This window comes from Geotrypetes seraphini, chromosome 8 (assembly GCF_902459505.1).
Source record: "Geotrypetes seraphini chromosome 8, aGeoSer1.1, whole genome shotgun sequence".
In the NCBI taxonomy this organism is placed as follows: domain Eukaryota; kingdom Metazoa; phylum Chordata; class Amphibia; order Gymnophiona; family Dermophiidae; genus Geotrypetes; species Geotrypetes seraphini.
Window position 1 is genome coordinate 89,632,783 of NC_047091.1, and position 65,020 is coordinate 89,697,802.

The 65,020-nt window shown below is 42.5% G+C and overlaps 2 protein-coding genes across 2 annotated transcripts; both read left to right on the forward strand.

The window, feature by feature from the left end:
• The first annotated feature begins 7,658 nt into the window (after nucleotides 1-7,658).
• LOC117364689 (C-C motif chemokine 25-like) lies at nucleotides 7,659-28,903 on the forward strand. The gene is made up of 5 exons (XM_033954168.1): nucleotides 7,659-7,702; nucleotides 16,767-16,854; nucleotides 18,822-18,942; nucleotides 20,849-21,001; nucleotides 28,617-28,903. The coding sequence occupies exons 2-4, from the start codon at nucleotides 16,788-16,790 to the stop codon at nucleotides 20,967-20,969; spliced, it is 309 nt and encodes a 102-aa protein (XP_033810059.1). The 5' UTR covers nucleotides 7,659-7,702; nucleotides 16,767-16,787; the 3' UTR covers nucleotides 20,970-21,001; nucleotides 28,617-28,903.
• Nucleotides 28,904-35,325: 6,422 nt separating this feature from the next.
• Nucleotides 35,326-57,896, forward strand: POLE4 (DNA polymerase epsilon 4, accessory subunit). Its single transcript, XM_033953757.1, has 4 exons — nucleotides 35,326-35,776; nucleotides 48,689-48,773; nucleotides 53,400-53,441; nucleotides 56,703-57,896. Exons 1-4 carry the CDS (start codon nucleotides 35,510-35,512, stop codon nucleotides 56,714-56,716), a joined length of 408 nt encoding a protein of 135 aa, XP_033809648.1. The 5' UTR covers nucleotides 35,326-35,509; the 3' UTR covers nucleotides 56,717-57,896.
• The last annotated feature ends 7,124 nt before the right edge of the window (nucleotides 57,897-65,020 follow it).

Sequence of the window (65,020 nt, forward strand, 5' to 3'; positions counted from 1 at the left end):
GTACAATATCTTGCTTTAAAGATTTAATTTCTTCTTTCTGTTTTTTTATTTCTTTATCCAAGTTTTTTATTTGAAGATTAAGAGAATTTCTCAAATTGGACACTAATTCCCAAAGAGAGTCTAAAGCAGGGGTGCCCAACGCGTCGATCGCGATCGACCAGTAGCTCAGGAAGGCAACGCGAGTCGATCACGGAGCCTATCCCGGGCTCTGTGATAGACTCGTGTTGCCGTCCTGATCTACGGGCCGATCAGCCTTCCTCTCCAGTGTTCTTTCTCCCTAGGGCCTTTTAGCTGGGCGATCCGCCCAGCTGTCATCTGCCGCTGCTGAACAAAAAACCGGCTTGGAGATTTCAGCCCGTAGCGAACTTATGCTCCGGGCTCTAACGTGTGCGTGCCGGCTTCTCTTCTCTTCCCTCCGAAACCGGAAGTTATGTCCGGGGGGGGAGGGGAGAAGGGAAGCCGGCGCGCACATGTTGAGAGCCCTGAAGCAAGCGTTCGCTACGGGCTAATGCGGGAGACAGGTTAGTGAAGCATTTGTTCTTGTTCCTGCCGGGTTCTGCCTACTTTCTGTTTCCGCGAAGGCAGGACCCGGCAGCATTTCCCCCAATAGGTTGATCACGATCTTGGGCTGATCAGCCTTCCTCTTCCCGACGGCAGAATTGATGTCGGGGAGAGGAATGCTGGTTGGCCAAAGCAGGGAGAGCTTGGGGCCTGTTATTGGTGGCATTTGGGTCCTGGTCCCCGATGGTAATGGCAGTGGCAGTGGCTTGGGGGAGGGCAGGGAGAAAGAAAGAAAAAGGGCAGGCAGGGAGACAGAAGGAAAGAAGAGAAACAGAAAAAAATGAAAGGGAGGCAGAGAGAAAGAAAGGGCAGGGAAGAGGAAGGAAAAGTTGGGGGAAGGAATGAGGTCTGGAGGAGAGGAAGCATACAGGCTAAAAGAAGGGAAGAAAGATTGTATGCACAGTCAGAAGAAGAAAGTGCAACCAGAGACTCATGAAATCACCAGACAAGGTAGGGAAAATGATTTTATTTTAAATTTAGTGATCAAAATGTGTCTGAATTTATATCTGCTGTCTATATTTTACACTAAGGTCCCCTTTTACTAAACCGCAATAGAGGTTTTTAGCGCAGGGAGCCTAGGAGTGTCGAGAGCAGCGCTGGGCATTCAGCGCAGCTCCCTGCACTAAAAACTGCTAACGTGGTTTAGTAAAAAGGGAGGGGGGTATATTTGTCTATTTTTGTATGGTTGTTACTGAAGTGATAGTGCATAGAGTCATCTGCTTTGACCTCTTTGAAAACCCTGGAATAGGAATGATGATTAACATTTTTTATGCGTACAGTGTGCGTTGTGTTTTTTTAAAATTTTATTGTTGGTAGATCATTGTGACTTGGTCATTTAAAAAGTAGCTCGCAAGCCCAAAAAGTGTGGGCACCCCTGGTCTAAAGTAAAGGGGTTTAACAGGAAAGAAAAAAGTTGCTTGTGCTATTAGAGATTGTTCAATTGGCTGGTTTACCTCCCTGAAGTCTTGAACCTCTTTAGCTAAAGTTGTCCCAGTCGCTGGTTCTTTCAAGAGGAGAAAATCACTCTGAGCTGTTTCAAGAAGCGAGCTCTCCGACGCACTGGCCTTTCGAGAAGAGAATACTTCCTCCTCATGTGTGCTCTCCTCTCATGGTGAGCTGGTTCCCAGTGGCAATGGCTGAAGGGGAGGCATCCTTACATCGGGGCTCAGTGTAACATCTAGCCCAAGGGTATTTGCCACAGCACTACTCTCTGCTGGTGCTCCCAGCGGGTGATTCCCTGACGAAACCTGCTCACTTTGGAGGCGTCTGAAAATGTCATCCACTGCAAGCAATGGGGCTCCCGAGCGCCAGGAGGCTCTACCAACATTTCTGCTCCTTTTCTTCGGCATTCCACAAACAGGTAAGAGAGACAATCAAAGGTGTCCTCTCAGCAGTCAGATAGCGGCAGCCATCTTGGATCCATGGTTCTGGTCAAAATTTTTATTTATTGTAAATTCAAAATTAAACAAAACTTACAGTAAGAAGGAAAATAATATTTATTTCTGTATGCTTCCATTTTATTTATGGCTTAATTTTCTCCTACTTTTTTTTCTTACAAAGTCTTTGATCAGATCTTCATAATCAATCTTACATAACACATCTGCTTCTATACATAATAGAGATAAGGCATCCAGCCTGCCTTGTTGCATATTTGTTCTGAGGGGATTTTTAATATATTTCAACCGAGAAAATGAACGCTCAGCTGAGAAGTTTGTGACCATTAATGTTAAAAATATATGAAATGCAATGTCTACATTTGGAAAGGCACACTCAAAATTATTTTATAAAGTTCAGTGTGACTGAATCTTGTTTTACATTTTCTGTTGCACTGAACTTATGGCGCACATATAAATGAAACTGCTGAAGTTCAGCTAAGAAATTACTGTCGAAGTACTCTGGGTAAGCATCAATCAGCTTTTTACAGCACTGAGAATACCTTTCAATGTTAGTAGATGATGATGTGACATTATATGGCACATCACTTAGAAAAGAAAATGTCTCTGCTATTTCTTTGTATATCTCTCCTCTTCTTTGATCTCAGTTGCAAGTTTGTCAAGAATTGTGCAAAAGGTGCTCATACGAAATTTATCTCTGGCATTCAGATATACTTCTAGTGTATCTCCATCATTGGGTAGCTTATTTCTGATACGTTTGCGAGTTGGCAATTAAACTAAGAACTTATTGTGAGCTAGTACCCGTCACATGCACTGTTTCAAATGCATCTAGACTTGTTCACAATTTCTATTGCTTCCAATTGTATAGCTGAACAAATTGCAGCTCTACACTCTCGAGGAACGTAGGGAGAGGGGAGACATGATCGAAACATTTAAGTACCTCACGGGACGTGTCGAAGTGGAAGATGATATTTTCTTTCTCAAGGGACCCTCGGCCACAAGAGGGCACCCGCTCAAACTCAGGGGCGGAAAATTTCATGGCGACATCAGAAAGTATTTCTTCACAGAGAGAGTGGTTGATCATTGGAACAAGCTTCCAGTGCAGATGATCGAGGCAGACAGCGTGCCAGACTTTAAGAATAAATGGGATACCCATGTGGGATCCCTACGAGGGTCAAGATAAGGAAATTGGGTCATTAGGGCATAGACAGGGGGTGGGTAAGCAGAGTGGGCAGACTTGATGGGCTGTAGCCCTTTTCTGCCGTCATCTTCTATGTTTCTATGTTAATCTGCGAGCACAGTGTACTTTATTTTGCAGGATAAACATGATGACACAAGAGAAAACGCTTTATAAACAGAACGTATTCATTTTTCATTAAATTTTGAAAATGGCTATAAATTTAATAATTTAAATGATAAATTTGTCTATGAAAAATTTCTGTGGTGCCCCCCTTCCCTTGATGCCCTAAGCACGTGCTTACTTTGCTTATAGGGTTAATCCAGCACTGATTTATACTCCGGTTTTGTAAGCCACCTTGATGTTTGGCGAATGACAGTATGACAACTAAGTGATCAATAAATATAATAAAAGATGTGTGAAATAAGTGATCCAGTGAGTCCAATATCCTGCTTCTGACAGTGGTCAATCAGGATCACTTGGATGTATCACACAAATCCTGATGGAGAGATCCATTCCCTCTTTCTCACGCCCAAAAGCAAAAGATGGTAGAACCCTAAGTCTAATCATCGTCATTGCATGGGCTTACCAGACATTTGTTCAAACCCAGCTCTACTTGGCTACATCCTCCTACAACAAATTCCACAGCCTAATTGTGCATTAACTGAAAAAAAATAATATGTGCCTAAATGTATTTGAAATGTACAAACGGTTTGACCCTATACGGTTAATAATTATATCTTATCCATTGTATTTAGTGTGCATGGTATCAGTTTCCACAAAGGAAACCACCTGGACTTAGAACTCATAAGACAGTTAGGAGTTTGTGTGCGGCAACTTCCATTAGAGGTAATCTATTTATATATTATGGTGGAATGAAGGCAGGATTTTCTGTCATTCTATGTCTGTTGTGAAAAAAACAACAAACAACTTTCTGCTCAGTGAGTTGGGTCCCAAGATTTTTACACTTGCCATTAATGTTTTATACTGTATTTTAATACATGTGCTCACTTATTTTTGGCTTAACAGGTTCTTCCTCTCCATAGGGAACGATGGGGAGAAATCTGTATTAGAAAAATAGAAGTACATTCATTGAAAACCCTTTAATACCATTATTTTTAAAAACCCAGCAACAGCACTGTAGCATCTGCAGTCAATTGTACTTTCTATGTTGATATTCTGATGTAATATTTACTATTTTACAGTTTTCTCTTATTGTACACCGCACTGAACCGTGAGGTATTGCGGTATAAAAATAAAGCTATTAGTAGTAGTAGACTATATTCCAGTCTACTACTACTGATAATAATAATAATAGTAGTAGCTTTATTTTTATACTGCAATACCTCACGGTTCAGTGCGGTATACAACAAAGCTGGTGAAAGGTATGGAGAACCTGGATTACGAGGAAAGACTTAAGAGACTGGGGCTGTTCTCCCTTGAGAAAAGGAGACTACGAGGGGATATGATCGAGACATTCAAAATACTGAAAGGAATCGACAAGATAGAGCAGAAAAAAACATTATTTACAATGTCCAATGTGGCACGGACAAGAGGACATGGGCTGAAGCTAAGGGGGGACAAGTTCAAGACAAATATCAGGAAGTTCTGCTTCACACGAGTGGTGGACACCTGGAATGCTCTCCCAGAAGAGGTAATTGCGGAATCCACCATTCTAGGATTTAAGGGTAAGTTAGATATACATCTCCTTATGAGTGGCATGAAGTGACATGGGTAGGGGTAGGCTAGATGCACTTCTCTTTACGAGAAGCTTGGAGCGATATGGGGACCAAAACTATGCCAGGGTACACCTGGCGGGGCCTCCGCGTGTGCGGATCGCCGGACTTGATGGACCTAGGGTCTGTTCCGGAGATGGCGCTTCTTATGTTCTTAAGAGAAAAGCATATCTTAGTTTATAATATATTCTGGTCACTAGAATATATTATAAACCAAACTAAGATATGCTTTTTGTCATGTTTGTACTATATCTTCTTCAATGATCAAGGTGTAATATTGACTATTTATATATCAAAGTCCATCGCCTTAGTTTGAAGAAACTGCATAGCACGTTTCCAGTACAAGGCTAACTTAAGAGCTCTGTAGGGGGTGACATCTTTCCTACTGAATATTTCAAAACTATAATGAAAGTGCCCCCAACTGGTTGAAAAGCCGATGTGAGGGCGAAACGGGTCCCATCAGCACACAGGACAATAGGGAGTTTTGCTATCTGCATGCCCTTGAAAGTTGGTGTTCAAGGTTTTTTTTAGAAGAAATCTCATTTGTGTTCCACACAAAGATAAGTGCTTTATTTAGCACTATGCATTTTATACACTAGAAATGATTAGTTAAATGTTTTAGCTCTCCCGCAGTTTTTTCAGTTCTTTCTGTGTGGTGATTGCAAGAAATTTTTTTTTCAAAAAAACAGTTGGTCACTATTTAATTGATTTTAAGGAACAAAAAAATATAAATGAAAAATAGCATGAAACATTATTGCATAAAATAAGATTGTAAGTTTGTGTATGCAATCTACGAGAAATTTGAAGGTTTTTTTAAGGATTGATGAATGAAACCTCTATCCACATGTCAGCCAATTGAGATTGTAATGATCTTTGGTGTGGATTGCCGAGATCCTTTTTCCTTCAGTTTAAGCACTTTGGCATTGCTAATAACCTTTTTTATAGTAACATAGTAACATAGTAGATGACGGCAGATAAAGACCCGAATAGTCCATCCAGTCTGCCCAACCTGATTCAATTTAAATTTTTTTTTTTTTTCTTCTTAGCTATTTTTGGGCAAGAATCCAAAGCTCTACCCGGTACTGTGCTTGGGTTCCTACTGCTGAAATCTTCATTGAAACCTACTCCAGCCCATCTACACCCTCCCAGAAATTGAAGCCCTCCCAGCCCATCTTCCACCAAATGGCCATATATAGACACAGACCGTGCAAGTCTGCCCAGTAACTGGCCTTAGTTCAATATTTAATATTATTTTCTGATTCTAAATCTTCTGTGTTCATCCCACGCTTCTTTGAACTCAGTCACAGTTTTACTCTCCACCACCTCTCTCGGGAGCGCATTCCAGGCATCCACTACCCTCTCCATAAAGTAGAATTTCCTAACATTGCCCCTGAATCTACCACCCCTCAACCTCAAATTATGTCCTCTGGTTTTACCATTTTCCTTTCTCTGGAAAAGATTTTGTTCTACGTTAATACCCTTTAAGTATTTGAACGTCTGAATCATATCTCCCCTGTCTCTCCTTTCCTCTAGGGTATACATATTCAGGGCTTCCAGTCTCTCCTCATACGTCTTCTGGTGCAAGCCTCCTATCATTTTCGTCGCCCTCCTCTGGACCGCCTCAAGTCTTCTTACGTCTTTCGCCAGATACGGTCTCCAAAACTGAACACAATACTCCAAGTGGGGCCTCACCAATGACCTGTACAGGGGCATCAACACCTTCTTCCTTCTACTGACTACGCCTCTCTTTATACAGCCCAGAATCCTTCTGGCAGCAGCCACTGCCTTGTCACACTGTTTTTTCGCCTTTAGATCTTCGGACACTATCACCCCAAGGTCCCTCTCCCCGTCCGTGCATATCAGCTTCTCTCCTCCCAGCATATACGGTTCCTTCCTATTATTAATCCCCAAATGCATTACTCTGCATTTCTTTGCATTGAATTTTAGTTGCCAGGTATTAGACCATTCCTCTAACTTTTGCAGATCCTTTTTCATATTCTCCACTCCCTCTTCGGTGTCTACTCTGTTACAAATCTTGGTATCATCTGCAAAAAGGCACACTTTTCCTTCTAACCCTTCAGCAATGTCACTTACATACATATTGAACAGGATTGGCCCCAGCACCGAACCCTGAGGGACTCCACTAGTCACCTTTCCTTCCTTCGAGCGACTATTTTTGCTATTCTTATCCCACCATGGAGTTTCTTACTTTCATTGGTTTCAACAGTTCCAAAAACAAAAAGTTGGGGAAAAAAAAAACCCCTCATAAAAAGTTCTATATATCTTCCTTTCAAGCTTTGAGGTTTCTTTTGATTAAACATTTTGAAGTAATTTGGCATTTTATGTGGCATTACTCTCCCTTGGTTGTATTTTTTTTAGCAAAATTTATTTTTTTTGTGTGTGAGTTTGACATTTTGCTATCATTTTTTGTTTCTGAGTTTCCTAGATAATACCACAACCCTTTAAAAAAATTTATGTCAGACACCCTCCAGTTTTCTGGAATTGTAAATACTACTACCACTATTTATTATTTCTATAGCACTACCAGGGGCACGCAGCACTTCTGCTGATAACCGCTTCTTGTGTTGTTATTGCAGCATTCCCTTTATATGGATCTATAAAGTTCCCTTATCATTTTCAAGTCCTCCATTGTGTAAACAAACAAGATCCTATCAGCACTTACTGAATCAAGGTGAGACTTCCCATTAAACAATACAGGTGGGAGGGAGGGAGTTACATCCAGTATAAAAGGTGAGACACCTGCCTATTTACACAGTCTGGAAACTAGGAAAGAGCAGACTGTGAAATTCTCCTGCACAACAGCTAAAGGACAGGTAAGTTTTGCATTTCATCCACCACTGATAAAGCAGAGTTGAGAAACATATGAGCAGCAGGCAAGTTTCAATTTCATTTTATTTTGATTTACCACACTATAAGTGGTGCTTTCTAGGTGGTTACATGTTTTCTTTTCTCCTGTCTGACTCGCTGCCTGCGTCCCAATGATTTCTTGCTGCAGTTGTCAGGACACAGTAAGATGGTTGGGATAGAAATTATCTCTCTGCGCAGGTTACCTCCTTGTCTTTTTAGAAGCACAAGAAAGTAATTTTGTTGCTGTTATGATCCTAGTTTCCAACCTCCATCACCTGCTCTAAAGGTCACGGATTTGATGTACCACCTTTCTGTGGATACAGCCAAAGTAGTTTACATAATATTCTATGTAGGTACTTTTTATCCCTACTTGCAATCGAAGGGTCCCTTTTACAAAGCCACAGTAATGATGCCACAGTAAATGCACCAAAGCCCATAGGAGTTGAATGGCTACCACGACTTTATAAAAGGGGGTCCTATGTCATGTACCTGGGGCAATAGAGGATTAGGTGACTTACCCAGAGTCACAAGGAGCTGCAGTGAAAACTAGAGGATGACACGGGGACAAACCCCGTAGGACCTCAATTTTCCCATCTCATCCCTACAAGTTTTGTCACTGTCCCTGTCCCATTCCTAAAAGCTCTACCTTAAGCGCACAAGCCTTGAACATTTATGATTTTAAAGTGTTTGAGATTTGTGCAGATGAGGACAGAGTTTGCAGGAATGGGGCAGGGACAGAAAAACAACTCGCTGGGATGGGAAAATGAGTTCCCATGGGAACAGGGAAAAATTTGTCCCCGTTTCATTCTCTACTGGGAACCCAGTTTCCTAGGTTCTCAGTCTCACTACACTAACCACTAGGCAACATCTCCACTCTCTCAGAAGGCACCATTTCCATGAAAAAAAAAATATTTCCTGACATTGCTCCTGATTTAATCTCCATGCTTCTTAATATCACATCCCTTAATACCTGGGCTTCCTTCCCTTTGGAAAGGGTTGGTGGGAAGGGGTAAAACGCGGACCTCACGGACCTTACAGACCTCGCGGATCTAATACCGCATGACATTAAAAATCCGAGGTCGACGTCACTTTTGAGGTCTGTGCCACTTTTAATCTCTGGCTCTGACAGAGCTCTATGACAATTTAACTCTGACGGATCCTAGCATAGAGAGGGAAAGCATTAGGATCCGTCAGAGTTAAATTGTCATAGAGCTCTGTCAGAGCCAGAGACTAAAAGTGGCACGGACCTCAAAAGTGGCGCCAACCTCGGATTTTTAAGGATGTGACGTGCAGTTCAGATCCGTGAGGGAGCCGGGGGCCTGAGCTGAGCTGCAGGGAAAGCGAAGGCGGACTTGTCAATGCATGGACCTCGGATTTTTAAGGACGTGCAGTTTTAGATCCATGAGGTCCGTAAGGTCCGTGAGGTCCGCGTTATACCCCTTCCCAAGGTTTATTTCTTGTGCATTGTCAACTATTAAAACTGAGAAGGCTACAATGGCAAACAGCAGCTGGTAGAAACAGAGAGAAAGTTACAGGATGAAAAATATGGGGCAGTGAAGCCAAAAACCCTTTAGAAACGTCCTGATTTGAAGATCTGGTAAGTATACATGCAAACACTAAATGGCACAATGAAATGCTTCTTTCTTACTCTCCCCAGCAATTACAGGTCATTTCTCTTTGGGGCCAGATGTACTGAACATTTTTTTCATAGACATAAACTCCAAGATTCTATAAATGGTGCCCAAAGTTCCATGCTGAAATTTGGGCACACACCCAAGTTGCATATACAACACAATTGATCAATGCGCTCTTAACTCTCAATAGTTGAGCATTAACAACCAATTATTGCAGTTAATTGGCATTAATTAGAATTTGCACATGTGTGCTATTCTATAAGGAAGGCTCAGTGCCTAACTCTCAGAATTGATGTCGGGGGAAGGCTTCTGGGCCAGTCATTGTGTAGTCGTTGCATTCGCCTCGCCCTGTTGCTGCGGCGGTGGCATGGGGAGAAGCAGGGAGAAAGAAAAAAGGGGAGTATGGCGGCAGTGGCTTGGGGGGGTAGGGAGAAAGAAAGAAAGACAGAAAGAAGGGGGCAGGGAGAAAGAAAGAAAGAAGGGAGGGGCAGGAAGAGAGAAAGAAAGACAGAAAGAATGCACAGTTAGAAGGAAGTGCAACCAGAGACTCACCAGACAACAAAGGTAGGAAAAATGATTTTTTCAATTTAGTGATCAAAATGTGTCAGTTTTGAGAATTTATATCTGCTGTCTATATTTTGTACTATATTTGTCTATTTTTCTATAGTTGTTACTGAAGTGATATTGCATATTTTAACGTCATCTGTCTTGACCTCTTTGAAAAAAAATCCAAATATAAATGATAATTAACATTTTCTCTGCATACAGTGTGCTTTGTGTTTATTTTAAATTTTATGGTTACCATTATGAATTAACAAGATATTGTGTGTACATGAAAAATGAATGGAAGAAACTGGGGGCAGCGCTAGGGCAGGATTGTGGGCGGGACTGAAAATCAGTAGATGTCCCGTTTTGATGAAAAAAATAAATAGTCACGTTAGTTATAGCCCACAGCTGTAATATTTAAGAGCCCCTCCCCCCTCCAATAAAGTAGGAAGTACATTTTAGGTTTAATAGTTTTCCGTGCTTTTGAAAGAGTATGCATAAAGTGGTTCATCACACGCAAACATTTGTAATCATTATTAAATGAATGCATGATAATAATGAAGCCCTTTGTAATATGAAGTGCCAAGTTGTAGTTTGTCTTATTTATACTTAAATCTAGCTGTGATTATGCTCTTTAAGTGTTAGGAATTAGCAAATATTTTTCTCTCTCTCCTTTACAAGCGCTATGCACGCTTACACACACATTAGGATCTACTATTTACCATATAATTGTCCTGCTTTGAGGCAAAGTATCTTCTGCTTGAAAATGAAATACATTTTGAATGATTAGCAATGGCAAGAGGACGTATGTGAAAAGGATATGTCAAAAGATTTTTCAAAAGCAAAAGGCTGTTTTACAGCTGCTAAAAATTACCACCTTCAAAGCAACTAAAGCACCTACAATGTTTACATTTGAGAGTAAGTGCAGAGGGGAGAAAGCATGCAGGGATGTAATTTTTAAAAGCCCAGTGCATATTGTTATACACACACTGGGTGGAGAAACAAGCCTTTTTTTGCCAGTTGGATGCATAAAAAAAAAAGCCTTGCAAATGACCCTTGTAATACTACAATAGTACAGTGAACTGACAAACATAGGTGTGTTATCTATCTAGTGATATATTATAAAACTGAGATACAGAAAAGATATTAACAATTACAGTTGTATGTTACTTTTAAGACACACAGCACTGAAATACAGAAGGATTATATGGAGACAATCATATATTACAGAAATAAGGTAAAGAGGGGTTATTTGGTATACATCACAGCATGCAGCAGATTGCAATTCTGCAGACAACTTAAAACCAGGCTACACTGTCTTGCAAGTCTTCAACCCTTGTGGTTTATGGATTTTTAGTTTTAATATACCATCTTTCATTACATAATGGCATAATGCAGGGGTAGGGAACTCCGGTCCTTGAGAGCCGTATTCCAGTCGGGTTTTCAGGATTTCCCCAATGAATATGCATTGAAAGCAGTGCATGCAAATAGATCTCATGCATATTCATTGGGGAAATCCTGAAAACCCAACTGGAATACGGCTCTCGAGGACCGGAGTTCCCTACCCCTGGCATAGTGGTACATAACAATCAATAAAACAAGAACTGGAGGTGAAAGAAATTTCAAAACTTGATAGTAAAGCACACAGGTGTAGTTACTAAGAAAGGAGAGGAAGGCTGAAACAGAGTAAATAAAGAGACTATGAAATCACAACAACAATGTATTATTTCTATAGTGCTACCAGATGCATGCAGTGCTGAAATATGCAAGAGACAGTTCCTGCCCGATAGAGCTTACAGTCTAATTATGGAATAGGATATTCTTGGCCCTTGCTAATGTATGACTATGGGGGGTCTTTTACTAAGGCGTGCTAGCTGATTTAGTGCACGCTAAATGCTAATGCGTCCATAGAATATAATGGGTGCATTAGCATTTAGCATGTGCTAAATCGGCAGCGTGCCTTAGTAAAAGACCTCCTATGTCTGAGGATAAATGGTCCTTATAATGTTAATTTGTAACCCATCCTGAGCTCTCTGGAGAGGACGGGATATAAAACCAAATAAATATAAATCATAACAAAGCTAAAATATTATGATGATTCTTTAATATACCTTATAATATGTGAAAGGACTTCAAACTGCTCAGGTTCATAAATATCTTCTTTTTTTTAATATAAATTTTTATTACTTTTCCAGATGCAAAATACAAAAAAGAATTACAACAATAACCAGCAATACGACAGGCAGTATAAAGCCATCTGCGTTGATTCTTCACAAAGGCTTTAAAGATATGAACAGAAATAAATAAAAATAATCCTCCCCCCCTCCCCCATGAGCTCATAAATATCTTAACAAAACATTTTACACTAGTTTTCACCATTAATTCATTTCAAACATCAGGAGCAGAGGCCACTGAAACTTAAGAACATAAGCAGTCCATCATGCCCAGCAGTCCGCTCACGCGGCAGCCCATCAGGTCCAGGACCTGTATAGTAGCCCTCTATCTATCCCCTTCTATCCCCTTTTCCTTCAGAAAATTGTCCAATTTCTTCTTGAACCCCAATACCGTACTCTGTCCTATCACGCCCTCTGGAAGCGCATTCCAGGTTTCCACCACCCTTTGGGTGAAGAAGAACTTCCTAGCATTGGTTCTGAATCTGTCCCCTTTTAATTTTTCCGAATGCCCTCTCATTCTTGTAGTTTTTGAAAGCTTGAAGAATCTGTCCCTCTCCACTCTCTCTATGCCCTTCATGATCTTGTAAATCTCTATCATATCCCCTCTAAGTCTCCCCTTCTCCAGGGAAAAGAGCCCCAGTTTCTCCAGTCTTTCAGCGTATGACAGGTTTTCCATACTTTTTATCAAACGTATCCCTCTCTTCTGAACCCTCTCGAGTATCGCCATATCCTTCTGTAGGTACGGCGACCAATATTGGACGCAGTACTCCAGATGTGGGCGCACCATCGCCCGATACAATGGAAGGATAACTTCATTCGTTAAAGTTTGAGTGGCCTCTGCTCCCTGACGCAGGATACCAAAACATGACCATATTGAAGGGAGGGCCCTTAAGATAAGTTTTCTAAAAATTGGATGAACTTTGATGAAGACCTTCTTGTGATAAAGATTATATGTGAAGTAATTGAAAAAATTTATATGCACAAGCAGATTAAGGGCTTCTTTTACTAAGCTGCAATAGCGGTTTTAGCGCGTGCTTAGCGCACGCTAAATTGCCGCGTGAGCTGGCATTAGTTCTACCCACGTAGCGTGGGTTTAGCGCATGCTAAAAACACTATCGCAGCTTAGTAAAAGGAGCCCTAAGTTTAAAATGGACTAACGATGAAACTGGTGCAAAAGGTTTATTAAGATTTTTATGAATCAGAGCTGCTTGAAGTCCATTCACATAATTTATATTAATGAATCAACATCATTTATATTAATGAATCAACATCATATTTCAGCTTTATTACAGTGTATAGACAATTTAGCTAAAATTATAGTGGATGGCAATAGATTTCATTGAGGATAAATGGGTCTAGGCGTGATCTTGTATCACAAATTGTGGAAAACATAAGAACATAAGAGTTGCAATACTGGGACAGACCGAAGGTCCATCAAGCCAAGTACAGTATCCTGTTTCCAACAGTGGCCAACCCAGGTCACAAGTACCTGGCAACATCCCAAAGAGTAAAAAACAGATTTTATGCTGCTTATCCAAGCAATAAGCAGTGGGTTTCCCCATGTCCATCTTGATAATGACTTATGGACTTTTCTTTTAGGAACTTATCTAAACGTTTTTTAAACCCTGCTAATTGCTTTCACCACGTTCCCCAGAAATGAATTCCAGAGTTTAAGTACATGTTGAGTGAAGAAATATTTTCTCTGGTTTGTTTTAAATCTACTTCTTAGTAGCTTCATTGCATGCTCCCTAGTCCTAGTATTTTTGGAAAGAGTAAACAAGTGATTCATATCTACCCTTTCCACTCCACTCAGTATTTTATAGACCCCTGAGCCATCTCTTCTCCAGGCTGAAGAGCCCTAGCCACTTTAGCCTTTCCTTATAGGGAAGTTGTCTCATTTCTTTTCTCATTTTCTTTGCCCTTCTCTGTACTTATTCTAATTCCATTATATCTTTTTTTCAGATTTGGTGACCAGAATTGCACACAGTATTTAAGGTGCAGCCACACCATGGAGTGATACAAGGGCCTTCGTTTTTGATTCCTCTACTGATAATTCCTAACATTATTTGCTTTCTTACCTGCTGCTGCACACTGAGCTGAGGTTCCAACGTATCTTCAATCATGACACCTAGATCTTTTTCCTGGGCAGTGACTCCTAACATGGAACCCTGCTATCACTTAGCTATAGTTCAGGTTCCTCTTTCCCACATGCATCACTTTGCACTTGCTCACATTAAAATGTCATCTGCCATTTTGATGCCTAGTCTCCCAGTCTCGCAAAATCCTCTTGCAATTTTTCACAATCTACTTGCAATCTAAAAACTTTGAACAACTTTGTGTCATCAGCAAATTTAATTATCTCATGAGTTATTCCTATCTATAGATCATTGATAAATATGTTAAAAAGCAGCAGTTCCAGCACTGGCCTCTGGGAAAGCCACTATTTACCCTTCTCCATTCAGAATATTAACCATTTAAACCTAGTCTGTTTTTTGTCTTTTAACCAGTTCTTAATCCATAATAGAACATTACCTCCTATCCCATGACTTTCTAATTTCCTCAGATATCTTTCATAAGGTATTTTGTCAAGTGTCTTTTGAAAATCCAGATACACAATATTAACTGGCTCACCTTTATCCACATTTTTATTGACCTCTTCCGAAGAAATGTAGTAGATTGGTGCAAAATTTCCCTTGACTAAATTCATGTTGGCTTTGTCTCACTAATCTATCCTTATGTGTATGCTTTGTTATTTTATTATTTATAATAGTCTCTACCATTTTACCTGGCACCAAAATCAGACACACTGGTCTATAATTTCCCTGATCATATCTGAAACCCTTTTTAAAAATTGATCTTACATTAGTCACCCTTTAGTCTTCAGGTACCATGCTCGATTTTAAAGATAAATTACTAATTACTAACAATAGTTCTGCAAGTTCAATCTTCAATTCTATCAGTACTCTGGGATGTATACCATCTGGTCCAGGTGATTTGCTACTCTTCAATTTGTCAATTTGCTCTATTATATCTTTCAGTGTTACAGAGATTTGTTTCAGTTTCTCTGACTCATCAGAATTGAATACCATTTCTGGCACTGGTAATCTTCCCCACATCTTCATTGGTAAAGACTGAAACAAATAATCTATTTAATCTCTGCTATGACCTTGTCTTCTCTGAGTTCCCCATTTACCCCTCTGTCATCTACCGGTCCAACTGATTTTTTTTTCCTGGCTTCTTGTTTCTAATATACCTATTTTAAAAAAGTCAGTTTTGAACCAACTTTGAACTTAGGGAAGGAAAGCTTTAGCCATGTGTTTTAGGACAGAATTCCAAAGGAAAGGGGCCATACAGAATAGAACAAAGGAGTGGGTCAATTATAGTGAACACAGGAGGCTGATGGAAAATGCAAGTAATGATTCTTGAGCAAGCAATGATCCTTAAGCAGCCAAAGAGTACAGGAAAGAGTGTAATGAATTATACTGCTGGTTTGTTTGCTTTGAAACTTTCACAATAGGCTGGAGCTGCAGGAATACTTCACCCCATGCACTTTACCTTGAGCTACAGCTATTGAAGGCATGAGCTAAATCTAAATATGCAAGAGAGTTACACCATTTCCTTCCAGTTCCTATTTGTTCATAATACTCCTGCCTCTCCCAGTCCAAACAATCACTAGAAAACAAATGCTGGGTTTGATGGACCTTTTATCTGTCCCAGTATGGCAATGCTTTTGTTCTTATGTTTACACTGCCAACAAAACCCGATTATAAAGTTAAAGAGGGAGAAACATACAGTATTATAGGGGAGATTTACATTTTGCTCCTTTACAAAATGATGCTCCAGCTTTAAAGGTTCTAATGAAATAGGGTCTGGATTCATTTGCAATCCTCAATATGTAACTTATATCTTCAAGGACGCCTCAGCCCCACCACTCCACCGCTGTAATAATTTGCTACTGCGGGAAGGATTATGTGGTGCTTCATCATTGGCTGCCCGTTTTATTATCGTTTTTTGATGTGATATTACTTAATTGGTTCTTAGATAAATAAATATTGATAAATATCTTAAATATATAGAAATATAAAGTGCAAATAGTACTTATCTCAGCCAAACCTGGGAGTCAAACACGACATGTTTCGCACTAAAAAAGTGCTGTATCAAGGGTCTCCCAAGGTTGCCGCCGTCATCTGACTCCAACTATATAGCCAATGATGAAGCACCACATAATCCTTCCCGCAGTAGCAAATTATTACAGCGGTGGAGTGGTGGGGCTGAGGCGTCCTTGAAGATATAAGTTACATATTGAGGATTGCAAATGAATCCAGACCCTATTTCATTAGAAGAACTGAATTTGAGGCTAGGTACAAACATTGATTGACAAATACTTGCCAGTTTTGTCCAGCTTTAAAGGTGACATTTTCTCCACTGAGAATAATAGGCTTAGTTTTTGTTTGTTTCCTTTTTATTGACAAAAGCAGTAGAAAACTATTAAAACCCCTCCTTTCATTATTTCTTGGCCTTCCCTCTCCACCTAAAATATTTGAAATAAGATTTACAAGAAGATTGAAAAGTCTGATGGCAGTTCAATAACCTGGAACCTTTGGCACTGTGGTACAAGCCTGCAGGGCCCTTTACACAGCATTAGCTTGGATGATTGTTTTCGCTATTTCCTGCAGGTGGGGTGCAGACAACGCAGAATGAGCTCACGCATCCTCTTCTTGCTGGTTCTGGTCTGCGTTTATTTTTGCTGCAGCAGCGCCTACGGTAAGTGCGTAAGAGCCCTCTCCAAAGCCAGAAATCAAAACAGAGGCAGAAAAGCATCTAGCCTTTTATCTCATTGCATCTTCAAATCACACTGATATGAAGCCACTCCATTTTATGGGGGTTCCACTCTCTGGGAATCACATAGGTTTAATGTATAATGTAGCTCTATCTTTCTCTTTCCTACCCCTCCATCTCTTCCTCTCTCTTTTCTCTTTCACAACCCATCACCATCACTCCACCTCTCACCATCTATTACTCCCCATTCTCTCTTCACTGTCCACTATTCCATCTCTCCCTCATATCCTTTCCACCCCTTTATGCGCACATGCAGGACTAGATTTGGGTGCCAAAAAAAAATCTGTACTAAGCGCTATTCCAGATTTTGTATAGGACGCCTACATTAGGATATCTAGCAATGCTTAACTTTGGAATCCATGCACAACTTTTTTTTAATTGGCTTAACCCTTTCAGGACCATAAGGATCGTAGGCCAATTTTTGTGGTTTTGACGACATTTTTATGGTAAAAAGGGCTTGCAGATGCCAAAAAATAGATTTTTTTTGTGAAATATCATTATTTTATTTTTTTTTAAATCAAACTTCTGGCTTATGGACAGTGTGGCAAGTGAATCTTCTCGTCAATCTGGCAATGACGCTAATGAATGAATGTCGGAACCAGTTTGTTTACATAAAGGCAGTATCATATGGAATCCGTACATATCAAATTTAGAACTGTAGACTATCCCAATCAAAATTTATAGGATTTTAAAGTTATGGGACAAATATGTCCCATGGTCCTGAAAGGGTTAATTGTCATGGTAATTGACTGTGTCAGTTATCAGCCAATCAAATAAAAAAAAATTACCAATTAAGAGTTCTGCGCGGAACTTTTAGGACGCCTGGCAATGCCTAATGATACCTATCTGAAAAGTAGGTGTGGTTGGGGCAGTAAATAGGAACAAAAGAGAAAGGACCTGTGTTCCAAAAAATAATGGTGAATCCAAAAAGATGGAACAAAAAGTCTCTGGATGTCACAGGAGACCGTAAAACAATAGAAACTTATTGATTTAAAAATTAAAATATCAACATCAAAACATAAAGGGCTCCTTTTACGAAGCCGCGTTAGCGGTTTAACGCGCGTAATAACATGCGCTAATTTGCCGGCCGCGCTAGCCGCTACCGCCTCCTCTTGAGCAGGCGGTAGTTTTTCGGCTAGCGCAGGGGTAAGCCAGTGCTAAAAAGTAACGTGCAATAAAGCCGCTAATGCGGCTTCATAAAAGGAGCCCAAAATGTGTCAGAAGTCCATATAATAGCAATTGCTCATGCGGGTAGCGTCATATGACATACAAATAGAAGCTTGTATCGGGGAAGTGAAAAGGCATGGTCAATGTAGGTTTCGCTAGGGGTGCTAGATAGGCACTGGTGTATGAGGAGGTGCTGATAAGTCCAAAGAAAAGAACAGGCTACAGGACTGAAAAAGTGTATTTACTCTACAAATTCACCACTGAGCTCCACACACATAACTTCAGAAATAGCAATTGAATGGAAAGATTGGTAGAAGTGTTTTTTAATTTATTTATTTGAAAAATTTCTACACCACTTACAGCCTAAGCGGTTTACAATCTTCACATACACAAAACCAGGATAAAACAACAAAATACATCTTACAAAAAATAAAACGACATAATACATCTATACAAGAACTCGGACATATCAAGTAAGGGATACATCTTATAAACGAAAAGGATGCTTTAGCAAATAAATGTGTTTTCAAAGATTTTTTGAAGGACTTCAGATCTTTACATTGCCTCAAAGAGCTACTCAAAGCATTCCATAAACAAGTCCCAGACCCCTATAAAGATCGGTGCCCCAACTCAGCATCTTAGCCCAATCAGCTACATTACCACCAACCCACCAAGTGTGTTTATAAGCATGTATTTATATATTTAAATGTGTATGTTTCATGCAGGAAATTATGAAAACTGTTGTCTGTCTTATGCGAAAAGGGTTCAAGTTCACTTGCTTCTCAATCGTGTGAACTTCTACAGGATGCAAGAAATCAATGACAGCTGTAACAAGAGAGCAGTACAGTAAGCATACAAATAACTATTCTATTAATAACTTAAATATGCCACTGATAATGTAAGCTATTTGACTTGATTTATAAGCTGTGTTTATCAAAAATGATAGCCACTCCACTCCCTGAATATCGAACCCTATCTGGCTATCCTTAAGCAGACTGCACTCACTATTTTACATAGAGGGCCAGATTCTGTTTAAAAAATGAGCACTGAGTGGTATTCTGTAAACGGTGTACTGAGCTGGACACCGTGGGCCTGATTCTCAAAAACGTGGCGTCCCAATGGCAGACAGCGGTAGGCATTCTACCACCATCTAGCAGCTAATCGGGATGCATGTTTAAAAAAACCCAACTCTCCAAGGCAGGATGTCCACATTGTAGGCCTCCAAAATCAGATTTAGACATCATGTTGAAAATGTCCCTGCCCATCAACTGGTTCATCTTTATCCAGATGTTTATTCTCTACTTCAAAGAATTAAAGTACTTAGTGAGGAAAGATTTCCCTTGGCTGAATCCATATTGATTTTGTCCCATGAATCCATGTTTGTATATGTCCCATGAATCCATGTTCTGTAATTTTATTCTTTATAATAGCTTCTATCATTTTGCCTGGCACTAACGTTAGGCTTACTGGTCTGCAAATTCCCAAATCAACTCTGGAACACTTTATAAAAATCGTCAATACATTGGCCGCCATCCAATCTTAAGGTACCACAAATGTTTGCGTTCTTTCAGGACTTTGAGAAAGACTGCATCTGATCCAAGTGATTTACTGCTCTTTATCTTTTTGATTTGGCTCAGTACATCTTCCAGATTCAATGTGATTTGTTTCAGTTCCTCCATATTGTCTTCCTTGAAACTATTTCTGGCGCAAGTAGATCTCTTAAAACCTCTTCAATAAAGACCGATGCAAATAATTCATTCAATTTTTCTGCTATGATTTGTCCTCCAAGTGCCCCTTTTACTCCTTGATGATCTAAGGGTTCCAATGATTCCCTCACAGGCTTTCTTCTTCTGATATACATGAAAATGTTATTACTATGAGTTTTTTGCCACTACTGTATATCAAGTTTCTCTTCAAATTCTCTTATAGCCTTCTTTATCAATGCTTTGCATCTAACTTGCCAAAACTTATGCTGCTTCTTATTTTCTTCATTCATTTCATTCTTCCATGTTTTGAAAGATGTTCTTTTGGCTCTAATAGCCTCTTCAACGTCACCTTTTCCTCTTCTTTCTACCTTTTTAATAGGTTGAATACATCTGGACTGGGCTTCCAAGATGATATTTTTATGTCTGTATTTAGTAAAATTAAATTTTACAGAATAAATCAAAGTTTTGTACCATAAAATGTAATATGAGGATTCCATCAAATTAAAGGAAAGATAACCCAATCAGTCATAAAAGATACAACATCCAACAAGGCACAGTAAAGTCAGTAAAATAACCTCATCTTAAAGCTCCTGGTTCACATTTTAAAGGGGCCAGTACCCTTTAATCAAAGTTGTGGGCAAAGAACCCTCTACCAAAGCAAAAGCCCCTCTTGGGATACCCCCATTAAGCTCCATCCCATAATTCAGGCACAACCATACTCTTCTCCAGCCCAAAGAACCTTCTCTAGCGGTGCCCCCCACACCTATAACTTTCCCTCCTCTAAGGTGGGCTCCCCAACCCCTACCCTCTCAAAAGCCATCCTGATACCCACTCATTCCTGCTGTGTCAGTGCTTTCACCCAAAATGTGTCTCACACTACTATTGCTAGAGTTCATGTTTTCATATAAAGGCATCAAATCCAAGATTAACAACTGCTGTCCATAATCTTTGTCATTAGCCATATCCTTCTAGCATATATCTCAATCAATTGTACTCCAAGAACGATGCTGCCTTTGAGTGAAAGATATTTTACTTTTCTTCCCCAGATTTTATTTACGAAAACGAAATCATGTGATTTGTGGAGACCCTCGGGAAATTTGGGTAAAAACTCTGCAGATGAAGATCAACAGAAGGATGCATCAGATTCCCCCCAACAGAATTTACTAGGAATTTCTAGCCCCTTTTCTTCAGGGCACAAGGTAGGCTATGGAGTGGATGTGATAACCAATTGTTCCATTTCTCACATGATATTTCACAATCATTCCTGCATTAGTCACTGGGTTCTGCAAGCCCAGGGTCACATGCATGATCTAAACGAGGGGTGAAAAACCTGCGGCCCACAGATGAATATGTCCCACCATTGAATTTTCTGCAGCCTGCAAGACCATGCGAAGTATGCAAAAAAAAACAAAAACCCCATTAACTAGAGTTTTGGCAATTTTAAATACTGTATTTTGTAAATACAGCCACTCTAGCCGTTTGTTTCCATTATTCTTAGTTACATTTTCACTTTATCACAGAAGCTCTGTGCATATCCAGTTCCAATATTATGTAATATTGATATTCGTGTGGCACCATTCATCTAAACCATTGCTTCCAAATCAATAAGTCCAGTCTTCAGGGTCCCAGAAATACACAAATTATATTATTATACCACAGAAGTCAGTTTAGAAGGGTGAGGTACCACTTACACATGTGAAAAGCTGATTTACATCCTATAAAATAAAAGGCTAGCCGCGCATGCGCACTCCTATTTGCGTGCTTCCGTGATCAGTAGGTCTGTGGTCACAGGAGTGCGCATGCGCGTTTATACGTCACCAGCCGCTGATCGCCTCCACAAGCCGGGACTGCAGCCAGCCACCGATCTCCGTTCCTCCAGCGAGGGGGGGGGGTCTCGGAGGAGAGGGATCGCGGCCGCTCACCGCCCCTACCGAGGAGCCCAGCAACTTTCCGCTGCCCGGGACCCAAGTCCTTTGCCGCCCCCCCTTTCCCTTCCCACGGGCACGACTACAAACCTGGCGATTTAAGCAGCATGTGCAGCAGTCTTCACACACTGCTTCAGGCCCTTCTACTGCCCTGATTTGCTCTGCCGCATCTCTGATGATGTCATCAGGGACGTGCCAGAGTACATCAGGGCAGTAGAATGACCCGAAGCAGCGTGTGAAGACTGCTGCACACGCTGCTTGAATCGCCAGGTTTGTAGTCGGGCCCGCAGGAAGGGAAGGGGGGGCGGCAAAGGACTCAGGACCGCGTTTGTAGTCGGGACCAAGGGAAGGGAAAGGGGGGTAGAGGAAATGCTAATGCTGCTGCACAGAGAACTGGTGTGGGGGGAGGGAAATGGAGGGGGAGGGAATGCTGCTTTGGACAGACAGACAGAGGGAGGAAGGGAGACAGAAAGAAAAGAAGACACAGGGGCAGGTGCACAGGGAACTGGTGTGGGGGGAGGGAAATGAAGGGGGAGGGAATGCTGCTTCAGACAGACAGACAGAGGGAGGAAAGGAGACAGAAAGAAAAGAAGAAAGACACAGGGGCAGGGAGATACACAGAAAGACAGACAGACAAAGGGGGCCAGGGACAGAGACAGACAGAAAGAAAGACAGCAGGAGTCGCGTCAGGAGGGGTGCGGGATGCGGCAGAGGGAACTTTTCCAATGGGTGCAACTGGGCGGCTGTCAGGAACCTCTGATCGGGGGCAGAGAAAGGTAAGTGTATCATAGGGATAAGAAGGAGGAGGGGGGGAGAAAAAGGAAGGGACGCCTACTGCTGGACAGGGGGAGAAGGAAAGAGGTGGTGATGGACAGGGAGGGTGAAGAAAAAGGAACGGAGGCCTAATATTGGACAGGAGGAGAAGGAAAGAGGTGCTGCTTGACAGGGGGGAGGTAAAAGAAAGGGAGAAGGGCTGCTGCTGCATAAGGAGGGCAGTGAAGGGGTGGTGGTGGACACAGGGGAGGTAAAAGGAAGGGACAATGGACAGGGGGAGCAGGCAAGGGGTGTTGATGGACAGCCAAGGAAAAAGAAAGAAAGCGGCTAAGGAGAGAGAAAGAAAAAGACAGACACACACACATATATTCTAGCACCCGTTAATGTAATGGGCTATAAGACTAGTATGTATATAAATGGCTATATAGGCGCTGATATTTATATGCATTTCACAAGCATAAAGGTTTAGAACAAGCTTGACAAATCCCAGGTAACAGGTTGCCATGATGATACCTAGAAATTGTATCTGAGATCTCGTGCCCCTCAATTTTTATTAATTTTTGTGATACCACAGAAAGTATTTCTTACTTGCCTGCGGTGGTTCAACTCATTGTAAGCTCGAGCTGTGCTGTGCAGGAAGCTCGGTACTCTCATGATTTCAAGTCTCACTAAATTGCTATGGAAAGTAGCAAACTGAATCTTGGCAAGATGCAACAGAGAGAAAGATTGCAAGAAGGCTGGGGGGGTTGCTATAAGAGAGGTTGCTTAAAGGCAGAGGGGTAATTATGAGAGAGAGACTGCATGACAGCTGGAGGGGTTATGAGAGCATGAGAGACTGCATGAAGGTGGGGGGGGGGTTATATGAGAGAGACGGACTGCATGAAAGCTGGGGGTGTTATATGAGAGAAAGAGAGATTGCAAGAAGGCTGGGGAGTCATATAGGAAAGAGAAATAGACTGCATGAAGGCTGGTGGGTTATATTACATTACATTAGATACTATTACCTACAAATACCAATCAGTTCAATGCAGGGTATAGAACAAAGAGACCAGAGCATTCTCCAGGATACACAATAACAACTACCGTAATCAAATAACCAAATATCATCACAATAAAAATTTTCACTACTTTTATAAATAAGAAATAATTTGAAATAAACCATATAGATTTAGGAATTGAGTTCCATATTGATGGTGCTTGATACACCATGGACACTTTCAAAGTTCTAATTCATGTAACTCCCCTTACAGCGGGAAAAGTTAACAATAATGGATTCCTTGTAGCTTAATGCCATTTAACTAATGGCTGAAATAAATCAACCAAAATGTCATGCAAATCTCCCTTGGAAAAAAAAATTAAAAGTCAATACAGAGAGAGAGACTGCCTGAAGGCTGGGTGTAGGGGGTAAGGTGATAGAGAAAAGACTGCATGAAGGGACCTAAACAAACTGGAAGAGTGGGCAAGCAAATGGCAAATGCGCTTTAATATAGAGAAATGCAAGGTCATGCATTTAGGGAAAAAAACCCCGATGTTCAGCTACAAAATGGGGGGGGGGGGGGGGGGTCAGTGCTAGGGGATAGTAACCTTGAAAAAGACTTAGGTGTGCTGGTAGATACTACAATGAAACCAACGGCACAATGTGCAGCAGCCTCCAAGAAAGCAAACAGAATGTTGGGTATTATTAAGAAGGGCATTACAACCAGGACGAAGGAAGTCATCATGCTGCTGTATCATGCGATGGTTCGCCCGCATCTGGAGTACTGTGTCCAGTATTGGTCACCGTACCTCAAGAAGGACATGGCGATACTTGAAAGGGTCCAGAGTAGAGCGACAAAAATGATAAAAGGTATGGAAAACCTTTCATACGCAGACAGGTTGGGAAGGCTGGGGCTCTTCTCCCTTGAAAAGAGGAGACTCAGAGGAGACATGATTGAGACTTTCAAGATCATGAAGGGCATAGAGAGGGTGGAAAGGGACAGATTCTTCAGATTATTGGGAACCACAAGCACCAGGGGGCACTCAGAGAAGCTGAAAGGGGACAATTTCAGAACCAATGCTAGGAAGTTCTTTTTTATGCAGAGGGTGGTGGACACCTGGAATGTGCTTCTGGAGGTTGTGATAGGACAAAGTACACTACGGGGGTTCAAGGAAGGAATGGATAAATTCCTGAACGATAAGGGGATTGAAGGATACAGATAGAGGTAGAGATAGGTTTTAGATAGAGTATGAATAGAAGGATAAAAGGGATTAGAGAAGGATCACATTACAGGTCATGGGCCTGATGGGCCGCCGCAGGTGCGGACTGCTGGGCACGATGGACCTCGGGTCTGTCCCAGCAGAGGCAACTTCTTATCTTATCTTAAGGCTGGGGGTTATATGAGAGAGAGAGAGAGAGAGAAAGGTTGAGAATGAGAGAGAGAGACTGCATGAAGGCTGTGGGGGAGTTACAGAGAGAGACTGCATTAAGTGTTGGGGGGATATGAGAGAGTGGGAGACTGAGTAAAAGCTTCACCTATCAGGTGAGTAATGTCACACTGCTGGCAATATTCTTCCAGAAGGGAAACTTCTTGTTTTTGGCTGTTATGTGCAGTGATCTCCTAAGGGACTGATTTACTAAACTTTAAGTCATAGAATGGGAAAAGAGCCTTAGTAAAGTAGTTTCTAAAGAAGCTGCTGCTGATCACATAGGGGATTCCGCCTCCCTTCCAACACACCCATGCTTCAATTTCACTGTGAGCAACTTTGAGTGTGAGGTGGAGGGGAAAAGAAAGAGGTTTCAGCCTCTGGCTCCTAAGTTATAGGGCTGGCTTCTAGATTCAGTGAAAATGTGTCAAGGCCTAGTTTAGAATACTAGCATATAGGCATGTATATACCAAATTTGCACTAACACACACCCATCTTGCATACAGCTTATTTGCCAAAGAGGTGCACATAAACATGGGTGGAGCCTAGGCAGGTGCACATTTATAGGCATTCCTTACAGAATATTAATTATTGTTTATTTGTTCTTGATTTGCTGCTATTTCCTACACATGGATAACAGCAGTTTGCAATCACTAATTTAAAAAGGAAAGGAACTCCATAAAACATATAGGAAATAATACATTCATACAAAGGATAAAGTTAAAATTAAATTAAACAGCTAGACAAGTTCAAGTTTCAAGTTTAATGAGGTTTTGATTAATCGCTTAATCATAATTCTAAGTGATGTACATGATAATAAAATTACAAAGTTTGGGAAACAATACAATACTAACAAAAGCTAAGTCCAGTAGGACTATAGACAGACTTGACAAAACTAAGAACACAAGGAGAGGAAGGGAAAAGAACTACAAGTTAATTGAAAGAAAACAAGACATTCAGGGGGAGTACATGAGGAAAGGGGAATTTAAAATACTACAATAAGATTATACAGTAAGGTTAAAATTGGTTAAGGTTAAAATATGTCTGTCCTGTTCTCCACAGGTAGCACTTAAAAAGGTGTGAGGTTACAGCCTTTTCAAATAGAAATGCTTTCAGCAGTGTTTTGAATTTTCAGAAGGTGACTTCGGAGCAGATGTACAGAGGCAGATCATGCCAAGATTTAGGGGCAATAAAGAAAAAGGCAGAGGTTCTACTGGTATCATAATGGGCCAAATGTAGTCTGGGAAGGACTAACTAATTTGCATCAAGAAAGTGCAATAACGTGATGGAGAGTAAGAGGAGATTCATGCTGAGAGATAAGATGGTTGACTAGTTTGAAGCGCCTTATGAGTAGGACTTAGAATTTTGAAGAGGATGCAATACTGTACGGGCAACCAATGAAGACATAAGAGGAGAAGAGTAAGGTGGTTGAAAAGTGGAATACCTTCATAAAGCAGTGTTACAGTAATCTAACTTAGAAATGACAAGTGTGTGAATAAGAGAATGGAATGACTTAAAGTCTAGAGCACAAAAATCAGAGTTGGCGCAGTGAAAAAACCCAGATTGAATGGTGTGTGAGATCTGCTTATGAAATGTCAATTCAGAATCTAATATGACCCTAGGTACCAGAAGCTAGACACTGTCTGAATAGGCCTGTTAAACATAATGGGGGTTTGTGTGGGCTGTGATAACGAGCCAGTAATCCAACATGCGACAGTTTTATCAGAATTGAGCATAAGTCTATGGGAGAATAACTAATCTGAGTGCAGAAAGACAGGATTGAAGGGGAATAAGATCAAGGAAGTTACAAGCAAAATGTCACCGTGTAGATGAAAAATGTTATATTGAATGATTGAATAAGGGTTGCTAGTGGACTGATGAAAATATTGAACAAAACAGGAGAAAGCAGGGAGCCTTGAGGGACTCCACAAGTAAGATTATGACTGATCGAGGTAGTAGATTGATTAACAACTGAAAATGTTCAAACAAATGAACAAACCAAGCCCAAATGGTGCCTGAGATTCCAATTACAGTTAGTCATTATAATAATAGCTGATGATCTACTAAACTGAAGGCAGCAGAGAGGTCTAATGAAATGACCGATGAGATTTTACGAGCCTAGTGCGGAGTGTAGATCACTCAAAAGAGCAGTAGCAACTATGTGAGGAACGGTAGCCAGCTTGGTGAGGATGGAGAATAAGAGATTGTTCTACATGTGTTGATAACTGTTGGAAGACTAGTTTTTCAAATAGTATGGAAAGAAAGTTAAGATTAGATACTGGATATTTATTTGGTAAGGAAGGGTCAAGAGTGGGCTTTTCAAGAAGAGGGCTGACAACTGCCTTTTTTCACTCTGATGGAACCATTCCTGAGGACAGGCTATCTGAAATCATTGAAAAGATGAATGGTAGGAGCCCTTGGATCAGAACTTTCAACCAACATACTGGAAGGGCATCAAGCATGCAGAGGCACTGTTTATGTTTTTATGTTATGTGTGTCAAAGCTAAAGAGAAATTGGTCATAGAAAGGGTATCAAAGGAAGTTCATTTGAACACCCCAGAAGGATTTAGTAGTGCTTCGAGGGGAGGAAGAATTTCTGGTACAGCCTCTTGCAGTTTAAGGACTTTCTATGAGAATGCCTCAGCCAAACTATCGGATGATGGAAGAATGGATTTGTCAAGCGATGAAGTTGCTTTATTGACAACAGTGGATGTAAAACGGAAAAGGCATCATGTCAGACTGATGGCAGATTTTAACAGTTTGGAAAAATAATTGGCCTTTGCCTTTTTAAGTGAGAAATTGTAATGAAGTAGTTCTGCTTTGCAGCATTTGAGCATATCTAGGGAACGACGTTTTCACTAAAGATGCTCAGAATGACGCAGGTTATGCTTCAGTTTGACGTAGTTCATCAGTATAGCAAGGAGCCTTGGAAGATTGGTGCTTACAAACTGGTAGTAAGAGAGCAACTTCATCTAGTCCTGTCTGAATAGCGTCCGTCCAATGGTGGACCTTATCTTCAAGAGACAAAGGGGTCCTTTTATCAAGCCGTGCTAGCGGGGTTAGTGCGTCGGACATTTCATCACGCACTAACCCCCGCAGCTAGCAGAAAAACTAACACCTGCTCAATGCAGGCGTTAGCGGCTAGCGTGGCAGGCGGTTTAATGCGCGATATTACACGTGTTAAATCCCTACCGCAGCTTGATAAAAGGACCCCAAAGTCTCAAAATCAGAAGGAAATAATTTTGATAAAGCAGAGCTTGTATTGGGGCTAAATTTAGAGAGAAACCTGGATTGATGTTTTTCATCAGAATACACTTGGTCTATCTAAGCTCATCAACTCCACTTCTGCTGTTGTTTTGTGGTTTCTCTGTATTTCAAGTGGAGTATTGAGGCTTCTTTTGTTTGCTGTCTCGCTGTTTTGATCTCCACCTTGGATTCTGCAGACCACCTGCCCTATTGTTTGCTTGGACCCTTGTTTCTCCTTAAATGTTCAGTTATGTAACATCCAGCACTTGCAGGGTAAATGTCAGCATTTACACATGCAAAGCCTGGAGTGATGCTACTTTTTTTTAAATTAGCTCTTTTGTAAAATGATTATTCCCAGTGTGCATGCCATCACATACACATATCTTCACCTCATTCACAATGAGCCATTTGTAAAATATTTGCAAACTGTAAATGCCCCTGCCTGAAAATCCCTTTTTCAACCTAGGCTTACGCAAAACTGGACTTCAAATGATGAAGATATATCACATTGTGTACATCTAGAAAACAAAAACTGCTGGGTCTTCTGAAGGACTTGATCTGAAAGCATCAACCTGGACTTTTGAATATTTACAAACTGTGAACCAAATAAGCTAATAATTGTGTCATAAAAATAAAATGGAACTCCTTAATGCATTGGTCCGTGAAGGAGTACTGTGTTTAAATTTACTACTGTTTAAAAAGCAAGTCAGAGATGTATTATGTCAGTTTTCAATTGAAAAAATACTTTTGTTCAATCTATTTAGTTTTAATCTGCATACTCAGTCTAGACCAGGCATGGGCAACTCTGGTCCTCGGGGGCCGAAATCCAATCGGGTTTTCAGGATTTCCCCAATGAATATGCAAGAGATCTATTTGCATGCACTGCTTTCAATGCATATTCATTGGGGAAATCCTGAAAACCCGATTGGATTCTGGCCCTCGAGGACCGGAGTTGCCCATGTCTGGTCTAGACAGACACTTAATTCTGTTGTTCAGGTATCCATATAGCCCATTTAGGAGCTTATTATCAAACTGTCAATACTAGGACAGAGACCACACACCCTTTTTTACCTTAGTGTAAGGGGTGTCCAACCTTGGCCCTAACCAGGTCAGGTTTTCAGGATTTCCCCAGTGAATATGCATGAGATCTATTTGTATACAATGGAAGCAGTGCATGCAAATAGATCTCATGCAAATTCATTGGGGAAATCCTGAAAACCCGACTGGATTGTGGCCCTTGAGGATCGATGTTGGACAACCCTGCCTTAGTGCTTTCCACCATATTCAAAACAAAAGTGCCGGTGTACATTTACTTCAAACTTCTTATGGATACCAAAAACAAAGATTTATCTTACTTAACCCTTCATTATCTCAGGTACAGAAACTTAGATTTGAACCTACTGGGGGCAAAGAAAGTACCTGCATATAATGATAAACTGCTTCAGTTCTACCATAGAAAGAAGATACAGTACAGTACTCCCCCGATATTCACGGGAGTTCCGCAGGGCTTCACCAATCAGGAGCTGCTTTGACACGCAGCTCCTGATTGGTGAGGCCCAACTTTAGTACAGGAAGAGGCGGTCAGAGCATACAGAGCCTTCATTCGCCGGCCCTCCGGCTGCCCTCTCCTGCCACCCCTTCGCAGTCAGAAAATACCGCGAATGAGCAGGACCGCGAACCATAAATGAGCAGGGGAGCATTGTATATCAAATCCATGATTCTTAGGGCTAGATCAGGGGTGGGCAACTCCGGTCCTCGAGGGCCGGAATCCAGTCAGGTTTTCAGGATTTCCCCAATGAATATGCATTGAAAGCAGTACATGCAAATAGATCTCATGCATATTCATTGGGGAAATCCTGAAAACCCGACTGGATTCCGGCCCTCGAGAACCGGAGTTGCCCACCCCTGGGCTAGATTCACTAAGCTCACCGATCGTGTCCCAACCAGTTTGCGAGCCTTCTCCAACCCAATTCACTAACCTTCTGCCTGATACAATCCGCACATGCAAATGAGGGGAAATGGCATACATAAGTAGGAAGGCAGCAATTCACTAAACAGAAGATGGAACACCGATTGGGCTTGCTGATCCAAAAAGAAGCGACTGCTGAGGACCAGTAGCTCACGTCCTTGCCGACTGTCCTGCTCTCTGCTGCACTGTTGAAATCCCTGAAATCTCCCTGCTCTCTGCCGCCCTGCCTCTCTGCAAGCTCGTGGTTTTTCTGTGTTGTTCCAGTCTGGCTGCAAAGCGTGTTCTGTTCTATTGAAATGATTCCTGAAGTCCAGTCTTGGGGCCAGCAAGTGCAGCCACCTGTCCCCCTTTTGTTTTGACATCAAGCTTGTGTGGAGAGCAAGAGCATGCACGGATCATATCTACAGTCAAAGAGGATGGTCTACGCATGCATCTGGATAGCTCTGCAGCGATCTGTGGGGTCGCTAAGAGGCGTGCCGTCCGATTACTTCATTTGCATGAGGACTCTGTAGTGAATCGGTCGCCCGGCAAGACTCAACCACAGATTGCCCAGATTGGTGAGTTTTAGTGAATCTAGGCCTTAGCCTTACCCTCTCTATCTATAGAGATAGCTGTGAGAACCCTGCTGAGCATACAAAATGTCCCACAGTGGCTCTGTTTCTATATGTCTCAGTACCTTGAGGTTGTGGGTTCAAACCCCACACTATTCCTTGTGACCCTGGGCAAGTCACTTAATCTTCTACTGCCCCAGGTGCAGTAGATAGATTTTGAGCCCACTGGGGTACCTGTATGCAAACCACTTTGAATGTGGTTGTAAAACTACAAAAAGGCAGTATACAAATCCCTTTCCCCTTTATGTGCCAAATAGCCAGGCTAATTTATTGTGCAGTAGGTGCAAATTTAACATGGCAACCAGTAATGGCATTCACCCATATAGGTACATGTACTGTGCTTGGATTTAGCACGGAAGCACCTAACCCCAGATTCTATATATGGCACCCAGAACTGAGTGCAGGTGCAAACCAAAGTGCCCCCAACTAAATTGTCTAATAAATCAATTAGTACTAATAATTGGGTGTTAATTGGCACTCATCTGCACCAATTTGGATTTGTGTACACATCTTTCTATGTGCTATTCAATAACAATGTGTGCCTAAATCCTATAGCTCGCAGTGCAAAAGTGGGCATAATCATTGTGTCACTGTTTTTTATGTACTGTAAAGTCTTTTGGAATGAATTGTTGTTCAATAGAAATTTCCTTTCTTATTGTTTCATGTTAGATAAGTTGCTTTTATAATTTTTTTTTTCTTTTTTATATGTCTGGAATACAGTACATTTGAATTGTAAACTGTTTTAATATATTTTGATTGTAATAAGGTATATCAAATTTTACTAAATAAGTAAATAATAGCTGTTCCTACCATGTAATCAGTTTCTGTGGCTCTTAGATGCAACTACGAAAACTACCTTCAAGATAAATGTTTTTTTGGGTTTTTTTTGTAAAATAAGAATATAAAAGTATATATTTAAAAAAAAAAAAGATAATTGGACTTTGTTTTCAAGACAGATCATTCTTTTCATTTTATGGCAAAACATTTGAAATAAAAAAAATATAAATCAGCTCTTGTACTTTCCTAAAATAAAATGTTTTCAAATATTTTTAGGTTTTATATAGCCCTGTCACTATTTGCACCAATGCCTTGAACTTTTCCTCAAAATAAACTGAAACAGATTGCATTTGAATTTTAATCATGGATTTGAAATCTGTGCACTAGAATTTATACGCATTACCGGTACTTTACAGAACAGACAAAGGGCTAGATTCACTAACCCTCCGATCTGTGGGCGATTGGAGGCAGGCCGACCGATTCGCCAACCATCTGCATGCAAATGGGGGCAATCGGAGGCACGCCCCCAACCGACTGCACGGATTGAGCCCTGACAGTAGTGATAGGAGAAGCAGCCTCCTGTCACTGCTGTTAGAGCCCTGCCGGCTTTTTTTTTATAGGCTGCAAAATATCAGGCCTATTTAAGAAGAAAAAAAAGCCTCCCCTATGCCGAACACCCCCCACCCACATGCCCAAACTGGCACCCCACCCCCTGACCGGCATGGCCCACCCCCTCCCCGCATCAAATCATTGGGAGCAGGAGAGGTGCTCAGCCCCTCCTGCTCCAGGCCTCCTCCGAGGCCGACCAGCTGGCTGTGCCCGTCCACCTCCACTTAAAATTATGGCAGGAGAGTTCCCACTCCCTCCTGTCATCAGTCCCACCCACCCAAAAACTAACGGCAGGAGGAATGCCAACTTCCTCCTGCCACACACACCCCGGACACCCCCTCCCCATTCCCGGTCCCCTCCCCAACCCCCCTCCCCGTACCTTTAACGGAGCAGGAGGGGTGCCCAGTCCCTCCTGCTCCTGGCCTCCTTCGCCGACGAGTGCGGCCTTAGGCCCCGCCCCGGTGCATCATGTGATGCACGGGGTTGTGGCCTAAAGCCCTGATTGGCTGAGGCACCTCAGGCTTCTCCCTTGGGAGAGGCCTGGGACGCCTCAGCCAATCAGGGACTTTCATAGGGAGGAGTCTAAGGAAGTCCCTGATTGGCCAAGAGTCACCCAAGCCTACTTCAACGCACTTCTGAACAATCCCAACTATAAGTTCTTCTTCAAGTCCATGGATGATGAGTTTAAGTGAGTGAAGCGGCTGGGGGGCATTTAATTTGTTACCGTAAGGCCTGAAGGGGCAAGAGGTTCCTGAGCAAAGCTACCTCTAAAGAAAATGCGTTGTTTTCATGTTCCAGGTAGAAACTATGGGCCTGATGCTTCCAGGGTTTCATTCTAGTACACAGGCTTTCTGCCAGTGCTTTACTGTGCATGGAAAGGTTGCTAATATTACAGTCAGCTCATTAAGAATAGAACATGGTTGCAGGGAAACTCTGCCTTTCCCACCAAAACCTAACAGCAGCTCTGGACTGGAGCTCGCAGTAGGCTTTAGGGGGAAATGCACAAAACTCCAGTTTTTACTAATTTTGCAACCAAAACTCAACAATAATAGCATGCAAATTATATGCACGCAGTTAGTATTGAGAATAGGTCAGTATAAGGCTCGGAATGCTTCTGGGACATGTCCAACGGATCTTTCCTGACTCCCACCCCTTTACTCAAAAAAAAAAGCACCGGGTTTTGAAAAGCCTTGCAGACCCCCTCAAAAGAAGGCCATATCCAGGGAAATCCAGACGACTGGTAACCATACCCAAAACTAAATTGCCTGGTGGTCCAGTAGGCACACCAATCTGAGCCCTATCTCTGTCAACAGCTTAAAAAAGCCCTAGTGGAAACTCACTGGACTAAGTATACTTAAGGTGACCATATGTCCCGTTTTGAACAGGACCGTCCCGTTTTTGAATTCCCTGTCCCGTTGTCCCCACACACAGCTTCAGGATGCCGAAATGTCCCGTTTTCAGGGACAGCGTCCCAAAGCTGTGCGCTGGGATAACGGGACAGGCAATCCCCTGCCGATCAAAAATAAAAAAGCCTCCCTCCAGCGCCCTATTCACACACACCCTCCACCCGGTCCACCGCCTCTGCTGCTCTCCTTTCCTCCCTGCTGCTGCTGCTAATCGCTGCCCAGAAGCCTTCTTCCCGACGTCAATTCTGAAGTTGGAGAGGATGTTCCGGGACAGCCAGGCAGAGAATGGCTGCCTCGGAACGTCCTCTTCGACATCAGAATTGACGTCGGGAAAAAGGCTTCTGGGCAGCGAGTAGCAGCAGCAGTGGCGAACCGGGGGAGGGTTTAAATCGGGCGCTGGAAGGAGGCGTTTTTTGTTTTTTTTTTGCGCAGCAGGGAGGGAAGGAGGTAGGCAGGCTGGCTTTGGCACAGCAGGGAGGGAGGGAGGTAGTTAGGCAGGCTGGCTTTGGGGGTGGGGGTGGGACAAAGTCTGGAAGGCAATGAGGGGGACATGTGAAGGAGGCACTGAGGGCACTAAGGGCATAGGAAGGAAGCACTGGGGACACTAAGGACATAGGAAGGGGCACTAAGGGCATGGGAAGGAGGCACTTGGGGCACTAAGGACATGGGAAGGAGGCACTGGGGGCACTAAGGACATAGAATGGGTCACTAAGGACATAGGAAAGAGGCACTGGAGGCATTAAGGACATAGGAAGGAAGGAGGGAGGGACTAGAAAGGAACAATTATTGGGCCTAAGTGCAGAAAGAAAGAAAGGATACAGTCAGAAGGAAACACAACCAGAGACTCATGAAATCACCAGACAGCAAAGGTAGGAAAAATGATTTTATTTTCAATTTAGTGATCAAAATGTGTCAGTTTTGAGAATTTATATCTGCTGTCTATATTTTGCACTACATTTGACTATTTTTCTATAGTTACTGAGGTGACATTGCATATTTTAAAAAGTCATCTGCCTTGACATCTTTGAAACCCCCAAATATAAATGATAATTAACATTTTCTCTGCCTATAGTGTGTAGTTTTTTTTTAATTTCATGGTTACCATTATGAATTAATAAGATATTATGTGTACATGAAAAATGAATGGAAGAAATTGGGGGCAGGACTGACAATTAATAGATGTCCCCTTTTGATGAAAAAAAAATTAATGGTCACGTTAAATATACTGTATATTTAACCCTTGATGGACTGTCCCAAATGAAGTTATTTGGGCTGAGAACTTTTCAGCACTCCTTGGTACATTGGGCTGGTTTTTCAAGGTAATTAGGCGGGATTATAAAAAACAAAAAAGTACAGTATCTGGCAACAAATGGGACTTGCCAATAAGTGTGCCTGCATCTTCCCTGCTGCCCCTTTCCTCTTCCCACCCAGGCTGAAATCCAGTGAGATCAAACATAAATTTATGTTCAACAAGTTAAAAACAATATTGTTTTTTGTTTTCGTATGAATTTTCAAGTGGAAAGAATTTCTGGGCAATTAGAAAAGTGACAAAAGTCCATAGACTTCTGGTCGTTTTTTAAAAATCTAACCGACTATGAATTTTGCCCCCCTGCATGCCCTGACTGAAAAATGCCTTTATTTTCATATAATAAACAAATGCTTTCACGCCGCGCATAAATACTGCTCGGTCTATTCGCGTCAGGAAATCAAATCAGCTCTGATTCCCGCCAATTTTGTAATAGCCGCCGGGACGTCGTGACAATGGAGACGCGACGAGCTCGTGACTGTGTCCGAGGCAATGGCGGACATCTTTGATTCGGGCAAAAAAAATTGCTGTTAAACGCTAAGACCTCGTAACGATGACTATCGAGTGAGCAAAATCCCTGAGCGATCTTCTGCTTCTCTTGAAGGCTGTAGCACTGAACGTCTCGGCTTGTCTCCTTTCCTACCTTAATGATCGGAGCGAGCAGGTTTGCCCGGATCTAAGATGGCTACCGAATTCGTCCGTGCGAGCATGGATGGTGGCGCTGCCGGTTCCACTGTGGGCATGGCGGCGGGAGATGAGCTGCAGCAGGATGCGGTATCTGCCGAGCAAGAGGAAGACGCCGAGGCCGGAGTAGGGTTGCAACCTCCTCCTCCTCCTCAGCCCCGCCTGGCGCGACTACCTCTCAGCCGCATAAAAGCGTTGATGAAAGCTGACCCCGACCTGACACTCACCGGTCAGGAGGCCGTGTTTGTGATAGCTAAAGCTACGGTAAGGGAGCTTCCTTACCGCTTTTCGGCTGTTGGAGTGGAATAGGCACGCTGGTCGAATCGTCATGGTTATCTTTCTCCTTATTAAACAGCTGACTGAAAATGTATTTCCTCCTTCCAAATAAAAGTATATATTGCTGAATTTCTGAGTTAGTGAGGCCTTTTGCTTTGGAACTGAATTTAAGTGCTCTGGAACAAGGCCAACCTTATTCAGCAGCAAATACACAGAACTAGATGTATATGTAACAGAAAGAAAAAAAGAATACATTTAAAGCAGAGAAATTGGTAAGGAAATGCTGAGGGCCCATGCACAGATCCTGTGAGCTACAGAGAGATGAGAGAGTACAGCAGGAAGCTGCACATAATAGCAGCTCTCATTAAGAGCTGGATGACTGTTAACTGAGCTACAGGAAAGCAGAGAGTTTAAGGCTGCTGAGTAAAAAAAATTATCTCTGTTCTGGAGTTTGCGTGTGGAAGGAGTGGATATTTTTTAAATAATATTTCCTGTAAATATTTGGTTTCATGAGAAATGCTGCAAATTAAACTTGCTTATGGGCTTTTGAGCTGAGGTGTGTACTGAGAAGGCTGTGAAGGAGATGTCTAAATTAAGTTTGAAGTTATATTTCAAAGGCAATTTGATAAGAGCTTTTAAAGTGTGTTTCAGAATGTAAAGCACAGTTACTTACTGTAACAGATGTTATCCAGGGACAGCAGGCAGATATTCTCACGTATGGGTGACATCACCAACGGAGCCCCAGTATGGACCACTTTAAAAGTGCATCGCCACTGTAAGAATTTAGAAAGTTCGCGATAGCCCGAACTGTGCATGCGCAAGTGCCTTCCCGCCCGATGCAGGGCATGCGGTCCCTCATTTAAGATATCAGCTAAGAAGCCAACCCAGGGAGGTGGGTGGGTTGTGAGAATATCTGCCTACTGTCCCTGGATAACACCTGTTACGGTAAGTAACTGCTTTATCCCAGGACAAGCAGGCAACATATTATCACGTATGGGTGACCTCCAAGCTAACAGAGATGGGATGGTGGGAGTGTTGGCCTAAGAAAATAAATTTTGAAATACAGATTGGCTGAAGTGCCCATCCCGTCTGAAGAAAGAATCTAGACAGTAGTGAGAAGAGAAGGTATGAACTGAGGACCAGGTAGCAGCTATACAGATTTCCTCAATGGTGTAAATCTAAGGAAAGCAACAAAAGCTGCCATAGCTCTGACTTTGTGGGCTGTGACACAACTTTCCAGGTCCAGTCCGAATATAGCAGAACGAGATGCAGGGAGTCAGCCAGTTAGAAATTGTTTGCTTGAATACATGGTGCCCTAAATTTTTTGGATCAAAAGAAATGAAAAGTTGAGGGGAAGTTCGCTGTGGCTTTGTCTAGTCAATGTAGTAAGCCAAAGCCCGCTTATAGTCCAAAGTATACAAAGCAGTGTTTCTAGCATGAGAATGAGGGTTAGGAAAAACACAGGCAGAATAATTGACTGATTAAGATGAAAAGTGACAATTTTTGGAAGAAACTTTGGATGTGTACGCAGAACCACCTTGTCATAATGAAAAACTGTGAAGGGTGAATCTGCTACTAATGCTTGTAACTCACAGACCTTCCTGACAGAGGTGAGAGCAATACAGAAGACCACTTTCCAGGCAAGAAACTTAAGATGAGCTGTGCCATTGGTTCAAATGGTGGCTTTAACAAACTGGAAAGATGTATAATAAGGTCCCAGATGACATGTGGAGACTGTAGAGGTGGTTTCACAAAGAAAAAAAAAATCCTTTTATAAACCTGGAAACCAAGTGGAAAGGACCACAGCAGGGCCCAAACAACAGGAGAAGGCAGGAGGTGTAGTTACACATTAAAAACCCCTGTCATGAATTTGGAAACCAGAGGATAAGCAGTAAGAGGTTGACCCTTGACTGACAGAGGAAAAGCTGCAATAACACTTAAAAGAAGTCTGAGAGATATAGAAGAAGCCCTTTCTGGAAACATCAATCGCTCCTCCTAAACTTACTTGCTCCACTTCATCACTGACGCTGAAACCGTGGATTGAAGACAAAGTTTTATTTTATTTTTCTTTCCAGCTTATGATTTATCTTTAATCTTATCTATTGTTTTGCCTTTTGTCTTTGTTTTGTTCTATTTCTATCATTTAAATTTCTCCAGAATTCTACTGTTCAATGACTCCCCCTTCTGCTTCTATTCCTTTCTCTCCTCTCTTATACCTTCCAAAGTATTTAGATCAATGCTGTCTTGTTAAAATGTTTATTTTATTTTTATTTTTCCTATAACTCTACTTTTCACTTCTCTATTACCCTCCAGGTACTTTAGTTAGATTGTGAGCCTTCGGGACAGTAAGGGAATTTTTCAAGTACCTTTCTTATTTCTAATCTTAATGTATATTTTCTGTAAACCGCTTAGAACCTAACGGATGTAGCGGTATATAAGAAATAAATTACATTACATTACATATAGACTCGAGACTAGAGTCAAACAAAAGAAGAAAATAATCCAAAATCAAGGAAGGTGGAACATGAAGATAAAGAAGACACCAGGAAGAAAACCTAGGCCACTTTTGATGGTAACATTGTTGAGTGGCTGGTTTCCTGGAGACATCCAGAAGTTAACGAACAGGCTGAGAAAGATGTAAGTGAGATGGACGCATCCCAAGATAAACCAAACTGTCAGGGGAAAGCATTGCAGATTAGTATGAATCAATGATTTCGGAGTCTTAGGGAACAGAGTAAGAAATATTAGAAGAGGTTTGGACTCCCTAGAGCTGAGTCAAAGGAGAAGGAAGAACCAATGTTGTCTGGGCCACCATGGAGTAAAGAGAATTATGGTGGCTGCGTCTCTCTTGAGCTTGAATAAAGTTCTCAACATGAGAGGAAGTGGAGGGAATGCATATAGAAACAGGCCCGTCCAATCCAGGAGAAAAGCATCTGCTGCCAGACGGAGAGGGGAGTAAAGTCTGGAGCAAAACTGGGGCAACTGTTGATTGTAAGGAGTCGCAAACAAGGCCACTTGTGGGATGCCCCATTGAGCAAAGGTGGACTGGAGAGTTGTAGAGCTGAGAGTCCATTCGTGAGGTTGAAGAATTCTGCTGAGGTTGTGTTCTAGGGAATTCTCCCCATGAATGTAGACAGCTTTCAAGAACAGATTGTGAGCTGTCGCCCAAGTCCAGATGTTCTGGTCCTCCTGATACAACAGGAAGGGCCCATGCCTCCTTGCTTGTTGATGTAGTACATTATTACTTGATTGTCAGTGCAAAGGAGGAGGACTTGAGGCAAAGAAGATGATGAAAAACCTTGAGGGCATAAAACATCGCTCTGAGTGCTAGGAAATTGATGTGAAATTTCCGTTCCCTGGTGGACCAAAGACCCTGAGGCTGCAGATCATGTATATGAGCCCCCCCCCCATGCATAAGAAGATGCGTCTGTCATCATGACCTTGTGATGAGCGGACAATTGAAAAAAGAGACTTCTGGATAGATAGAGGAAGTTCATCCACCATTGAAGCGACTGCAGAAGAGATGATGTCACAGATGTATGTTGTGAGAGATGATCCGTCGCTTGGGACCACGGGGGAGCAAGGGTCCACTGAGGGGTGCGAATATGTAGTCTTGCCAGTGGTGTGACATGAACAGTTGAAGCCCTGTGGCCCTGAAGAACCATCATGTGTCTGGCAGAGATAGTTTGAAAAGGAAGCAACTGCTGACACAGACGGATGAGAGCCTGAAGGTGATCTGGAGGAAGAAATGCTCCCAGGAGAGTGATGTCTAGGATTGCCCCAATGAATTATAGACGTTGAGTTAGAATGAAATGTGATTATGGGGAATTTGACTTCGAATCCTAGACCCCAAAGAAAAGAGATGGTCTGAGATGTTGCTTGGAACACTTCCTGAGAAGAAACATAGAGTATGACGGCAGAAAAGGGCCATCGGCCCAACAAGTCTGCCCACTCGAATAACCCTCCCCCCTAAACACTCCCTCGATGTGACCCCACATATTTGTCCCATTTTTTCTTAAAATCGAGCACGTTGTTGGCCTCAACTACTTGAAGTGGAAGATCATTCCAACGATCAACCACCCTTTCGGTGAAGAAATACTTCCGGATGTCACCATGAAATCTCCCACCCTTGATTTTTAACAGATGCCGTCTTGTAGTCATAGGTCCTGTGAGGAAAAAGATGTCTTCTTCCACCTCAATACAGCCAGTAACATATTTGAACATCTCTATCATGTCTCCCCTCTCTTTGTGTTCCTCGAGAGTGTATAGCTGCAACTTACCTAGGCGTTCTTCATCCTTGAGTCCTGAGACCATCCTAGTGGCCATTCGCTGAACCAATTCCATTCTCAGCACATCTTTTTGATAGTCTGGCCTCCAAAATTGAACACAGTATTCCAGATGGGGTCTCACCATGGACCTGTACAACGGCATTATAACTTCAGGCTTTCGGCTGACAAAACTTCTTTGGATGCAACCCAGCATTTGTCTAGTCTTGGATGAAGCTTTCTCCACTTGATTGGCAGTCTTCATATCTTCATTAATGATTACTCCCAGGTCCCGTTCTGCAACAGTTCTTGTTAAGGTCTCACCATTTAGGGTGTAAGTTCTGCATGGGTTTCCACTACCAAGGTGCATAACCTTACACTTTTTGGCATTAAAACTCAGTTGCCAAATATTAGACCATTTCTCCTGTAAAAGTAGGTCCTGCGTCATAGTGTCGGGCACAGTTTTATTCTGCCTACTACGTTACACAGTTTAGCATCATCGACAAATAATGCAATTTTACCTCAAAGTCCCTGAGGCAGGTCCCGTACAAAGATATTAAATAGGATTGGACCCAAGACCGAGCCCTGCGGCACTCCACTGATCACTTCTGATGTTTTGGAGGGAGTACCATTTACCACCACCCTTTGAAGTCTGCCACTGAGCCAGTCTTTAACCCATGCAGTCAATGTTTCTCCTAATCCCAATGAGTTCATCTTGTTCAATAACCTATCAAACGCCTTTCTGAAGTCCAAATACATGACATCCAAGGACTCTCCCTTATCTAGCTTTTTCGTTACCCAGTCAAAGAAGCTGATTAGATTGGATTGGCAGGACTTTCCCTTTGTAAATCCATGCTGGTGGGGATCCCTCAGCCTCCCATTGTTTAGAATCAGCCCTGATCAACCAGTTGTTCAGAAAAGGAAAGACCTGAAGGCCTTGTGAGCGGAGAGATGCGGCCACCACAATCAGAAACTTCGTGTAGACTCTGGGCGAAGATGCCAGACCGAAAGGAAGGACTCTGTACTGGTAATGGTAGCGATTGATTTGAAATCGGAGGTATTTTCTGGAAGCTGGATGAATTTGGACATGAGTGCAGGCTTCTTTGAGATCCAGGGTGAGGAGAGACGAATCCTGAAGTACCTCTCGACTAGAAAAATGATGAGAACTCTGAGATCAAGGAAAAATCTCAGTCCACCGGTGTTCTTGGGAATCAAGCAGAAACGGGATTAGAATCCCTGACTCTGCTAATCGAGGAGGACTCTTCGATGGCAATCAGCAGGAGAAGAAGGGAAGACTGTGCAGGATCCAAAACAGACTCTCTTGAAAAAAAGGTGAGTGAAGAACTCTGCCCTATGAAGATGAGAAACCAGAAAGCTGAGGTGATAAGCTCTCAGCAATGTATGAGGAATTGAAGATGGCCTCTGAAGGGACTAGGTCTAGACTGTAGAACGTTGACGTTGACTATGCCCTGAATGGAGGAAAACATTGAGGAGCAAATCTTTGGTGAGAAGAAGAGTGCGTTGAAGGCAGCTTTTTGGGCTTGACCAGAGTGTCCCACCTGGTGTCGTGGACAGACAACTACTAAGTAGGCATGTCCATGGAAGCACCAAAGAAGTCGTCCCCCAAACAAGGCGTAATTGCTAGCCTGTCCTGGTGGGTGATAAGGTCAGATACTCGAAGTCAAACCAGGTCTGGTTGGAACAGAAAAGAGGTGCTGAAAAAAACAGCCACCGTATGTGCAAGCAGAGAGAAGTGGAGCATGACAACTGGTTTGTTTCAAGTAAAATGGTTACTGGACCAGTTAGTCAAGATATGATTCTGGTAAGTCGATTGGCCAACCGGTCCATCGCTGTGCCCACTCTGTCCAGAAATACAGAGGCCTACACACTAGCCCAGGGATAGGGAACTCCGGTCCTCGAGAGCCGTAATCTAGTCGTGTTTTCAGGATTTCCCCAATGAATAAGCATGAGATCTATTTGCATGCACTGCTTTCAATGTATATTCATTGGGGAAATCCTGAAAACCCGACTGGATTACAGCCCTCGAGGACCGGAGTTCCCTACCCCTGCACTGTAGAGTTGGCTCCACCAGTAGGGATTCATTGAAACATCCTCAGTGTTTCTAAAGTCATATAAAAAGTCTCACGTAAGATATCATGGAAGGGAATCCGAAGAGCCTTGGGTAGTTTACAGGTCAAGGTATCTAAAATTCTTTAGACTTTGAAGAGTCAACTGCCAAGGTAATGGCTTGAGGTGCAGACAGTCCCCTGAAGAATCTTGAAAAAGATAATTCCTCAGACACTACTGAAGTGGAAAAGAAAAGCATGTGTTGAAAACCCACCGCTACAGAGAGATTGGGGTCTTGCTCAAACCCCCCCCCCCCCCCCAGAGATTCAAATCCCAAATGATACAGAATCGATGTCAGGGATTCGGTGTCGAAGGCTGAAGACAATTTAATTTCTGCAGGGCCTTCCCAGATCGGACAGACGCTGACAACGTTAAAAATGACCAGCGTTGCTTCATGTCAGAACCGTTGGAGATTCCTTTGCAAGTGCTACCGGTGTTGAGACCCCCAAACTAACTGGCACCAGAGGAATCGGTGTCGACAAAGGCGTCGGCACAAGCAACTGAAAATACAATTAAACATGTACTCGAAGTACTGAATGAAATCTGCAGCATAAGAGGAAAACACCGGTACCGCTGGCTGTGTCGCCGGTACCATCGGTGTGGGTCTACGCTCCTGAGATGAAAATGCCAGTATCAAGGCACACATCAGGAACGGAGTGGAAAAAATTACTGCAGGAAAGAAAAAAACACCGGTAACATTGGCCTGTTAACCGGTACCATTGGTGCTGCTTCACACTCCAAAGATGAGTATGCCGGTATCGAGGCACTCATTGATATTGAAGCAGAGCCAGAGATGGGGCTGATCGAGGTCAGCAGGACTTGACTCACTGCTACAATGACCTGAAGCCCAAAGGAGAAACTTGTGAGCCAACTTACATACGTAGGAGTGGGCCTGAGGCAGCAATGTCAATCTCGGTGCGGGCTGGATTAGCGGTGCCGGAAGTGCGCTGGGCAACGGATTACTGACGTCGGTGGGTGCTGGATTCGTGAAGGCGCCGAAGGGAAACTGCTTCTGAAGAACCCACATGAGAATGTACTGACGAGGAGAAGAGCAGGGGAAGTAGAAAGTGGCAAGGCCGAGGTCCTGACACTGCGAGAATCGTTGTAGGATGTTGGTGAAGACAACTACCCCAGCAAAGCAACCACCTAGATGGAATATTATCAGGATTGTTCTGCATGGTAAAACAGCCATAAGGTGGAGAAATAACAGTAAGGCGACCCATAAGGCTCTATCTAGGCTAAACTGACAACGGCAAAAGAAAAAAAATTTGGTTTAAGATACATTGGGGGTTTTGTTTGTTTTTTTACTAAAATTGAAATAAAAGAAAAAACTGACTGAAAAGTCAGAAAACCGCGAGAGTGGGAAGGCAGTGAAAAAATTTTCAACAGCTATTGAAAACGCGACTTAGCTCCATGGAAACTAAGAAACTGAGGGACTACACGCCCTGCAATGGGCGGGAAGGCACTCGCGCATGCGCGGTTTGGTCTATCGTGAACTTTCTAAACTCTTAAAGTGACGATGCACTTTTAAAGTGGTCCGTTCCGGGGCTCCATCGGTAACATTACCCATATGTGAGAATATGCTGCCTGCTTGTCCTGGGATAAACTGGCTTTTTGTAACTTGATGCTAATATTAAGTACTGTGAAATAGTTTTAATCCCTTCACTGTGTAAGACCACTAATTCTACTCAGTTTGCAAAGGTTTAAGTTGAATGTTTTGCATTTAATTTAGTGTTCAGCTGTTTTATCTGCTGGAGTGTTGTACTACATTTGTTTCTGGTTGCTGGTCTGATGAGACTTTGGCCAATATACACCATTCTGTGAAGTTTGGAGAATCTGAAATTATTTGGGGCAGTTGAATGTTCTTTTGAGAACTGAGGTTATCCCAGGACAAGCAGGCAGCCTATTCTCACATGTGAGCCCGGATGCGGACAGCCTCGCAAGACTGGTGTCTTCAGTGCCTGGGGCCTGACCATTGCCCGGAGTCGTGCGTTCACTGTGCTACCCTTCAACCTCGAGCCCTAAACGTCGTCGAGTTCTAGTGGAGAAGATTTTCAGTATGGAAACTCCTGCTACACTCTCGACCTCGGACTGCGGGGTGTCCTCCTGCCTCCACGATTCCGACCTCAAGTCTCATTAGACCTTCCTCGTTTGGAACGTCCTCGACCTCTAGTAAATCTGTGACGTCTTCTCCTGAGCTTCCCTCAGGTCAGATACCTCAGCAGATGGTTCCGGCTGTGGTCCTCAAACTACCCAAGCATCATTCCTCCAAGTCGAAACATGCTTCCTCTGCCACCTCGGAATCTTTAGCATCAGCAAGTGGGCCAGTTTCAGACTCAGATCCACAATTGCAGGCTACCATCCAGACCATTTTAGAGCGGGAATTTGTTCAGTTACTGAGCAAATACAGTCCTGCCTCGACGCTGCTTCCTGCAGTCCAGCCTGGGCACTCAGCAGTCTCACAAGAGGTTGAGTCCTTGCCTGTGCCTCGAGCTGGATCTACACACTATGCAAGGAGTCAGGTCTTTGCGAGTGTCTGGTCTGGAATCCTCACTCTCCATACAAGAAGCCAAGTCTTTGGGAGTGCTTCGAGATTCCTCGATCCAAACCACTGAGTCTATGGGGTTTCGATCTACAGCTTCCAGCCCTATACCCTCACCAAAGGCATTCCCTGTTTCGAGGCACAGGGCGAAGTCTCCTTGACCTAACACGAGACCTGCTTCCAGGCAGCACTCTCTTCGCTGGCTGAGGCCCTCATCAAGGCATTCATTGAGGTGCAGGTCCTTTTCTAGAGAGAAGCCTTCCTCGTCCAGGCCTTCCAGCTCTTCGAGGCCTCCAACTCCTCGATCCAACACTCGATCGAGGTATAGAACCTGAGAGCTCAGCTGATTCCAATGCCTTGTCCCAGTCTGTCTATTCGCTGAGATACCAATACTCCAGAGAGGCCTCACTTTCGTTCTTCACTCATTGCACCTCGAGGTCATTGAGTCCCTCTCGAGGCCATGCTCTGGTGGATCAATTGTCCTTTTCCTCCTTCCTCTGTCAAATGGCTGAGGACCTGGATCTTAAATTGGATGCTGGTTCTAAGTACTCTAAGGAGTATTTAGAGGAAATGAGTATGCCTCAGCCTCCTGCAGAGTCTCTCAAACTTCCTCTTAACAGACTTCTGTCTCAAACTTTCAAACAAAACCTGGAGACTCCTTATGTTATCCCTGCTGTTCCAGGCAAGTTGGAATCGAGGTATAGAACTCTACATTGCAAGGGCTTTGAGAACTCCCAACTATCTCATCAATCCCTTCTTGTGGAATCTTCATTGAAGAGGAGTCATCCTTCCAGGGTCTATGCTACCGTAGCTCCTGGCAGAGAGGGCAGGACTATGGACAAGTTTGGCTGTCGTCTTTAAAAAAATTTGATGATGGCCTCCAGGGTTTTAAATTATAATTTTATCTGTACTACTTATTTCAAGTATTTTATTGATATACTCCCTAGTTTTTCTAAAGACCTTGGTCAACACAGGCTTTTAGAATTTCAGCAAGTCATTGCCACTTTGGCACTACTCAGGTTGCACCTTCTTCAGTCATCTTATGATGCCTTTGAACTTTCCTCAAGGGTCACTGCATTCTCAGTAGCAATGCGCCGTCTGGCCTGGTTTTGCACCATCGATATGGATCCCAACCTTCAGGATCGTCTGGCTAATATTCCTTGTGAGGGCAATGACTCTTTGATGAATTGATAGAGGCCGCCACCAAGAAGTTGTCTGAGCATGAGAAATCCCCTTCCCATTGGAGGTCGTCTCCATCATTTTTACCACCGCTGGGAGATCATTACATAAGACCTCTGGGTGCTGTCTGTCCTCAAGGAATGATACTCTCTTCATTTCCTCCAGATTCCACCAGATCTTCCTCCAAGAGAGTATCCTTCCAATCCATCCCAGACCGCCCTTCTTCTTCAGGAGGTTCAAGCTCTGCTTCGTCTCCGTGCCATCAAAGAAGTTCCCTTGGAACAGCAGAGCAAGGGGTTTTACTCCCGTTACTTCCTAGTTCCGAAGAAGACGGGCAATCTGCAGCCCATTCTGGATCTCAGGGTTCTCAACAATTTTTTGGTCAAAGAAAAATTTTGCATGTTGTCCCTGGCATCCCTTTATTCCCTTTTAGATCAGAACGATTGGTTATGTTCTCTAGATCTCATGGAGGCTTACACTCACATTCCCATTCATCCAGCCTCCCGTCAATACCTCAGATTTCGGGTGGGTAATCTGCATTTTCAATACAGAGTGCTACCCTTCGGCCTGGCATCATCTCCCAGAGTATTCACCAAGTGCCTAGTGGTGGTAGCAGCAGCTCTCAGGAACCATGGTCTTCAGGTGTTCTCCTAATTGGACGACTGGCTCATCAAAGATTCTACATCTCAGGGGGTTATTGTAGCAACCCAACTGACTACATGGTTCCTACAAAGCTTGGGATTTGAAATCAACTTTCCCAGATCCCACCTTCAGCCCTTTCAGAATCTACAGTTCATCGGAGCTATCCTGGACACTATCCAGCTCAGAGCATTCCTTCCTCAGCAGCGTCTGCATGCTCTTCTTCAGCTGTGTCACAAAGTGTCTTCCTTTTCTTCAATCTCAGCGAGACACATGATGGTACTACTTGGTCACATGGCCACGACCTTTCACTTGACTTCTTTTACCAGACTTCACCTCAGAATTCCTCAGTGGACCCTAGCATTTCAGTGGATGCAGGCTTGCGAACCACTCTCTCGACACATTACAGTCACTCCTTCGATGAGACAGTCTCTCCAATAGTGGATGCTCTCTTCCAATCTCTCCAGAGGTTTAATGTTTCAGACGCCCCCTCATCAGAAGGTCCTTATGACAGATTCCTCGACCTACGCTTGGGGCTCACCTCGACGGTCTCCGTACTCAAGGCCATTGGTCCATCATGGATTGTCAGTGTCATATCAATCTGTTGGAACTCAGAGCGATCTTCAATGCTCTCAAAGCTTTTCAACATCTTCACGACCAGGTAGTCCTCATTCGGACCGACAACCAAGTCGCTATATACTGTGTCAACAAATAGGAAGGCACAGGATCTCTCCCTCTTTGCCAGGAAGCTTTGAAGGTTTGGGATTGGGCAATCCTTCACAACACCTTCCTGAAAGCTGTCTTCATTCAAGGAGAGAAAAACTGGCGGACAAATTGAGTTGCCTTCTGCAACCTCACGAATGGACACTCAATTCCTCGCCTCTTCATCACGTTTTTTCTCAGTGGGGAACTCCTCAAATAGATCTCTTTGCGTCTCCCCACAACCACAAACTGCCTCATTTCTGCTCCAGGATATACTCTCCTCATCACCTCGAGGCAGATGCTTCCCTTCTGGAATGGATGAATCTGTTTCTGTATGCGTTCCTTCCATTCCCTCTCATTCTTGTTCTTGCTCAATTGATGAAGCCTCCTTTTGAACCAATGGATACGGCTCATCTGAAATATTTCACTTGGAAAGTTGTGTTTCTCATTGCCCTCACATCTGCTTGAAGAGTCAGTGAGCTGCAAGCTTTAGTTGCTGATCCACCTTTCACAGTTTTTCATCATGACAAGGTGGTTTTCCGTACTCATCCTATATTCTTACCTAAAGTGGTTTCAGAATTTCATCTCAATCAATCCATAGTACTTCCAGTGTTTTTTCCAAGGCCTCATTCTCATCCTGGAGAATCAGCTCTTCATACTCTGGACTGTAAGCATGCTTTGGCCTTCTACTTAGAACGCACCAAACCACACAGATCTGTTCCTCAGCTTTTTGTCTCCTTCGATCTGAAAAAGTTGGGACATCGAATCACAGCCCACAAAGTCAGAGCCATGGTGGCTTCAGTGGCTTTCCTCAGATCCATTCCTATTGAGGAAATTTGCAAAGCTGCCACCTGGTCCTCAGTTCATACTTTCACCTCTCATTATTGTCTGGATGTTTTCTCCAGATGGGATGCCATTTTGGCCAGGCAGTATTACAAAATTTATTTTCCTGAATTGCCAACACTCCCACCATCCCATTCTGGTTAGCTTTGAGGTCACCCACATGTGAGAATAGGCTGCCTGCTTGTCCTGGGATAAAGCACAGTTACTTACCGTAACAGGTATTATCCAGGGACAGCAGGCAGCTATTCTCACAACCCACCCCCCTCCCCGGGTTGGCTTCTCTGCTAGCTATCTGAACTGAGGAGACGCACGCCCTGTGCTGGGCGGGAAGGCACTCGCGCATGCGTGGTGCGGCAGACTCGAAACTTCTGAGTTTCTTCAAGCAAGTATGCTTGCGAGGATGTCCGTATCTGGGTTCTGTGGATGACATCACCCACATGTGAGAATAGCTGCCTGCTGTCCCTGGATAACACCTGTTACGGTAAGTAACTGTGCTTTCTCTGAGTAGATTCTCCTAATCGTTCTCTTTGGTCTTGATTTCTGCTTTGTATATTTTCTTTGGACATCTCAAGTGGTGCATTAAAAACTCTCCTTTCCCTACAGGAGTTATTCATTGAAACTATCGCCAGAGATGCTTTCATTCATGCACAGCAAGGAAAGAGGAAGACTATCCAGCGGAAGGACCTAGGTATGAAGGAGTCATTTTCTTGTAATGAGTAATAGCATTGTTATAGTAAGGAGGTCACATGTTAGCAGGTTTGGAAGACTCGATAGCCTACAGATATTATGACTTTTCCACTGAATGTAGATATTTATGGCTAGAAAACAAAGCTTTTAATCTGAAGGCTTCTAGGGATTTGTTTTGGCAATTTAATGTTTTTCAGTTAAAGATATGAAACTTGTAATTCATGGGACACTGAATGTGAAATTAGGAACCAAAGATAAATGGAGACAGTTTTGACATTTGGACTTTTTTTTTTATAGGACCCAAATATCTGTAATAAATGGGAAAATGACTTTTTATAAACTGAATTCTTTGTTTCCATAGGACATAATTAGATGTTTTGTTAGGCTTCATGAGGGAGGTGTGTTGCTATATTGCATGGCCAAACCCTTGCAGGAGCTATCTTTTGGTCAGCTATATTGGGGGATTCCTCACCAAACTTACTATTGCTTGTAGCAATGTTCCCTCATAAAGACAGAGTTCAAGTGAGCAAAATATTTTTTTCATGAGCATAGGACTGAGTTGATGTGAGCAAAAATTTTCCATTACATTACCCTTCCTTCAATAGAATCTCTCCTTTCAATGTAATTTCTGGTTTTTGCCGGGCAGTAAAAAGCTTTGCTCCCACACCCACAGTAAACTTGCTAATTTCTCCAGATTTACTGCGGGTCCCCATCCCCATGACATTCTCTAACCAACAGTGGTATTCTATGGCAGAGTTTCTCAACACAGGGTACACATGAATCGCTTGGGGGGGGTATGCGGCATGGTTCTCCTGCTCCTCCTCCGCCGAAGAGCCTTCACGTCAACACGCTCAGGAAGGTCCTGTCGGCTCCACCCACTTTGACACATTTGCGTCAAGAGGGATGGAACCAACAGGGCCTCATGAGCAGATAGACTCAAAGACTGTATGCTAGTTAAGCTAGCACCAGTGCCGGAGCAGCAGCAGGAGGGTTGCAGAAGACGGAGGGCTCTTCATCGCTGGAGTTAGCTTGGTGTTGCCTGGACTGTGAGGCCACCCTGGCTGACCCTGAAGGCTTTCCAAACCTGGATCTCCTGCACAGCAATAGCACTTTGCTAGTCAAAGCCTCTCTTCTCATCATAGTTATAGACCAGTAGTCTCAAACTCGTGGCCCAGGAGCCACATGCGGCCCTCCAGGTACTATTTTGAGGCCCCCGGTATGTTTATCATAATCACAAAAGTAAAATAAAAGTTTCTTGATCATATGTCTCTGTAGCTATAAATTATTATTAAGACTTAGCCAAAAGGAAAGATTTATAAACTATAAAGAGTTTTACCTCATGCAAAATTGTAATTTCTTTAATAAGACAGTAACTGTTTTTTCTGCGTCCCTCCAAGTACTTTACTGAAGCTATGGATCATTTTAAGGAGTCCACACGACAGAAATAAAATCCAGATAAAAGCTGAATGGCCTTATTGTGCTTGTATGTCAGAATAATATCCAAGGTCTCCTAGTCCATATGCCTGAGAGCTTATAGTACGATACTTTGGTGCATAGCAAGGAAGGTCTTTCCTGGCTCTATAAATTATTCTTTGTGCATCTCGATGGAAAATTCAAAAGGATATTGGGTGAGGTAGCCTTATGAAATGTACAAAACCTCTGGTAATTATAACCAAAGCTTAAACTCATACGAGTAGTTTAAATATTGTAAACCAAAGCATTGTGCTTTGTTACAGTTTTGAATGGTTTACTAAATTTTGTATAAAAGTTTGTTATGAATGTTTCCATCCATAAGTACTGCTGAAAAGGAAAGAAAGAAAACTGAAATCACTAATGGGACCTGTCACATAACTAGTAACAAAACGTGTTTCCCAGAAGTTCTGTTCCTCTTTTGCCTTTGTTACTATCACTATCATTTCAAAAGAGGGGGAAAATACAATAGAAATTATCTTTCAGTGATAAAGAGGAGGCAAGGGCAACAACCTCCTTGCCTTTCTAATCACAATGCAAGAAAATGCAAGAGGTGTACAACAATCTCAAGTGCTGGAGGATGACAGGAAACGGGAGGGCTGCAAGATGTCGGACTAGAAGATACTCATGAGGGAGTGAACTGTTAAGAAGTTCTTGCACAGAGACAAGTGGCTCGAGGTGGTTTTTTGTGGGTTGTTTTTTTGTTTTTTTTTTGGGGGGGGGGTTGGTATAACAATCATTGTGCAGCCAGAGCTAGCATTTAGCCAAATGGGAAAAGGCAGCATGAGTCCCACAGGCTACCCAATGAGAGGTGGGAGGGTGCCCATCTGTCCCATGACATCGTAGGGCCTAATAAATCTCTTCGCCTCCATCTCAGTGTCTTGGCCATACAAAAGGTAAAATGTCTTCAGAGGCTGCGGCCAAGTGCTCTACAGTCTCCCTGCAAAAAAGATGCCTTGGAAGGCTGTCTCCCAGTGCCTTCCTGCTCCCTCCACTGCTCGCCTGCACTGCTGAGGCCTGGACTCCCAAATCCAAGCAGTTGGTGCCATGATGGGGGAAAACAAACGAGAAAACATTTAACTTGATGCAGTATGGTGGCTCGTCAAATGTAACTAGCTTGTACCCGTCTCCCCTGCTAACAAGATCCTGGGCATGTTGCTGTTTGTTAAGAGTGGGAAAACAAGAAGGGGGAAATGGTATTTGAGAGGAGTGAGGAGAATGCTAATTGGGCCATCTCCACTGATGTCACGCATGTGCCAATCTGGAAGTTGTAAGGAAGAGGAGGAGGGAGTATGGACACACGGACAAGGCCGGTGCTGAGGGAGTAAGCACTTGTGGGGAGTCATATTAATTGGAAGTTCCCCTCCCCCACCCCCCACACGTGAGCAAAGCTTTTTACTGCTCCCACACCCACAGTAAACATCACAAATTTTTACCTGTTCCCGCAGTTTTACTATGGGAACAGGTCACCGTGTTATTCTCTACATGTGAACTGAGTGACATATATACAAGTCTCCATATTCACAGGGATTAGGTGCGCAGCCCCCTCATGAATACCATGAATTATCCCAGGACAAGCAGGCATGATATTCTCACATGTGGGTGACGTCATCTACGGAGCCCCGATGCGGACAGCATTTCAAGCAAACTTGATTGAAGATTTAAGCTTGCTGTGCTGCACCACGCATGCGTGCCTCCTGCTCCACTAGAGGGCGCATCCCCTCCTCATGGTCTCCAGTTCGTTTTCCACGGAGCTAAGAAGACTTGTTTTTCCTAGCTCTGCCCCAAGTGCCTTCTTTGCACCGCGATTTCTTGTTTCATTAGTTTAAAAAGTCGCTATGCGAATAGTTTATTGTTTTTGTCCTTTGACCCTAATAGGTTGGGACGCCCAGTTTCCAAGCGCACCTTGTCCAACTGATTGGCTGCTTGCATTTCTTTCTGCTACACTCAGGCTGATCTCGCGCTGCATGGTCGAGTTACGGGGCATAAAGTCCGAGCGATGGCAGCTTTGGTAGCTTTCCTCAGGTCCACGCCTATTGAGGATATCTGCAAGGCTGCCACGTGGTCTTCGGTTCATACTTTCACCTCCCACTACTGCCTGGATACACTGTCCAGGAGCGATGGCCGGTTTGGCTAATCGGTTTTATGTAATCTGTTTTCTTGAATTGCCAACTTCCCTCCGTCCCTTTTCAGTTAGCTTGGAGGTCACCCACATGTGAGAATATCATGCCTGCTTGTCCTGGGATAAAGCACAGTTACTTACCGTAACAGGTGTTATCCAGGGACAGCAGGCATATATTCTCACAACCCGCCCATCTCCCCGGGGTTGGCTTCTTTGCTGGATATGTGAACTGGAGACCACGAGGAGGGGATGCGCCCTCTAGTGGAGCAGGAGGCACGCATGCGTGGTGCAGCACAGCAAGCTTGAATCTTCAATCAAGTTTGCTTGAAATGCTGTCCGCATCGGGGCTCCGTAGATGACGTCACCCACATGTGAGAATATATGCCTGCTGTCCCTGGATAACACCTGTTATGGTAAGTAACTGTGCTTTCATGAATAACGGAGTCAGCCCATGTGGTGATGTCGGCAGCAGTCCTGCTGTCTGATTGGGCACAAGAGTTGAAAGCTGGGGCTTGGGAAGTGCAGCTGGGTAAGCCCTGCTCCCTGCCAGTTGAAGTCACACTGGAAACTGATGCAGCTTTAGATTCTGAGTTCGGAGAGATCAGGCAGTGAGTCAGTGCAGCAGTTTTAATGTAAAAAAAACCCCCCAGTGTGCAGCCAGAATGCGATTGAGCAGGTGAGGAGGAACTAAAACTACTGTACATATGGAATGCCTGCGAATAATCAAACCTACAAATTTGGAGGGAGACCTGTATTTTATAAAATATATGCATATTTCGCAACTCTGCCTTCACTCAACCCAAACCATACTCCCAGGAATGTTTATATGCGTATTGCATGAAAATAGATCATGTACTTCTTACACATACGGTTATAAAAAGTCCTTTTCCACATATGACAAGACTTTGTACACAAAAAAATCCTTATACTATTACTCCCATTGTGTGTAGTTGAGTTTCTGTACATTAAATAGCTTTTGCATTATTGTTCATATACTGAGATGATCCTAACATAATTTTTTTTCTGTTGCAACAGATAATGCAATAGAGGCTATTGATGAGTTTGCTTTTTTGGAAGGTAAGTTTTCTGTACAACAGACTGACTCTTCTACTGTATTATACTTTCTGAGGAATCAGGTGTGAACACAGCCTGAGAATAAATGAAAGAACACTGTGTAGAGCAGTGATCTTTAAATCCAGTCCTTGGGGTCCACAATCTAGCCTATTTTTCAAGATTTCCACAATGAATATGATTGACATCTGTCTTCATTCACTGCTTCCATTGTATGTGGATAGATCTCGAACATATCTTGAAAACTGGCTGGGTTGTAGACCTTGAGGACTGGATTTAAGGATCTCTAGTGTAGAAGATGGCACACAAACCTATTTCTGCCTGCTGATAATTGGTCCTTAGATATTGAAGAGATTAGACCTTAAATTCCGTCCTACCCAATATAAGCTATTACCCGATATAAGCTAATTGGTCCTTAGCAGTTTTAGATAAACCCCTTCCTTTGATAGGTCATTTCAGTTCTTCCTTCTTTCCTATTTGCTGAGGAATTGTATTAAAATCTATTGTAGTTAATTTTAAACGTATTACAACTCTAATGAAGGGGGACAAAATTTTGTCATGTTCAGGGAAGAAGAAAAAACACATAAAATAAATCCACACTGTGGACTGTGAACCTTTTTCTCAGAGTGCTTCCTCTTCTCTGGCAGCAAGGATAAGATTTTATCCTTTGTTCTGTGTGTTCATATATTTTGATATTGCATGTAGAATTCTTGTGCAGCAAGAATATCAGTCTTGATTAATGGGTATTTACCCTCCTTTATTGCAAAGTCTGTAGAGAGCCTAACTTACCGTATTTTTCGCTCCATAAGATGCACTTTTTCCACCCCAAAAAAGGGGGTGGAAATAAGGGTGTGTCTTAAGGAGTGAATATAAAAAAAACAAAAACCGTGCCTTTTTTTCCCATCTCTGCAGTCCAGCACGCTTTCCGTGCTCCTGCCTTGGCTCCCCTGCTCTCTTCCGGCAGTGGCACAGCGGTGCACGAGGCAGGTGCGCGCTTTTTGTGTGCCTGCTTGGTCCCACACTGCACTCTGAATGGCTGCCTGTCAGTTCTCGCAAAAAGCTTCGGGCGTTATCCCTTCTTATGCCTCTGGGGCATTGGAGCATATATGGAGCGTTTTCTGGGACAGAAATTTTGACTGGAGCTGGAAAATTGAGTTTGTTTCCCCTGATGAAGCATAGTAGTGGATGCACTGTATGACCTTTTTAGGATCTTGAGTAAGGTCTTGGCATATGCCATCTCCACCCACAGATACTCTGAATCAGACAACAGGCAGGAGATTCAGTCTCTAAGGTGACGTTGAGCAAACTTCCCTTTAAAGGACAATTGTCCTTTGGCAAGGGTCTCGACATCTGATGGCCAGTATGGCAGATTGTACGCCAAGGTCCTTACTGGACAGCAGACCACGGGTCCAGTTGGTTGGTTACATTTTTGTTGCTCAAGGCGTTTTCAACGGTACTTAGGAGGGTCGGCTTCCCAGAGGACATTTGAAAGCCCAAGATAGAGGTGTGGGAGCGCCAGATGCCCCCAGATGTCTGGATCTTGCTCCACTCAAACCCCAAAAAGCAGCAATGATGCCAGAACTGTAGCCTCCCTCATCAGGTGTGGGGGGAGGCTGGCGAAGTTTTTGCACACGTGGCCATAGGTCTCTTCAGACTCCTGGGTGCTGGATGTAATTCGGGAAGGGTACAAGCTAGAATTCTTTCGACCCCCTTCCAGATCTCATTGTAAATTCTCTTGTGGGAAAGTCAGACAAAGCAGCCAGAATTCTGGCAATGGTACAGAGGCTGTACTGGAAGGCAGATAGGGCTTGGACAGATATTCAATATACTTTATCATGCCCAAAAGAGACTTGGATGATTGGAGACCGATCTTAGATCTGAAGTCAGTCAGTGCAGCCCTCAAGATTCCCCACTTCCATATAGAAACGGTCCAGTTAGTCATTACATTGGTGGCTCCAGGAGAATTTTTGCCTCCCCCAGATCTGATGAAAGCATATCTGCATATTTCCATCTTCCTGGTTCACAAAAAGTTCTTGAGGTTCCATGTACTAGCTACAACACCACGCACCTTCACACCTGTGCAAGACAGGGATACAGATGCACCCTTACCTGGACAGTTGGTTAATAAGGATCCCGTCCAAGGCAGAGGGAAAAGCAGCGATGGCACCGATTTTTTAAAGAATAGCATGTAGAAAGATGTACACACAAAGCTAAATTGGTGCCAATTGGCTTGTGAGCCAATTTATTTGGGCATTATATATAGAATCTGGAAGTAAACTCTTGCAATCAGATTTCAGTCCCCAATAACTCTACCTGCAGACCTCAAGCTCTCACTTTTACATGCAACAGATGAACCAACTTAAAGCAATTTTTCATAAGTGCCTCAGTTTACTGATTTTCTGTACTTCAGTTTTGTAATTAAGACTGTTACTTAAAACCCAATCCATATACAGACCCTTGTTTTGTGAGTTACATAAGAATAGCCATTCTGGGTCAGACCAATAGTCCATCTAACCCAGTACCCTGTTTCCACAGTGGCCAGTCCAGGTCACAAGTACCTGGCAAAAAATAAAATAGTGGTAATAATCCATGCTACTTGATCCCAGGGCAAACATTGGCTTCCCCTTGTTGCAATAGCAGACTATGGACTTTTCCTCTAGGAACTATGTCAAACCTTTTTTCAAACCCATCTATGTTAACCACTGTTATCACATCCTCTGCCAACTTCACTGAGTGTCCCCTAGTCTTTGTCATGCTGGAGTAAAAAATCGATTCACTTGTACCCATTGTATACCACTCATATCTCCCCTCAGCCGTCTCTTTTCCAAGATGAAGAGCCCTAACCTCTTTAGTCTTTCCTCATATGAGACTCGCTCCATCCCCTTTATCATCTTGGTTGCTGTTTTTTTAACCTTTTCTAATTCCACTATGTCTTTTATTGAGATATGGCGACTAGAATTAAATGCAATGAGGTGAGGTTGCACCATGGAGCGATACAGAGGCATTATAATATTCTTAGTCTTTGCAATGTGAACTGCATACAAAACTCTGTTTTTGTCTCCCTCTAAGGGCTCCTTTTACGAAGCACATAGAAATTGAATGGGGTTTGTAAAAGGGGCCCTAAATATATGAATTATTAATCTATAGACTCAAAATGGGGATAAAACCATGAGTACATAAATCATACTGTGAAAATTAAGTGGCTCAAATTCTTGAGTGGTCTGCAACAATTCATAGAATTACCATTCTGCTCTTTTTATGTTTTAGGAACTTTGGATTGATCTGCTGAGTGACTACCCATGAAAACATTTTCTCAGAAAAATCAGTGTGCCGGAAAAATTTTTTTTATTTAAAAAAAGAAATTTTGTATAAATTTTACCATGGAAACTTTCAAATGTATATTTTACTAAATCTATTTCTAGTATACTAGAGCTGCCTGGTATGTACTTGGGATTAGTCTGGAGAATGCAAAACACATTGGGTGTGACAAAAGCAAGTTAGTATCACAAGTAGGATTCGTGGTAAGAAATATGTCTATAGACTTTGACATCTGTATCTAGTTAGGTTTTTTGTGTTTGTTTTTTTTTAATGCATAATGTCTTACTTTATGGAATTTATTGTTGTATCAAAACCTTACTATTACCCTTTCTACAGAGAGAAGATGGCTGGATCAATTACATGTACATTTGTTAATGTCAATGATATGGAATACAATAACGTTTAGTAGATAACAGCAATATGTCTATAGCTCTCTTAGTGGACTTTTGTTATTCTGTGACCTTCAGTAAGACTGCTATTAAGTGAATTGACTTAACTACTCTTTGAGCTGAACCATCAAGAGAGTTTACAGAATAAGTAGAAGCACAACTTTAAAAAAACACAAGTAAAAATCTATTGCATATAAATCAGAGGGGAACTGGATGCTGCAGTTATTCATTGGCTGGTTATGCCCAAATAGAACCAGTGGTCTGTTAAGCTACTACCAGATAACTAAAAAATGCAAACCAAAGAACCAGCGTTCAGATCATTTTTAAACCTGAGATAAGAGTGATTGATTTTGAATTCATATGAGAGTGTTCAGAGTATAGGGGCATAATATATTTGTTTTTTTAAAAAAGTACACCTGGTGTCTGGGTGAATCGTGGAATTGCAAGAAGGTGAAGCTGGATGGAATGTGAATATGGATCCCAGGTATACAGCAGATATCTTGGAAAACTTGAATATATTACTCAGTGAGCTAGAATTAAGATCTTTAAAACAGAGACTGGAAGCCAGTTAAGATCCATAAGGAGTGGGATGACATGGTTGAATTTCTTGGCATGGCACATATAGGCAGTTAAACATGAGGGTGTCTTGTAACAATATATATTATAACTAAAGTATTGCTATAGATGTCTTGCCTTCTCCCTTTAGTTGTACAGAATCCTAACTCATATCATATGATAATAAAGTAATATACAATACCAGAGTTGCTAAATTTCATCAGCAATTTGCAGGACACAGACTGTAGAAATCTGTTCAGCATTGGCCTTAGTTCTTTCTACTCTTGTCCAACATAACACCTCTCCAGCCATGTTGTGTTTCAATCCTCTTTCTGTTTAAGCATCTCCCCTGTGTTTGACTCCGCATCACCTCTCCTGGTTTGAAACATGGTGCCCTTATTTCTACAATTGCTTAAGAAATTTATATTGGACACAGCCACTTCTTCCAAGTTGGTGGCATAACATGAGGTGCCACAACCCTCAACTATCAACCTGCTCTCACTACCATTTTTTGCGGACCCTTCCCCACCATCCAAGTAGAAGATGAAGGAGCTGGGTCGCAAACATCTTCCTGGTATGTTGTGGGCAACATCCCTAATGCACAAGAAACCATGGAACCAAGGATTGGAAGCAGATTAAGAGGACACTATCACTACCAGAAGCCAACAGAGCAGGACGAGGTAGAGCAGTGGTCTCAAACTCAAACCATTTGCAGGGCCACATTTTGGATTTGTAGGTACTTGGAGGGCCTCAGAAAAAATAGTTAATGTCATTAAAGAAATGACAATTTTGCATGAAGTAAAACTTTATAGTTTATAAATCTTTCCTTTTGGCTAAGTCTTTTTTTGTTGTTGTTGTTGTTTATCATTTCAATACATCCACTATACATAGATGATAAAAGGAATACAAAAGTGTAAACTCACTTAGTTGTTCGGACTAAGCATCAGAAATTAAACAATTAAATATTTATCTAATACAGTCCATAATCTGAGGGTAAGAGGCAAAGTGAGAAAACCCCTCGGGAAAGGAGGGAATTCATATACAAGAAAAAATAAGAAATAGAGCAGTAATAAGATATTAACCTATCTATTAATTAAATACCACATTTATAAACCTGTTTCATTCTGGCTGTGTTGAGACTCCTTTACCCTCTAGGAAAAAACCTAATTGGGCAGGTTCAAAGAAAATATAATTGCTCCCTTGATATGAGACAAAACATTTACATGGAAATCTCAACTGAAACACTGCCTCCAAAGCAATCACTTTTGGACGAAATATTAAAAATTTTTACTCCTGATTGTGTCCACTTTGAGATGCCTGGAAATATGTATACCCTTTCACCTAAATAGGTGATCTGTTTTAAATTAAAGTATAATTTCAACAACATTTCTTTATCCTGTAAGAATGCATGAGAGACCAACAATGTTGCCCGTCCCCGAATTTCAATATCAGAAGATTGCAAAATAGCAGAAACATCCAATTGTATTTTTTCAGCTACCACAGCTTTTTCCTTTTGCATTTGTTTTAAATAATTAATTTTCTATATTGGGGAGAGACTAGTTTCAGGAGTACTGTATTTAGAACCGTTAACATAAAGTTCTTAAAGAGTTCCTGTGGAGACATAAACTTAACAATCAGAAAATTGAGAATCCTTAAATTCAAATTTTTTTGTTGATTTTCTAAATTTTCAATCTTCCTTAAAATCATCATTTTATCAGTCATTTGTTTGGTAAGCAAGTTCTTGGTCTCAGTTGTTACTTTCTCTAAGTTTTCTAAATCCACCTGGTGTTGAACAGAACTTAACCTAGAGGTAGAATTTAAAGTAATAGACATGACATTTGAACATACTGAGTGTAAGTTCTCAATCGCAGTCCAGATAGAATCTAGTGTTACTGCCTGTGGTCTCACCAACGGCTTGAGTGGGGAGATAATGGCCAGATTTTCTTTGGCTTCTACTCCAGAGGATAAACTATGGGCTCCTACAACCTCACCACCGCTAGCTGCCACTGGCTCCGCACTTCAAGAATGCTGCAGCTCCATCTCCGTAGTCTGCGAAGTTGTAATTACTTCTAGGTCCACCACGGCTGGAGAACATGCCTCTCTCAATGTACTTGGGGAGCCCTCCTGCATGATCTGCTCTGCCAATGTTTCTCCAGGCTTGGGAGGAGTATGCGGTCCTCGCTGTCCAAGCTGTGAACTTTCCCACTCAGAGCAGCGGAAATGCCTGAAGTGGAAGGTTGGACCGTAAAAGCTATAATTATAGTCTACCGCAGCATCGAAGAGCCAGAGGTAGGTGGAGGGGAACCCCTCTGTTTCCCCCTTCTTTTAGGCATAGAAATAGGATTTTCCCCACAAGTTTATATGGAAATTTCACCTTCAAGGTGGGAGTGCTGTTCTCAGCAACCTGTTCAAGACGCCATCTTGCCTCTCCCTTTTGGCTAAGTCTTAATAATAATGTAATTTATAGCTAAAGAGACAAATGATCAAGAAACTGTTTTATTTTGCTTTTGTGATTATGGTAAAACATACCGATGGCCTCAACCATACCTGGCGGGCCGTGAATTTGAGACCACTGAGATAGAGGAATAATCTACCCTCTCTCCCCTATTCCCTGATTGCTATTTCCAGGCTATCATTTAGTACTGCACAGCCATCAAGCAGTTAATCATACTCCCTGCCTACTAGCTTCTGCAACATTAGCATTTGGCAATTGCCCCTATCAAGAGCTGCCGCTTTCTGATGCCTTGTGTTCAAATATAAACTACAGCATGCTCATGGTTGCTGAGGTGGCTATTAAGAAAGCCAGGTACTTCAGATATCACCTCAACTACCCACCCGGTAAGAACCATAGACTGACTGAGAGGCAAGAAAGCCTACCAGGACTCCATACTCGCACTCAAAATCTTTTTGCATCAGCTACATATTCTCCTTTATCAACATTTTCCCCTCTAACAACTGAAAGGAGCCTCTACAGAACAAGTAGTTCACATTCAGGAACCCTCAGCTAATCTGCTCAGGACCCTCCAGAAGGCCACTTGCCACCTCACCCGCTCCACCTATAATGCCACTTCCAGTTGTCATCAATGCTTGCTGCATTGCCTGGCTGAGAGCATTGCGACTTTGAGATGATGTACACAATCACCTAACAGATGTGCCTTCCCTCAGTGACAGTCTATTTGGGATAAAGTCAAAGATTCTGTGTTCTCTCCTTGCAAATTATTCACTCTCCACCCAACACTCCTAACCAAGCATCGTGGTTTACTTCTTCGCCCCAACCTTCAGAGTCTCTCCCTGACATGTGGCATTTGAATGGGGCTGATTACACCTGGCAATCACTCTGAAAGTCAAGAGGGTTCTTTTGTCAGTTCATAACCCCTCCCCACGCTACAATCTTACATTTTACAAGTGGACCCACTGCATCTTGAGCATAGTCCATAGGACCAAAGGTATCAGAATATGAGGAGCCATGGGTGCTATGGAATCCCCAAAATATAAGCGCATGATCTGGCATAGCCTCTTCTGGATCCATCACTTCCCTCTCTGCTGAAGTTTCTCTTGATCTTTATCATCTGGCAACAGCTCGTGGCACAGCATGTAATAGTGGTAACAGATGGGAATACACACAGCCTGACCCACTTCGGAACTTCTAGCTCTGAGCAGTAGAACCTTCTGATACGTCTTGACCCCAAAGGAATTATACATCACACAGGCAGGATGTGTCAGAGGGTTCTTTTGCTTGGGGCAAGAAGAGGTTCAGGAGCTATGGCAGGGAAGGAGATACTGGACCACAAGGGGTAGGGAACAGAGAGGGAGAGATGCTGAACTTGGGAGGGAGGGGGGATGAGGGAGAGAGGAGATGCTGGATGTAACTGAATGGGAGAAGATAAAGGAAAGGGATGCTGAACTGAATGAAGAGGGAACTATTGGGATGAGAGTGTAGGGTTGAGGGGGAAGACATATATTTATAATTTGGTTAGTGTTTATCTATGTGTGACATTAAAAATCAGTGCTGTTATATTGAGGGTGGAAGTTGAGCCCCCTCAAACAAAAACATTCTAAAGTCATACATGAAGAAGGACATGATGCTACTTGAAAGGGTCCAGAGAAGGGCGACTAAGATGGTTAAGGGGCTGGAGGAGTTGTCGTATAGTGAAAGATTAGAGAAACTGGGCCTTTTCTCCCTCGAACAGAGGAGATTGAGAGGGGACATGATTGAAACATTCAAGATACTAAAGGGATTAGACGTAGTGGATAGGGACAAGTTGTTCACCCTCTCCAAGGTAGGGAGACCGAGAGGGCACTCTCTAAAATTGAAAGGGGATAGATTCCGTATGAACGTGAGGAAGTTCTTCTTCACCCAGAGAGTGGTCCCAGAGAGTGGTAGAGAACTAGAACGCTCTTCTGGAGTCTGCCGTAGGGGAAAACACCCTCCAGGGATTCAAGACAAAGTTAGACAAGTTCCTGCTGAACCGGAACATACTCAGGGCTGGTCTCCGGGCGCTGGTCTTTGACCTGAGGGCCGCCGCATGAGCGGGCAAGATGGACCACTGGTCTGACCCAGAAGCGGCAGTTTTTATGTTCTTAAGCCCTGCATAGGACATAATACCTTCTGCTCCTTGCCACTAATCCTCATGTACATATTTCACCTCTCCCAGACAGGTGTCCATCATAGCCTAGCAGCAATTGTGATATCGCAACCACATGGACAAGCCAATCTCTATTCATCTGCTTAAAAATTCTACTCTCTCCTTGGGGGGGGGGGGGGCTGCCGCCTCCATCAAGAGACAAATGTCTTCACTGTACTCATGCAGGTTCCTTTCAAGGTGCTCATTATGGCCACAATTAAGCATTTTACTTGGGAATACAGTATTCCTGATCACACATCAGCCAGACCTGTCAGCAGATTACAAGCTCTGGTCAATTCTAAACTCAGTTCTTTCACAACTGAGTATCACTATATACCCATCCTATACTTCTCCCTAAAATTGTGTCAGACTTCTATATCAACCAATCCGTTGTGCTTCCCTCACTTTTTCAGGACTACACTCCACCCCAGCAGTAGCAATGCTACATATGCTGGACTCTCAACATGCCCTTCTTTTCTACCTCAGAGAAATTGAAGCTCTTTATCACCTTCAAAACCAGTAACCCTGACTTTCCTATTTCCAAGAACATCATCTCCTGAATATCAGAGTGCATTGCCTTCTGCTATTGTCAATCTATTCTGGACCCTGTGTTCAAGGTCAGGGCCCATCACCTAAGAACCACAGCTACTTCTGAGTCCAGTCAACCCAGTCAGCCTGAGTCAACTCAATCAGCCCAAGTCAGTCAACCTGAGTACACTCAGTCAGCCCTAGTCAGCTGAGTTGACCTAGTCAATCTGAGCCAACCCAGTCAGCCCAAGTCAACATTCAACTTATTCAGTCTGAGTAAGAGCTCATTTCTGAGAGATGCGTCGATACAGGTCTGGCTGCATGAGTAACAATCAGCATTCTCAGTTTTTCTTGACTCACTGATTGAAAGTGAATCCTGTCTGACTGGGTTTAGAGGCCGACAGAATTTCACTTGTAGTTATGATGCTGAAACCAGCACAAAATCCTTTTTCTGCACAGTTTCTCTTTTAGCTGAAAGGTAATTTTAATTTTCAATCGTGTGTTGATTTTGGCCAAAAACGATCACGTGTTTTCAGCATAAGCTGAAAATGTGTGCTTTGTCTCATTGGTCTCCCTCCCTCTCTTTTCAAGCAAGAGAGTTACTCCTACTCATTCCAATTCTGCTCTCAAAATGGCTGCCGTGCCTAGCGTTCTGGTGGGGACCTACTCTTTATATATAGATTTTTTGTACTGTGATTGCAAGTAAAGCAATTATGATCTTGCATGATAGTTTATGTGGTAAACAGAGTGCTCCAAATTAATGCTTTTGATATAAAGTCTTAGGAGGAATGTACGTCTTAAATTTAGGATGTTAAACTCCTAGGAATTAGCCTCTCTCTTGCACTCTTAAGAGCGGTGCAAAGTCAGCACTGTAAAAGCACTGCAGCTTTTACTTTTAGGTTTCATTAGTTGCAGTCCATGTATGTAGAGGCTATTTTGCTTGGGGATAAATATTTATTTTTTTAGACTCTCTTTTACTAAGCTGCAGTAGAGGTTTCTATTGTTGGTCCAGGGCATTAAATGCTCCAATGCTGCTCTCATGCTCATAGGAATTCTATGAGCGTTGGAACATTTAGCACTCCGGGCCGCAGTAGAAACCTCTATCGTGGATTAGTAAAAGGGAAGGGGGAGTTAGTTAGTTCTCATTTATATTCCACTTGAAACCAAAGCAAATTACAATGAACCACAAATCATGATTGAACAAAACATACATAAAACAGCCTGTGCACAACTTAAAATAATATAGAATAAGCAGACTTTTTGCTAAAAATGTGTAGTTTCAAGTAGTCAGGTATCTAAACGGTTTATAATGAAATGATATTTAAAAGAAAAGAATTAAAAATTAAAAATATATATCTAAAGTTAAAATAAATAAAGAGAACGGGAGCATAAACAGATGTACGTGAAACAAGGGGGAGGAGAAAAAAGGTAAGTTAGTAAATACATCGAGATAAAAATAAAAGGGAGGTAAGTTGAGGGGGGGGAGAGATACATTAGGGTAGGGCTCGCTTCAAAAGAAGCGTTTTGTTTTTTCCAAAATACTTCAATGAATTATATGAGAATTATTAGAGAGAGCTGGGATGTACATAATAATGAGCCCTCAAAAGCTTCCTAAACTGGAGAACATTAGCAAAAAGCCTCAAAGTACCAGGAAGTTGCAAAAAAATAAACATGCTGGAATGTTAGCATAAATCATATGATAAATCAACAGCAAAAGTTTAAATTACACACTATACACAGCTGCTGGCCAGTGGAGAGATTTCAAAAGTGGTGTAATATGGGAAGACTTAGGTGCCCCTGTAATTGCATTGCAGCATTCTGAATAATCTGTAGTGCCCGAAATCTAGTTGATGTCATTCCCAAACAAATGGAATTACAGTAATCAATATTTGATAACACCAGGCTCTGTACTACCAAATCAGACACAGGCAACATAGATCTTAATTGATGCAGCATGATATACCTGGTTTTGCATCAATAAGTTAGAGTCCAGGAACATGCCCAAATTCCTAATATGACAATTTTCCACAAGATCTGCATTCCGATATATTATAACAGAGGGTAATACAGGCTCCAAGTGTCTTCCTACATGCAAAACTTCTGACTTTGGCAAGTTTAACAACAGTTTATGCATTGACATCCATGCACTAATCCTATCAAAACAAATTAT

Coding starts and splice junctions, on each gene's coding strand:
- POLE4 (XM_033953757.1), top strand. CDS start 35,510: ATGGCTACCGAATTCGTCCGTGCGAGCATGGATGGTGGCGCTGCCGGT. Junction 35,777..48,688: donor TTGTGATAGCTAAAGCTACG/GTAAGGGAGCTT, acceptor CTTTCCCTACAG/GAGTTATTCATTGAAACTAT. Junction 48,774..53,399: donor TATCCAGCGGAAGGACCTAG/GTATGAAGGAGT, acceptor CTGTTGCAACAG/ATAATGCAATAGAGGCTATT.
- LOC117364689 (XM_033954168.1), top strand. CDS start 16,788: ATGAGCTCACGCATCCTCTTCTTGCTGGTTCTGGTCTGCGTTTATTTT. Junction 16,855..18,821: donor TTGCTGCAGCAGCGCCTACG/GTAAGTGCGTAA, acceptor TGTTTCATGCAG/GAAATTATGAAAACTGTTGT. Junction 18,943..20,848: donor TGTAACAAGAGAGCAGTACA/GTAAGCATACAA, acceptor TTTCTTCCCCAG/ATTTTATTTACGAAAACGAA.